Source organism: Rhea pennata, chromosome 1, assembly GCF_028389875.1.
Source record: "Rhea pennata isolate bPtePen1 chromosome 1, bPtePen1.pri, whole genome shotgun sequence".
Taxonomy (NCBI): domain Eukaryota; kingdom Metazoa; phylum Chordata; class Aves; order Rheiformes; family Rheidae; genus Rhea; species Rhea pennata.
Window position 1 is genome coordinate 5,263,596 of NC_084663.1, and position 70,971 is coordinate 5,334,566.

General features: G+C 47.0%; 1 protein-coding gene across 3 annotated transcripts; it reads left to right on the plus strand.

Moving 5' to 3' along the window:
• The first annotated feature begins 19,933 nt into the window (after window positions 1-19,933).
• GATA3 (GATA binding protein 3) lies at window positions 19,934-41,469 on the plus strand. 3 transcript variants are annotated; one of them, XM_062595593.1, is made up of 6 exons: window positions 19,934-20,018; window positions 20,677-21,341; window positions 24,092-24,628; window positions 27,870-28,012; window positions 33,866-33,991; window positions 40,049-41,469. In XM_062595593.1, exons 2-6 carry the CDS (start codon window positions 21,101-21,103, stop codon window positions 40,331-40,333), a joined length of 1,332 nt encoding a protein of 443 aa, XP_062451577.1. In that variant the 5' UTR covers window positions 19,934-20,018; window positions 20,677-21,100; the 3' UTR covers window positions 40,334-41,469. The 3 variants fall into 3 exon arrangements, with proteins under 3 accessions (XP_062451577.1, XP_062451490.1, XP_062451661.1); XM_062595506.1 differs by having other exon boundaries at window positions 27,867-28,012; window positions 40,049-41,468; XM_062595677.1 differs by having other exon boundaries at window positions 27,867-28,012; window positions 40,057-40,190.
• The last annotated feature ends 29,502 nt before the right edge of the window (window positions 41,470-70,971 follow it).

A 70,971-nucleotide genomic window follows, 5' to 3' on the forward strand; every position in this document is an offset into this window, starting at 1 on the left:
GCCAGTGCTGGGTCCCCGCTGCGGCTCGCAAGGAGCCACCAGGACGAGCTGCTGCCACCAGCCTCTGCGATCAGCGATAGCCACTTTTTCTTTCTTTCCTCCCCCACCCCCCGACAAGCAACTTTGCAAAACGACTGCGCTCGTGGAGGAGGCAGCTCATGCCGCACCGCAAACCATGACGCACGTCTGGATTGCAGCGGGAAAGCGATTCGTCGGATAAACGCTGGGTCGGGAGCTTCCACCCCCATCACCCATTTACCTCGGATTATGTGAATATCTTGCAAAAGAGCAGTTGCTTGAGCAAACGCACGGCCCAGCCCGGGAACCGCTGCAAATGTCTCAGAAGTGACTTTTTTTTGCTCTCGTGAGATATTTTCCGGTAAGTGGGTATCATAGCTCAGGACTTTACGTGCTCACCTAAGTCGGACTCACAAGGAGGCCTTGAAGAGGCGGCAGCAAAATTTAGACAAAATTGGTGATTAAAACCAGTGCAGCCAGTGCCGGCAGTCTGGGAAAGAAGATGCGATCAGCACTTTGGGCCAGGCCGACGCAATTAGGAGGGCGTTTTGCATGGAGTTGAGTGGGCCATGGTGGGAGGGAGGCCAAGGAGGTGCTGCAACAAGGAGGAGAGATAAGATCCCGAACCAGGGCTGGAGCTGTCTGGACAGAAAGAAGTAGGAGGCACCTTAGAAATTATATTGAGAGCTTATCACCACAGGCCATCTTCTCGTTTGCATCCCTGAGGGGCCCAGTGCTGCGCCACTGCCCAGCCTTGCCCTTGCTCAGCCAAAGGACACCTCCATGGCAGCTCTTGGTGGGCATCCAGAGGATGACCCATGCCTAGAAACTATCACATCAGCTCCATGGATGGGAACATTGTGAGAGGGTTATAAATTTTGATCTCTGGAGATGTCAGTCTGCCTTAAAACAGAGCCTCAAAGAGATGATGAATACCTTTGGTCCAAGAACTTGTGATGACAGGTACTGGGAGGTGTAAAGCTGGTGGCCAGCAGATAGTGAATTTAGACATTTCACAAAATCGTCGCGTGATCGAGCTTGGAAGAGACCTCAGGAGATCATCCAGTCCAACCCCCCTGCTCAAGCAGGATCATCCAGAGCAGGTTGCCCAAACATTTGCATTTGTTAAGGTTGGGTTCAGGTGCTAGGTCCAAAAAAGCATCCATGAGTATTAAGGAGAGAGAAGTAAAGGCCTTTACACACTGGATGGGTGGGTAAGGAGCTGAGACAGAAGCGTGTGTAGAAACACGATCCTCACCACCAGAAAACTCCCCTCGGCAGCGTCTCGCCGAGCCTCTCAGCACCTGCCCGAGCCCTTCCCAGCACAAGAGGGCTGCAGGCTACAAGCTGACCCAAAGCGGCACGTTTGGTCTTACGAGGCCCAAGGAGTGGATTGAAAACAAAATCGACCGGTTTGGCCCTGCATGGGAAAAGCCGGGCTGATGGGGAAGAAGCAACTTAGCTGTGCATGGACCCTCTTCCGTGTTAACGTGTTGTCCCCGCTTACGGCCAGGACCGACCTTTAGCACCTGAACACGGCTCCTAACAGAGCTGTTGTCCCCCAGCAACTTATACCCAGAGCCAGGTAGAACTACACTTACTTAAAAAGCAAATTGCTCTGGGGAGAAGGTGGTCATAGCCGGTGGCTATTTAGGTATTTATGTTTGGAAGGTGTTTGGTTTTGCAGATGGACGGTCTTTGCATCTCCGTGTGGGTTTGACATTCAGGTATTCACCCCGCACCGCTCTCGCTTTGCTGCTGTTGGCTATTTTTTTCCTGCAGCCACTATTAAAGTTACTATTTGATAGGAGAACAAAAGACAAATAGGAGTCATTGGTGCAAAACCTTGCCATCTAAGCACGATCTTTCTGGCCCAGGAACTCGAAGGCCCTGATTTATATGATATATAGTTTGGGTACAATAAGATCGGCTGCCGTTATTATTCCCTATATTACAAAGATCACCAAAAAAAAAAAAAAAAAAAAAAAAGAAGAAGAAGAAGCGCACATGCCGACGAGTTTCTCTGATGGGGGTGGGCCGAGGGGGGGGGAAGAATAAAAGTTTAATAAACGTGTGCTGTGTTGGGGATGACTTTGTGGCGACCTTTGTTGCAAATGGCCTATGCATGCGGAATAATGGTCTCCGTGCAGAGAGGGAAATGGCTTAGCGCTATCGTCGTTGCTTAGGCAACCATCAGAGTCTCCATCTAGCAGAGAGAAATGAGTTATGAAAAGGCTTGAGTGAAGAAGGGATTAACACATGATCCCAGGGACAGCCCGTCAATCAAAAGCGGCGGCGAAATTACACTGCTCTATTTGAGAATTTTCTCCGGAAACGCAACCTTAGCGGGTGTACGCCCGTGGCGGATGCGTGCTTGAGATACGTATAGCGCTGGTCCGCGGACGGGAAACCTATGTGGTCCGCGTAGCGCCGAGGCCCGGGGATGCGCGCGAGCACGCGTGTACTTGCACGCGCACAAGCGCCCCGCGGCCCTTGCGGCACGCTTGCATCCTTCCACCCACTCTTCCCGCGGAGCTGTAGGTTAGCCAGCCGTCGTGCCCATGTGAAAAAATACGAAAAGAATTAGAATTTTAGAAAGTAAGATGATCCAAAATGCATGCTCGAGCCTTCAGTTTCCTCATCCCCCCTCTCCCAGCCCTCTTCCTCACTGAATGGTCCCTCCGGACCTGGGTTTCTTTCGAGCTTCTCTGATGCTGCAGCATGACCACCTCAGTTCCTTGCTGCCACAGGAGAGCCTGGGTGGCATGAATGCCACAAAGTCATCTATGCACCTCCAAAACGAAAAGCAAAAAGAAACAGTTTATCCATAGCATGCTCTAAATGCAAAAAACAGGGCAACAAACAGAAGATGGCTTTAGGCTGGAGGCCTCGGCTGTTTCAGGCGCACACACCTGAATATTTCCCACAGGTTCTCCCTCCTAGGCCCTGGAGCTTGTAGGTCAAGGGCACGGGAACTAAAGCCCCAATTAAGCACCTCCCGGTTTTCGATATTGCAAACTCTCCGGGAGCCGCAATCCCTGGCTCTGCTCGGCCGTGTGTAGCTATGCACACATTTCCCATGGCGACTGTTTGCCTGGATTCGGCTGACGAGCTTTGCATTACCCGGGATCCGAGCGAGGTTTCTGCTAATGTCACAAGCGAAACAGGGCCACGGCGAAGGGAGGGCTCCTGCGAGGACCCGGCTGAGGAAAGGCCTCCGCATTTGTTCTGTTCATTGGCTGCTTCAGTAATAGAAAACTTTCTCTTCCAGGAAATTTCGCACGTGCATTTATTCTTTTTTTAAGGCAGATGATCATTACAGTGAAAGTCAAATTTCTCCTTGGCTTCTCCACTGTCTGAGCTGAGCTGCTCCTGCACCGACATCGCTCGGGCAGGAGATTTGCCCCTCCAAAGCCTCGCTAACCTCCCAGCCCTCTCCAGCGCAACACATCCCCTTCATCCGCGCAGCCTCTCGCACCCTGCCAGGCACACGAGCGCCCGCGGGTGCCCTCAGCTCCTGCACATCTGCGCCAGGCCCCTGCCACAGCTCCCCCTACCCTGGCTGTCTGGTGCTTTACAACCAGCCCTATATGTCCCTTATACACATGGGCTCCTCGCCATACCCCCGCTGCCACGTGCAACACACTTCTCTTGCACCCACGGGCTTCTCCATACATGCATGAAACACGTGGTGTCTCCCTAAGCCCCTAGAGACCCTGCTCCATGCACGTATGCTCTGCATCGCCCCTCTGTACATCAGATTTATACCTGTTTTTTCAGCTTTCTCCCGCCAATGCTGCCCTAACATACCAATGCATCTTCCTGGTGGACACGGCTTTGTACGTTTGCCCTTGCACCCAGCACCAGCACGCACGCTGCAGGCAGGGGCAGCACCCCCGTCCATCTTCCCCCGGGCATTTCCAGCATTGCACCCACCCGTGCCCCACTGCCACCCACGCCCAACCCTTGCCGCGCAGCAAAAAATGCAGATGAAAGCACCCACGACCGTGCAAAGATGCAGATGCTACCAAAACACACGCATAGCCCACGCGCTCCCGAAGGCACACACGGACCAGGGCCACCCCCTCCACCCCCAGGCTCACGGGGGCCACCGGCAAATCCCGCAGCCCTCCACGGCTGCGAGCCCCTCGGCCCTGGTTTTTTGGGCTGCCCTAGCCCCAGCATCCTCCCGCCAGACGCCGTCCTCTTCCTTCCCCCCCCCGCCTCCCTGCTTGCATTTCCTTCGGGTTTATTTCCCTTGCTCCGCTCGTTTCCCCCCTTCCCTTCCCTTCCTTCCCTTCCCCCTGCCACGTCCCCAGCCTCCCACACAAGTTTAAAGCCATCAGCCCAGCCAACGGTTAACCAAATCGCCTTGACCTCTCTGCTATTTGATATTCGCCTCCTTGACACTCATTTAGGAGCGCGCAGCGGTAAAGCAGACATTGGACAAGTCCAGTCTGAAACCAAAGCCCTATGAAAGGAGGAGAGAGATCAGAAGAACCTGATAGCCGGGAACTTGTTCTCTCCAAAGGCTTTCTGGACATTTTAGCCTGGATCAGGGGTCCGTGGAGCGCCAGTTCGTCGCCAAGCAGGGTGTAAACGTTAAATGTTAGCTATTTGTTCCAGAGATTGGCATGAAGATCGAGCCTCTCTGCCTCCTCTCCCCCCGCTTTCCCCCCTCCCGCAGGCTCTCCAGCCCGTCCGGACTCTCACAGACACTCATTCATTAGAGGTTTAATAACCCTCCCGACACACTAACAGCCTTCGCTCCGAGCGGAGGTGACCCTGGAGGGGGCTGCTGGGTTTGGGGGGGGGGGCACCACCACGCACCCAGGGGTGCAATTGCCGGGCAGAGAAAGGCACCTTCCCCCGCCCCAACCATCACCACCACCCGCCCCAACACACACCTATTAAAAAATAATATAAATAATAATAAGAGTAAAAGCACTTTGATGCTCGGGTGCCAAGAAGCCCCTGGGGCGCGTCCCCCTCCCAGGGAGGCGGGGGGGGGGGGGGTGCCACGGGGCTCCTGGCCGGGTCTCTCCGCCACCGCCGCCCCCGGCTCCCTGGGGGGATGCCGAGGCGCGGAGCAGCGCGGAGCAGCGCGGAGGAGTCTCACCTAGCCGAGCCCGCTATTATTTTCAACGGGGCTAATTCAACATTTATCGCCTTTGCCCCGTAATGCGGATGCAGGCGTCTAAAGCAGCCCCTTTTCGAAACTCTGATTAGTTCAGCTTCGCTCGGTGCCTTTTTCCTCCCTCTTCTTTCTCTCCAGTTTGCTCGCTCGCTTTTTTTTTTTCCCCCCCCCCCTTTTTGTGCGACTTTCATGCGCTGCAGATAAGATATAAAATACTCTATCGGGCTACTGTAATATTAAAGATCAAAAGTGGCATCAATTGAAGACCAAACGCGCAGAAAACAAAGGGGAAGGCTGGGAGATGTTCATCAGCTAATTACAACTGCAAATATTATGCAAATTTATCTTGGCACAGAAATGGAGAAAGCGAGTTTAAGTGCGGAGATAATGCTGGAATATTGAATGTTCAGATGAGGGTGGGACGTGGTCCAATAAATTCGTCTGAGGGAGAACCGGTATTATATATATACGTGTATTCCTATCAAATCATCTACACTTCAGATCGGGAGGTGGGTGTGTGGAGTGATCAAAAATCGCGCTTATAATTGATGCTTGAAATTCCTTGACGAATATTGCATGAAGATGCCGTGCACGAATATTAGAGAAGCAGAGATTACCGGGTTTGGGTGCGATTGGTGAAGGACCGCATATAAACCCCTGAACCTATGGCAAGGAGATGGGCAATTGCAGCACACCCAGGCTGAGGGTCCTCTGCACCAAGCAAACCCCCAATATGATTTTTTGTTGTTGTTCTCGTTGTTTTTTCCCTTTAGGTAAAGGGGAAACCAAGTTATTTTGCAACCTCTCCACATTTCGGAAAGCGTCTCCCACTTCCTGGAAAAAAAAAAAAAAAAAAAAAAAAAAAAAAAAAAAAAGACCATGTTAAACCTGGTTAATTATTAAACACTGTTCCCGTGCCGTGAGAGCCAAGAAGGGCTCGGAGGGAGCCAGGGAAACTTAAACCGAGCAGGACAGGGCTGGCAACACCTGCCCTCCGAAATTTTAGCCCCAGCCTGCCCGCAGCGAGATGCCCCACATTGACCACGAAGGGGGTTTAAACCCCCATTTCTCCCCCCAACCTCCACCCCGGTGTTATCCAGAGCGATCGGGGACAAATTCCGCTCTCACGTCGGTCCGACGGGGCGGCACCGCCCGCAGCCCCCTTGGCTTTGGGGTTAGTTTGGCCGGTTTTTGGCTCAGCCCCGAGCCGCGTTAATTGGGTGATGAAGTTTTAGGGTGCATCGCTCACGCCGTGGGAATCTTCTCCCTCCTTCATCCCCTTCTATTCATCCCCCCCCCCCCTCCCCGAGACGGCAGCGAAACGGGTTAATTGCGGCGAAAATAAATAAATAAATAATAAATAAACGTTTGAAATTCAGCCTTCCCGGTGCAGGTGAGGAGGCAGAGCCCGGACTGGTTGTTCCTTTCAGGGATTGAAACGATTCCCTTCAAATTCGGCCAAATATCAGCACATCTGCCCCTCCTCAGCCTCACGCACGCCAATATCAGTAATTTCAGGTGAATCCTCCCTTTTTAATTTCTGCAATGAGAAACACAGATCAGCGTTCATTTGCATACAAAGCAACTCGCGGTGTTTCTCCGGTTTATGAGAAATGCCTTATAAAAAAAAAAAAAAAAAAAGAGAGAGAGAGAAAGAGAGAGAGAGAGAGAGAAAGAGGGGAGAGACTGCTAGCAGAAATCTTATCGATTTTTTTTTCTGCATGTATTTATTCGGGAATGGGGCGGAGAGAAAAATTGAACATTATTGGCAGCCCTCCCTTTAAAAGAAAGAAAGAAAGAAAGAAAGAAAGAAAGATGCAAATTATATTTTATCTTAACTCGGCTCCAAGCTTTATTCAATGTTTATGATTAATTATCTCCCTTTTAAATAAAAAATAAATCATGTAAAATTAGGATCTCGCTGCTTCGGAGGGAGGAAGCAAGCTCCAGCTCCTGGTCGATTTTGCTCATTTCAGCCTCAAATTGACACACTAATTAAAGCGCGTCATACATCCCGCTCTCTTTATTATTATTATTATTATCAGATCTACCTTCTATTTTCCCAATTAAAAAACTGCTAAAAAAAAAGTCAGTATCGCTGCCCCCAGGATAAAACCCGACTAAAATAAGGAGCCCCCTATTTTTTTTTTCACAACGTTGCCCATCGCTTTCCGCCATCAGATTCATTGTGATGTATTAGATGCAATAAATTATCCCATGTAACAAAACATTGGGAGCTGAAAGGGTGATAATCTGGAAAGCAGAGATAAGGATTCATTATTCCGAATCATTATGAATCCAACGTTGCCTCTGACTTCTTTCTTAATCAGCTCCTCTGATCCTGGATATGTGAGCAGCACAGATAAGGAAAGAGTCATTTATAATTCTGTACCTCGTCTAATATTTTAAATAAAGTCAGAGGCAAGAAAACGCTATAAAACACAAGCAAGAGGCGGGCTCCGAGTGAAATATCACTTCTATGTTGTTATAGCCGCAGTAAGATTTAATTAAAATTCTCCACTTCCACGTGCTTTATATATATACATATATATATATATATACACACGTACACATACATATTTTGCACCTTGTTTGTAATTGATATGAATTTGCATTTGGGGCTATTTGTTGAGGTTCGACTTTATTTCGGAGTCGCTGATCTAGGTAAACGGAAGATGAGGGAGGGAGGGAGGGAGGGGAATTATTTTAATTTCCGAGGTTTCCCCCGGCCCCGCTCTCCCTCCCCACCATTTACACAAAGTCATTAGGTCGATCATGCCAATGTATGAGGCTACGTTTAATGGAAATCGTTTTAAAGCGAATATACTCTGCCCACACAAAGCATAGGATCAATGCCAAACGGGCTGATTTGGGGAGAGCGAGGCGAAGGGAGTTTTCTTTTCCCTTTTGGAAATGAAGATCGCAATGATTGTATTAAAAAAAAATCTCCTATACGAGATGACTTAAAAAAATAAAAATGGGGAGGGGAATATTATTGATCATTAACAACTTTTCTCAAGGGTGGGGGCCGAGCACTACTTTTTTTTTCTCTCCGCAGCAACCCAGGCAGTTTAATTATAGAGAATAAAACATATCTAACCTCCTTTCTGCAGCGGGTGGAGTGGTTATCAGTACCAATAACGTATGGATTGTATTTATGGAGGGTCCGACAGCAAATCTCGGTGCAGGCGGAGCCGAAATCGTGTGTGTGTGTGTGTGAGTGTGTGTAGGTATTTATTTCGCCGTATAGGGGTATAAATGTGTGCCAGGAGATGTGATTAGTCCCAGGCACACCGAGGGGTAGAAACACCGAGTCCCGTGTTAGTTGGAATACCCACAGGGTAGATTAATTTATCTATCTATCTATCTATTTATTTATTTAAGTGATACCCCCCCACCCCCGATAGCTCTCTGCCTCCTGAACGCCTGTTCGGACCCGATCTGCAGGCATCGAAGGCTGCGAGATTTCCGATCAAGCCATTTAAAGCCTCATTAGTTATGTTTAACCTTTGCATCGCCACCCGTAGCCGGCTCGGGAAAGGAACCTCACGGTGCGGGGTGTGAGTGTGAGTGTGAGTGTGAGTGTGCGGGGACGCGCCTGCGTCTCTGCCCAAATCCCCTCTGCCGCCCCTCTTCCTCCCTCCTCCTCCCACCCCCAACAACAGCAGCTCCCGCCGGGACAAAACAGCGGAGAGACTCCAGTTTCCTGGGATTTCCACGCATTTCGCAGGAGGATCCCTGATTTTTCACATTTCCCCCCTTCGCTCCCAGGGATGCGCTCGGATAGATCCACGGCAGCCTCCCCACCACCACCGCCGAATCCCTCCTCCCCTTTCTCCCCCCTCCTTTTATTTCCCTCCCTTCCTGTGTGCAATTTTGGAGGGATCCCGCTGGCTTCGCTTGCCTCCCACAGCGTTATTTCGGGGGAGCAGAAATCGCGGGGAGCTGAAGGCGCCGCGCACCCGCCGTTGTTTCAGCTGCAGCCTCCTTTCGCCCGTGTCCTGCCGGGATTCAGCCCTGGCTTTGCCCCCCAGCTCTGGGCACGGTGGCTTTTTAAATACCGATTTTCTAAGCTGTTGGGAAGCAAAGCGGAGTTTCGGGCTCAGCCCGTCTAACCGCGTTTCTGGGGTGCCCGAGTTGGGGGGGGGGGCAAGAGCCGACAGCCTCTTTCCATTGGCGTTTCGCTGCGGGAAGGTTCCCTTCGCCGCTCTAATGAGCTTTAAGTTATTACCTTAATTGAATGTGTTTTCTAAAGATAGAATTGGGAGGCGATCGCGTTACCTTTCACCTTACCGAGAGTCACTCTAGAAGCGGAGATAGCTAACTCCCAACGTCAGCAGAAAAGGAAAAAAATCCCTCCAGGACTAGAATATATATATATTTTTGTCTTTCTTTCTTTCTTTCTTTTATTTTCTTTCTTTTTCCTTTTTTTTTTTTTAAGTGATCAATTTTCAGCCCCGGTTATTAAGCCGCGTTGCCATCGGAAAGCGGCGCCGCCGGCATGTGCGGACTTTCCGCCGCCGCCGGCGTGGGGACCCTGCCCGAAGCTGGGGCGGGGGAGATGTCTCCCATGGCGGGGGGGGAGGTCTGCAGGGAGTTTGGGGCTTTCTCTCCGTTGTGTTCCCTGGGAATACATAGCTGCTGGCTTATACCCTTCCTTGCCAGCGGTGAATGTTTCTTTGAGGGGTAAACTCAAATTTTGGAGGGAGGGGGGGAGATTTCTTCCCCCTCCTTTTCCGCCCACCATCCCACTTCTTGCCGGATCCCGAGAAGTGGCTGCACACCCTGGCAAAACACCGCGGCTGCTCCGGGCCGCCTTTTCCCAGGCGATGTCCCCGAGTGCTGCTGCTTTGCCGGGTCGCTACGGCTCGTCTCGCTTTGCTCGGAGCCGCCCGCCCCGGGGGAGGAGAGGAGAGGAAGGGGGGGCTGGAGAATTAATACCGACCCTCCCAGCGATGGGACACAAATAGTAATAATAATAATAATAATAATAATAATAATAATAATAATACAATAATATTAATTATTATTATTAATTATTATTGTAATAATAAAACATCAGCACAAAATCGCGGGGAAGTTTCCATGCGAGCAAATCTGCCGGCAGGAAAAGGCAGGACTCCTAGAGGGCTTTGTAGGGTGGGAATGGAGGAATGTATTTCTTTAAAAAAAAAATGATTTTTGAGCCTTGGGGCTGGGGGCCAAGCAGAGGAAGGAGGAGAGGAGTCAGCGCTTCTGGGAAGGACTCATGTGCCCCCGTCGAGCCTAGCGCTGCCGCCCGGAGCGCCCCGGCCGCTGCCGGGCCCATCCCCGTGGCCCCGCGGCGGCTAGCCCGGCCCGGGTGGGTATGAGGAAACCCGGGGGCGACCTGATCCTTGTCACTGCGCTGCATAGAGAGGAGGGAGACTGAGGCTAGAGCTTCCCTCGATGTGAAGCTCCCGACAGACACGAGTGAGGATTTAAAGGTGGAAAATCCGCCCCCCCCCCCACCACCTCCCTTTGCCCAGCGCAAGCTTTTGGAGACGGGCATCTCCGCGCTGCCCGGCCCCGCAGCGGCGGTTACTCACCCCCACGGCCTCCTCCCCACCACCACCACCCCGGAGGTGCCCCCTCGGTGCGGGACGGGGGCGAAGCGGCGCCGGGGCTCCGCGGGAGCGGGCAGCTCCCTCTCGCCCGTCCCGTCTGCCCTGCGGAGGGGGCTCAGCCCCGTTTCCACGCCTGTGCCCTCCTGGGGCTCCCTGCCCGGAGCCTTTCGTGTGTAACCCTAAAAAGCGATGAGGAGGAAGGTACTAGGCGGGGAGGAAGAACTCGGCGCTCTCGGAGAGCCAGGAGGTGCGTCTATTTCTTTGGGGGGGGGGGAGGGTGGGATTTTTTTTTCTTTCTTCTCTCCAGATCTTGGACATACACAAATACACACGCACAAAATAAATATATAAATAAAATAAAATAGGGCCCAAAAAAGTCTCTCTCGAGCACGGAGGGAGCGCGGAGGGGAAGAAACAGCCTCGTGTAGCTAATGTCACTGCTTTTCCTCGAAAGCTTTGGAGGGAGCCCTGCTGTTATTTATACGATCGTACGCTCTTTTTTTTTGTTTGTTTGTTTTCTTTCTTTCTTTCTTTCTTTCTTTTTCTTTCTTTCCTTTTCTCTCTTTCTCTCTTTCCAGGCGTTTTAGGCTTGTGGCAGCGGCGGGCGCTGCCGGGACGGGTTGCACCACGTCCTCGGCGCTGCCAGCCGCAGCACCTGGCCGCTTCCCCTCCGCCCCGGGCCCCCCTCCTCCCCTCCCCGTGGGATTGCCGGGATGGGTGTGGAGCGAAATGGCCCATCATATTTCTCTCCCTCTTTCTCTGCCCTTTTCCAACCCGGAAGAGCTCTGCTCTTCAGCACAGCCCGGAGGAGGAGGAGGAGGAGGAGGTCAGGCATTAGGGTGGGCGTTTGGAGGATGCGGCTCCCCCAGGTTTTCCTCCTCCGTGGCAGCTTGCGACATGCCAGCAGCAGCAGCAGCCGCCGCGGCACTGCAGCCTGCCTGTCACTCCTGCCTTTAGATCTCCAGCAGAGCAGCACAAAATAAAAGGCGTCTGCCCAGGTCAGTGAATACTCCCATTCGTCTCCTCCAGCCCTCTTCTCCTCGCCTCCCCTCAACCCTCTTTTTTTTTTTTTTTTTTTTTTTTTTTTACTCTTCTCCTTCCCCACGTGCAGAAAATCAGGAGGGATCTCGGCTCCTGGGGCAACAGCCCCCGGCGGAAACTCCGCGCAACCCCCGCGGGGTGACCGGGGGCTGCCGGGGCGGGGGGGGGGGAGCTGCCTTTTCCCGGTGACCTTGGGGAAAGGCGCGCCCGGCGCGGCAGGCGGCTGTCGGGACATGGGGAGGGGGGGGGGACGGGACACGGCAGCGGGCTGTCACCTCGGGAGGTTGCGCGGGGGACCCGAAGGGATGCGTCTGTGCGCGGGGATTGGGGCCTTTCCACGCGTGGCTTCCTGCAGAGCAGCACACGTAGGTGCGCCGACCCGCACATCGCATCCGTCTGTCTGTACAGCGATGTCCGCGTGGATGCGCCTGTGCGCCCGTGTCTACCAGGGCGGCTGGGTGCGCTTGTATATTGTTCCCAGGTGTACTATTTACCGATGTAGATTTGATTATAGTAGATCCATCTATGCCGTAGAAAAAATATATACGTTATATATTATACTTAATGTATAATATATAATTATATATTATAACATATAACATAAACGTGGTTTTAGAATCTAATTAGAGGGAAGAAAAATCCCCAGGCGTTCCTCTTTTCATACCTTCCAAACCCAAATCCCACCTTCGCGGAGGAAAATCCCGCCGTTAACCCTCGCCAGGATGAGGACGGAGCTCGCCCTTCCCCAGCTCCCGGCCCCGCGGGGCTGCCCCGTGGACGGAGCCCGGGCAATGGGAATCAGCTCCCGACGATAGGAATAGTTTTCCCTGTCTTCCAGCGCCCTTGAATTTAGATCTCTCTTCTCTTTGCCCCTTCTAGGAAATTTACCATCCTGCAAGCTGGCGGGAGGCTATTTTAGCTTGACACTAGGTGCCCTGGAAATGATTTGCACTATCTAAAAATTAGTATCTTCAGAACAGAGAGGGGAGAGAAAAAAGAATATATTTTTATGCATATATATGTACATAGCAGCTCTTCTTACCTTCACGTGTCCACAGACAGGCAGCAGTCTTTGGGTGACGGATTTTAATGTAACCGGGTAATTAATAACCACGGGTCCGGCTTGTTTTCTCCATTATTTATGGGCCGCAGGTGCGCGGCGAGGTGGCCGGGGCTGGAGGGGCGCCGTGGGCAGCACCTCGGGGCGCGCACACCGCGGGAGGGAAGCGTCTCCCGGGGGGGGGGGGGGTTGGGGTCAGATAGTCCTTCCTCGCAGCGAGGAGAGGCCGGGGCGGATTATGCCAGGTGTCTTCCCCCCTCATTTCCCCCTCAATTCCAGCTAAATTTGGGAGCTTGGGAAAATAAGTGCGAGCCGGGAGGACTTCGCTTGCCGGGGCAGGGGCAGCGGCCCGTGTGGACGCGTCCTCGCTCCGACGTGTTGGGGGGATCCTGCATGTGCGCTGGGAGATTTATTTTGGCGGGGGTGGAAACACTGATCGATGGCAGCCGGCCGCTTCCCAGAGCAAATCGCTCCGGTTTTAATCCCGGGAGGTCAGGATATGCCCTGGCGCCTCGGAGAGAAACCGCGGCGTTAATTCCGCCGCCGCTTCTCACGCCGGCGGCCGGGCGATTTGCGTTTGCTGCGTGAGGCTCACGGCCAGCTCCGAGGTTAACGAGGTTTATTATTATTATTTTTAAAGTCGCTAAACCCAACCGCGGCTTTACACGTATTTTTTTTTCTTTTTTCCCTGGGGGGTGCGAAGTGTTCGAGTTTAAACCGGGTCTCTCCCGCAGCAGCCCGGAAGATGCATTGCCCTTATTTAAATTCCCCTTAAAGCTCGCTCTCAAAATCGTCCTTAGCGTTAAAACCCGAACGGAGAAATCCTTCCTTCCTGGCACAAGCAGCCCTTCGTTAGGGCTGAGACTGCCTAGCTGTCTGCACGGAGGGAACAACGAGCCCTCGCCCTGTAAAACACCGCAGACTGACAACAGCCCCGTACAGGGATTAGTATTTTTTTTAAGCAGCAGTCGCTTATAAATTACCTCCTTCAGCCGTCAACATTAAGATCAGGGAGATGATTATTTTATGAAAGCTTAAGCGATAGGGAAATAAAACGACTCCCTTTCTCTTTTCCCTTTGGCTGGTAACACTACCTCGGGCATTTCCTCAGCCTCGGTGGATTTGGGGCTGGCTGTTCGCGCGGATTCCCCCCCCCCCTCTGTTTTCATTCCTTTTTGCGGAGGGGAAGGGGGAGAGGGACCTTTCCGCGATGCAGCCGCGCGCTGCGGGAACGGGGCCGGGAGCGCTCCGCACCCGCGGCCGCTGGCGGAGCCCCGCGCAGGGAGGGAGCCCTTCCGCAAGGAGCCTCTCTGCAAAGCGGAGAGAGGGAGAAAACAAAATAAAAATAAATAATATTAAAAGGAGAGCAAGAATCCTCCCCCCCCCGCCATCGCCTCGGCGCTTTGAGAGAGGAATAAATAAAGGCGAGAAGGAAACTGACCAGGCGGAGCTGAAACTGACCAGGGCTCTGCGGCGGGCGCGGGTGGGGGGGCACCGGCCTCAGGGGAGACACTCCCCCCCCAGCCGGCTCAGGGGTGGGTGACAGGGACCCCCCCACACACACATCCACTCGGCTATGGGGTGATAGTGACACCCCACCACCCCCACCACCGCCCCGGCCAAGCCCTTTGCCCGGATCCTCTCCGTGCTCCTGCCGTGCAGTTTGGGGAATGCGGCGGGGGGGGGGGGGAGGTGGGTTGGAGAGGTCGCCCCTGGGACTTGCGGAGCCGGTTTTTGATCTTTCTCAGCTTTTTTTTTTTTTTTTTTTTTTTTTTTTTTGGTTGGTTTCCCTGCAGTGTCCCGGGGCAGTAGCCCTCCGCTCAGCTTCAAAGAAGGGGGGGGGAGAGAAAAGGGAGGGGGGAGAAAAAAAAGTCCCAGCGTCTCTCCTCCTCTCCTCCCAATTTTAATTCTTCGAATTTCTTTTCTTCGGCAGAGCAGGATCCCCCCCCCCAAACCTCTTTCCCCTCCTCCCCCGCCAACAAACAGCGTCATTCGGACTGAAGATGAGTGTGTGTGTGTCTGGGGAGGGTTGCACGAAGAGAGGCAAAAATCAGACCCGGTGTAATCAAATGTTGAGTTGTTCTCTCTCCGAATTTGCCTGACTCGGTGCTTCTTTGTGTACGGGTGCGGGTGTGTGTTTACGTTTCCTTCCGATCTTCGTGAAAGGAGATAAACTCATTATAAGAAAAGAAGGGAAGGGGAAAAAAAGCGAAAAAACCCCCATATGTCTAGTTTCAAACTAGAGGGGAAGACTCGCTCGGGATGAGCCGCCCTGAAAGAGAAAATACAAACGCTAATCTAGTATCTCCATCTCTTTTTTTTTCCTCTCGGACTTTCTCTCTTTGTTATTATTATTATTATTATTATTATTATTATTATTATTATTTTGCTGGCTTGTGGTTCACTTTTTGCTGATAAAACGAGAGGGGGCGGCGTCGGGGGAACAGATCATAATTTCTGGCTGATTCATTAGAGGAAAAAGAGGAGGAAAAAAAAATCCTTCCTCTCGTCGTCTTTGTTTAACCCGAGATTACCGCGGCAGCATGTAGCCGCATTCGAGCCGTCCCCATGCAGAGAGGTGGGAGCGGAGCCGGGAGGGGGGGGGGTGGTCCGAGCACCGAGGGCTGCGTGGGTTTGGCCCCAGGGTGAGGTGGTGGGGGTGGGGTTGCTGGACAAGCAGTGCAGCTTGTGACAGCCCCCCCCACCTCCATTCCTGCTCTCTTTCTCTCTCGAGACAGGCGCAAGTTGTTTTACATAGCCAAAAAAAAAAAAAAAAAAAAAAAAAAAAAAAGAAAGAAAGAAAAAAGAAAAAGAAAAAAAAGAAAAAAAATAGAAAGAAAAAGAAAGAAAAAGAAAATCTTCGGAGCTCTGCCCTGGGCCGTGTCCTCTCCGTAACCCTCCGATTCGTAGCTCCAGGCTGTTTGTACAGCTTTACCTGTACTATTCTGGTACCCTGGTAAAAATCCCAGCCCAGCAAACGTAACTTAATCCGCTTTCAGTCAATTGTCGTCGAAAAGGGGGCTTGGGGTGGGGGTTGGGGGGGGAGAAGGCTGGAGGAAGGTGGAAGGGGGGGGGGTCTGGCTGTCCCCGCCCCGAGGAGAAGCAGTCAAATCCGGACCAAGTGCCAGTAGCCCCGGTGGGCACGGGGGACGGGGACGGGGGGATGCAGGAGCCTGCCGGGTCGCCGGCCCCGCAGTGACAGCCCGCGACGTGTCAGCCGGGAGCCCAGAAAAACTTCCTTTTACACCTATTTTGGTCAGGGCGAGTGGAGGCAAAGGGGAGGCCTTTGTACCCTTTGAGTGCTTTTTATTTTTTATCGGGGGGAGGGAGAAGCAAAAAAACTGGCTAATCGTCCCATCGCTCCCCCCCCTCCTTTTTTTTCCTCCGCCTTCTGGGACTTTCAGGGACTTTCGTCAAATGCGTTTCCTCCTGACTTTTCAGGGCTAGTCCCATTTTCTCCCCCCTCCCACGGCTGCTGCGGCTGCCACCCCCCCCCCCCCCATCTGGGGGGAAGCCGGAGCCCCGCATCCGCGCACCCTGCCCTCCCCTCCCCGGCAGAATTAACCCCCGCGCACCCGAGCCCTGTACGGCGGCTAATGGCGATATTGGGGCTAATTGCCTCATCCATGGTCTAAAATACGAAGAGGAGCTGAGAAAACTGGATTTTCCAGGGAGTCCGCTGCTCCTCTCCATGGGGGCCCCGCGGGGCCGGCGGGGCTGCTCCCGCTCCTTCCCCCTTTCACCGACGACACCTGGGGTATCTATTGATGTATTTTATTTGCTTTGATTTTGCATTAAACATTTCTCCTTTAGACTTTAAGGAGACCAGCTTCAGAATAATTTCCCTATCCTCCCCCCCACCCCTAGACAGGAGGAGCGGCACATTTGCTCCATCGCTGGGCGATTTTGCGTCCTCTATGGAGACCACCCCCTTCCCCCCACCCCGTCCCCGTAATCCCAGGGCCGTAGGTCGCTCGGTTATAACGGTGGGGCGGCGGGGGGGGGGGGTGGGGGGAGAGACCCAGCTCACCTGCCCAAAGATCCCTGCTCAACACTGTGCATCGCCCCCCGCCCCGGGGTGGTTAAATGGGATTTTCTTTAAAGTAGCTTTTTCCAAGTGCTGGAGCAGTGACGGCTGGGGGGGAGAGGGGGCTGAGGAAATTTAGGGAACCGGGTTAAAGGGGCAAATCCTGAGGAGACGCTTCGGCCTCTCCGTAAGATGCATCAGAACTGGGGGCACGGACTGAATGCTTTTGCCTGCAAACGCTTTGCAAACAAGATCCCCCCCCCACCTTAAATCTCTCCCCTCCTCCGAAGAAGGGTGGACAGGACATCCCCTCCCCCGCAGCCCCCCAAGTCCTTCCCCGCACGAGGCACCCTCAGCCCGGGCGCACCTTACCGACCGCGGCGGCGGGGTGTCCCGGGGGAGCTGCATCAGGAGACAGCCGTCGTGTACCCCCCTCCCCCAACCAGTGCACCCCAGGAACTGGGTCAGGGAAATGAGAAAGCATCCTGCCAAAAAACAAACAAACAAACAAAAATCCCCCAAAAACAAAAACAAAACCAAAAAATCCTTCAGGCAAAACGGACTCCGTCTAGCTGCGGGGAGAGAGGAAATGAAAGCAGAGCGGCGGAGTTAAAACGCGGCTCGGGGAGGGCTGGGAGCATTTCCACCCCCCTCCGGTCTCCTGTCCTCCTAATGGGCAGCCGGGAGCGGTGCCCGGCTCCCCCCGGGCCGCGGGGCTCCGCGCTCGGCCCCGGCGGCCCCGGTGGCGGCTCTGGCAGCTCCCGAGGCAGCGGGGGGCAGCGCCGAGCCCGGCCCCGGTTCCCCCCACCCGGGAACCGCTGGACCTTCCCCCGCCGCTCCCGACCCTGCCTGCTACGGCCGGGCAGCCGCGGTGCGCCGGGCCCCCGAGCCCGCCCCCGGCTGCCCGTTGGCCTTTGGCTTTTCTACCTACATCTATATACATATACATATTCTTTTATATATATACATATGTGTATGTGTGTGTGTATATATATATATATATATATATATGTATGTATACACATATACATCGCTATGGTTTGAATGCCTTAACGGTAGGGTGAAAAGAATCAAAGTGGTGTTTTCGTGCCCCCGAACCCACAGGCGGACGGACGGCACCAGTTCTGCTGGCAATAAAAGTAGGGGGAAAAAAAGAAAAAAAAAGGTGCCTGAAATCGGCGCATGTGACAAGCGCATTTGGGTGCTGCTCGGGGTTCGGTTTCTCTGCCTGCCGAGGAGCTCCTTGGCCGAGGAGCAGTGTCTAGGCTGCATATTAAGCTTAACGCGGGTACGGGCGCTGCAGGGGAATGATGTGTGCGGAAGGTGTTTGCTCCACGGAGCGAAGCCCGCCCCAGCGACACCGAGCAGGGGCAATTGCTCAGTTCTGCCACCACCGGGAAAAACAATTTTTAATTAGACCTCCCCCCTCCCCCGAATAAAAACTCGAGAGAGCAGCTGCCTCTCGCACCCGAGCTAGACTCTTTCTTGCCGGCTCTGCAGAAAGACACTGCGCTCAAGACCACCCTGTAAGTGACTCTTCTCCTCTTCTCTCCTTCTCCTTCTCTTCTTCTTTTCATCTAGCATACGCTTTCTTCCCTTCTTTCCCTTTTTCCTTCTCTTTCTCTTTTCTCTTTTTCTTCTTTCCTTCTCTTCCTCTCTCGTACTTCTCTTTTTTTTCTTTCTTTCTCTCTTTCTTTCTTTGTCTCTTTCCTGCTGCTTCCTAGCTTCTTCTTCTCTTTTCTTTTCTTTTCTTTTCTTTTCTTTTCTTTTCTTTTCTTTTCTTTTCTTTTCTTTTCTTTTCTTTTCTTTTCTTTTCTTTTCTTTTCTTTTCTTTTCTTTTCTTTTCTTTTCTTTTCTTTTCTTTTCCTCCCCCCTTCCCCTCCAGGCCTCCCCCACCCAAGCCCCCCGAGCCCGGCGTTCAGCCTCGCGCCCCCCGCCGACCTGTTGCCGGGCGGCTGCGGCGGCGCCGCCGCTAGGGGACGCCCTGGCTCAAGGCAGCGGCCGCGGGCGGGCGGGCGGGCGGCAGCCAATGAGCGCGGCGCTGCCGAGCGCCCCGCGCTCCGCCTCGCCCCCATTGGCTGCGAGCGCCGCGGCGGCCCCTGCTGCGCGCCGGGCGGCGCTGCAGGGCGCCCGCGCTGCCCGCCGCGCGCGTCCGCGCCCGCGCGTGGGTGCAGCCGGGCCGCTCTCCCTTCCCCGGCCCTCGGGCCTGGCCAGCGTGCCTCTGCCCTCGTTGCCCCTATAACTAGGAGAGAAAAAAAAAACTTCCAAATCATGCTATTTCCAAACGTTACTCATGTCCTAGGAAAAAAAAAGCCCCAACAATAACAACAAAAAAAAAACACCCAAAACACGCACACACACGCAAAACACCTTTGTGCGACTCTTAGGCCTTGCACCCTTGCACAAGGAGACGTGGCTGTATCTCCCGTCGCCAAGCCCGCGGCGCTCCTGCACCTGCCCGGCGTAACCGCCGGCACATCCCCAGCTCGGCGCGGGCTCCCTCCGCGCTCCTCCCGCCCCTTCCTCAGGCTCCCGCACGGCCCCGGCGCGTAAAGCCGCAAACCGGCGCCGTCTCCGCGCAAAGCCGTGAGTTCTCCCAGCGCAGTCAGCGAGGCACGCGTAGCCCTCGCGGAGTTTCTCGGCCAGCGAGAAAACTTATTTTTCCCCCTTAAAAAAAAGAAGTATGTGTATGTATACATATACATACATATATATATATATATATATAAAGCAAAAAAGAAAGGAGTTCGTGAAACCAGCCGCGGCGCGGCGAGGGGGTTGCGGCGCGGCGCGGCCCGCGGGGTGCGCGGCGGGGGCAGCGCGGAGGCGCCGCGCCGGTCCCCTCCTCAGCCGCGGCCAGGCTCCGCCTCCCCCGTGCTTATGACACTGGAACCTCCTTAAGTTGCGTCTCGCCACAGCTGTCTGTAAGCACTGAGCCGGCTGGCGCCATCCTGCTCCTTTCAGAAAGAATGCCTTCCCTGTAAAAAAAAAAAAAAAAAAAAAAAAAAAAAAAGGGAAAAAAAAAGAAAGAAAGAAAAAAAGAAAAAAAGAAAAAAAAAAGAAAAAAAATAGGGAGAGCGAGCACAATCTGATCTGATCAAGCACTTTCAGCTTCATCCCTCCTGGGTCACATACTACTTCTCCAGCAAGGTTTGTGCTGAATTTCTTTAGCAACTCGAGCAACTTGTCTTTTTTTTTTTTTTTTTTTTTCCCCTCTCTCTCCCCCCCCTCCGCCTTTTCCCTGCAAAAGCTCGCTCCTTCCCTTCACCCCAGCCTCTTCTTTATTGCTTTATCCCCCCCTCCTCTCTTTTTATTTTTTCCCACCCTTCTTCCCTCTTTCCCGGTTGCATAATAATTAGTGAGTAATCCAAGTGGCTCTAGGCTCCAAAGCAGCGAATGGCACAAAGTTCTCACCGGCTTAAGCCGCTGGAGCTTCTCAGGTGCAAATTGAGCAAAATAAACAAATGAATAAACAACAACAACAACAAAAAAAAAAAAGAAAAAAAAAGAAAAAAGAAAGAAAAAGAAAGAGACGGCAGTTAAGAGCGCTGCAGCGGCAGGAGCCGCTTAGAGCCGCTCGGTTTCCCTCCCTCGCTGCGAGCCGGGAGGGGAGAGAGCGAAAGAGAAAGAGGCGCTGGGAGAGGTGGGTCCAGGCAGAGCGTGGACTTCCCAGGGATCGCTGCCGAGGGATGGGATGGGTTTACTCCTGCCTAAAAAGTCAGGTGCTAAAGTTCAGAACTCCTCAACCACGTTTCTCTCCGTCTCCCTCTCTCTCTCGGCTCCTTCCCTTTCCTCTTTCTCGTTACAGGTGATCAAAGAAGAGAAACAGCTGCAAAAGAGCGGAAGATATCGAGGGGATCTCGCTTCGTAGAGATTTTTTTCCCCCGAGTTTGTTTGTTTTCCCTTCTATTTTTTTTTCTTTTTTAAAAAATTATTTTGCTTTTTTCCTCTTTTCTCCTTTCCTTTTTGTTTCTTTTTGGAGTCAATCGTTTCTCACCCCCTCCAACTGCAACCAAACCAAAACAGAAACAACCCCTGAGCTCGCCGAGTTTCTTCTTCTTCTTCTTTTTTTTTTTTTTTTTTTTAAGGTTTTTTTTTGTTGTTGTTATTGTCACCCCCCTCCCGTCCCCTACATCAGCTCCGCGCCGTCTCCCCCTCCGACTGCAAGCCCTCCGCGCCTCGCCGAGGAGGAGGAGGAGGAGGAGGACGACGAAGGGCAGCGAGCTCGGAAGATGGAGGTCTCGGCGGAGCAGCCGCGGTGGGTGAGCCACCACCACCCGGCTGTGCTCAACGGGCAGCACCCGGACTCGCACCACCCGCCGCTCGGCCATACCTACATGGACCCCGCGCAGTATCCGCTCGCCGAGGAAGTGGATGTACTTTTTAACATCGACGGACAAGGCAACCCCGTCCCCCCCTACTACGGCAACTCCGTGCGAGCCACCGTGCAGCGGTACCCCGCGGCCCACCACGGTGAGTGTGCTCTGCGGCCGCGCAACCTCCGCCGGCGCGGAGCCTCCCGGGGAGAGGGCAGCGGGGCCCGGCCCGGCCCGGCCCGGCCCGGCCCGGCGGGGAGCCCCTGCTCCGCGCCGCCGACCGCCCCGGCGCCCCTTGCTGCCGCCGGGGGAGACCTCTGACGGCGGGGAAGCTACGTCACGGGTGAATTTTGGGTTGGCTTCTTGGAAATAAATCAAAATCCAGGCAGGCTCGCTCTTTTTCTTCCTTCCTTCCTTTCTTTTTCTTCCTCCCTTCTCTTTATTTCTTTTTCTTTCTTTCTTTCTTTCTCTTTCTTTCTTTCTTTCACTTTCCTTCTTTCCTTCTTTCCTTTCTTTCTTTCTTTTTCTTCTTTCTCGTCTCCTTCTCTTTCATTCACTCTGTTTCTCTCTCTTTTTTTCTTTCATCTTTCTTTCTCTTCCTCCCTCTCTTTTCTTTTCATCTTTCTTTCTCTTCCTCTCTCTTCCCCCCCCCCTTTTTTTTAATAGGTTAAAAATCAGGATTCTTGTATTGTGTTTTGTTCCTGCGCGATTAGTGATCTCAGAAACAAGGTGCAGAGTGAGGATGACTGTCCTCACGCTTCGGATGTTTACTTTGCACTCAGCGTGTTAGACTTGATGCAAAAGTTTTGCATGTTTTCTCAGGGCCGCACTATGGTGTGTGTATATATATATGTGTATATATATATATATATATGTGTGTGTGTGTATATATATATATATATGTAAAAAAAAAAAAAAAAAAAAAAAAGACAGAAAAAGAGAGAAAAAATCCCGTAGTCTAATTAGGTGTCAGACCTGTTACGGTTTTCTGTAAGTTTTCCAGGAATGTAGTGATCCAGAATGTGAGTTTTGTTCTTGGGTTACAACTGATACGCTGGCTTCTAGAGAGAAGGCAAAATAGCTGGGGCTGCTGAGGCCCAAGCCCGTGCAAGGATGAGGGCTTTGGGGCCTCTTTTAGCAAGAATCAGAGAGATTCAGTAGGTATCGCTGGAGTTTGCCCGTATCATTAAAATGCGGAAAAGTCTTAAAAAAAAAAAAAAAAAAAAAAAAAAAAAAAAAAAAAAAAAGAGAGAGAGAGAGATGAAGGAAAGAAAAGCAGACTCCGATTTCCTAAGTTGGCGTGACCTCCGTAGTGGCGATTCCAGAAAGCCCGAGGCTTGAAATGGAAACATCACCCTAAAATAGAGGCGGCTAACTGGGAAGAGCGAGCGGCCGCTGCAGCCGAGCGGGTTTCAGGGGCTGCTCTCGGACCTCAGCTACTTGTTGAGCCAGAGTCCCGGCATCAGACTCTTCTCAGTAGCTGCCTTGTTCTGCTGCCAGTCCCTTTAAAACAGTTATTTCGGAGGATCAACAGCCTTTGTCCTTTCCTCCTTTTGTTTTCTTTTCTTTCTTTCTCTTTTTTTTTTTTTCAATATATCAGCAGAAAGTGGAAATGCGGTCTCTCTGATCTAGCCTGAATATTATTTACTATGCTACTTCCTGGATAAGATAATGAATCTTGACCCTTTCTATTCGTATAACCCACCTTCCCTTCCTTTAGAGCAGTTACTTTCAGTATTGTTCACGAAAGTCTAGTATGGTGAAAACTAGCATAGGTGCTTGGAGATTTTATATACACACTGAAGCTCACATACAGCCATGCACGTAGATACTGCACTAACTCTCCAGCTATCTGTACCTCTATAGATCTGTGCTTGCATGTCTCCTTCTGTAGATCTAATAGCCTCTAAAGACAGATATCACGATACCTACAAACGTTAAGGATCTCTGGACGTCAATGTGCTTCCAGGGCTTTAGTCGTAGGCACGAACTTGGTCTCCAGTTAAATAATCACATTTTTCAGCATATAGCATTTTGTTAAATTCGCTATGGATTTGGGCAGAATTATTTTTTTTTCTTTTGGCAAGGGCAGCGATTATTTTAAAATAATAGGTATGATTCCTTAAGAACAGTTATAACCAAAGGCAGAAAGGTTTGCTTGCGTAAATCTTGTGTCTGCTTGCAAGGTCCAGCCCTATCTTTCCAAATGCAACTGAAGCATCCCTCGGGATAAGTAGGGATGGAGAATTTCTTTTGAGGCAGTTGGTACTCTGTGAACGTGCCGCATTATTACGAGAAAACTGCCTAAAAGTGCAGCCTCGTGGAAGAAAAAAGGACAAACCGTGGCGGTTTGCAAAGTAAAGTAGGTCTGTAGGAAAGGTTATTGCCCCGTTTGCGAGCTGCTCCTCTTCGTTTGGGGAGAATATTCCCAGGGTTTGCAGCCTACGGCTGCTTTCAGGGGTTGGGACTGGGAAATTATTTTTAAAGCTAAGGAAAATAATTTCTGCACCGGGGCAATTTCATGCAGGATCTTCTCTTAAAAGTCAGCATGGAAGGGAAAAAAATGAAGCGGGTTGGCCAAATTCCCCCTCCGCGCCCCAGGGCTGCCAGCCCTCGGGGTCCCTGAGCCCCGGCCTCGGCACCAGCCCTGTCCGGTCTCAGCTTTGGGATATTCAAGTTTTTTTATTTTTATTTCTAAAAGCACGAGGATGAGGTGCAATTTTGGTTGATCCTCCAGCCGTGCTCTTTGGAAAGTGGCGGTGGGAACGGGAAGGGGTTCAGCCCACTCTCAGCGCCAAGCCGGGGTCGCACGGGTTGCAAAGCATGGCCCAGGGAGTGCAACCCGCTTTAAAATTTTTATTTTTATTTTATTTTGTTTTATTTTTTGCTTCTGCTTTCTCGGAGCAGGGAGCCAGGTGTGCCGCCCGCCGCTGCTGCACGGGTCCCTGCCCTGGCTGGACGGGAGCAAGGCGCTGGGCAGCCACCACGGCGCTTCCCCCTGGAACCTCAGCCCCTTCTCCAAGACCTCCATCCACCACAGCTCGCCGGGACCCCTCTCCGTCTACCCACCCGCTTCCTCCTCCACTTTATCCGCCGGCCACTCCAGCCCGCACCTTTTCACCTTCCCACCGACCCCTCCCAAAGATGTGTCCCCGGATCCGTCCATCTCCACCCCCGGCTCCACCGGCTCCACCCGGCAGGACGAGAAGGAGTGCATCAAATACCAGGTGTCCCTGGCCGACACCATGAAGCTGGAGTCGTCTCACTCCCGGAGCAGCATGGCCTCTTTAGGAGGAGCCACCTCCTCCGCTCATCACCCCATCACTACCTACCCACCTTATGTCCCAGAATATGGCTCTGGACTTTTTCCCCCCAGTAGCCTCTTAGGAGGATCGCCTACGGGGTTCGGGTGCAAATCGCGACCAAAAGCACGCTCAAGCACAGGTAGGGTTTTTGGCTTCTCCGTGCCCATTGCAAGGGAGAGGAGAGGGCAGAAGTGAAAGCGAGCCGAGAGGTGGGGGGTGAAGGCGCAGGGCCTCGTCTTCCTCTCCTCTCTGCGGGGGGATGAGCGCAAACACACGCGTGATGAAGGCGAGGTGGTGGTGGTTTGGGGGGGGGGGGGCGGGAAGAGGGATCGAGGCCGTTCCCGGTGGAGGAGGCTTTAAATTCCCTGGGCCCCCGCAAACTCCACCGCGGCGCCTAATGAGGAAACGAAACCCAGGGAACCGCAGCATCTAGTGTCTCTCTGTGTGTTTTAATAACGGGGCTAAATCCCAGCCAGCTTCCCCCCGCCGCCCTCCGCCTCGCTCTCCCCAGCGCGGCGCAGCCCGGGGCCTCTTCCCATGCCGCGCCGGCGGAGCAGGGGGGAGTTTTTTCCCCCTTGGTGCGGCGAGTTCACACGCTCCAGCTCCGGCCCGGTCCGCAGACCGAGCTCGGTTCACGGGCTGCCCCGTGCAAAGCCCCTCCGTGATGTCCCCGTGTGCAGAGCGGAGGCTGGAGGCGCTGCCGCGGCCGTGCGCACCCGCGCAGCTGCCGGCCGCGGCGCGGCGGAGCCGCTCTGGCTGCGCGGAGTTACGTGGACGGGGCTTGTGTGCGCGGGTGTGCGTGTGCATCTTGCAGAGAAATTCCCCGCGACTTCTCCTGCGAGCATGCGGGAGTGGGGCTGCGTGGGGGTGTCCCTGCGAGCGAGTTTGCGTGTATACGTGTGTGCGTGTGCAGATGTGTGCGTGTGCATATGTGTGCGTGTGCATATGTGTGCGCATATGCAGAGGAAAGGGCGATTAGTCAAAACTCTCTCCTTTTTTTTTTTTTTTTTTTTTTTTTTTTTTTTCCGTGGAGGCTGCTGCAGGGTTGCCTGGCATGAATGAGATCAGTTTTCAGGGTTTTTCCAGGGTGACATTTACTCTGTCTGTCTGAGCAGGGACTGTCTCTATTTAGCTGATATGTTTGAGCTAATCCAATTATTTTCAGACTGCTGCACGCGACAGTTGCATTGTTTATCCAGCGCCAGGAACTTTAATAGAGTCCGGATGCGGTTAGAGTGACAAAAACCCCCAGACCTGGGTGTTTTGTACGTGAAAGCAGGAGAGAGCGAGAGAGGAGAGAGAGATGGAGTGAAACAAAAGAGAGGGAAAGACGCTCAAACAGCCCGAGAATGCCCAGTTTAAGCGGAAGGAACCAAACCGACCGCGGTATAACCGGGGCAGCCTCCCCGCTTGGCCCTGCTGCGGGGAGGCTGCGGGCTCTGGGCGCGCAGCGCGGCCCCGGCAGCGCAGCCCCCGCGGCGGCAGCGGTGCGCGGTGCCCCCCGGCTGCTGCGCCCGATTTTCAAACCGTCTCTCCACTCCCCCCCCAACCCCTCTGCCTCTTCCCCTCTCGCTTGTTTTCCTTTTGCCACTTTCTGTTACTTTACCTTCTAGAAAGACATCTGCGGTTTGTGATAAACCAGCCCCAGGAGCAACACCTATTTTTTTTCTTTTTTCACAAGTCGATTTTAGCAAGCTGGGAAGCTCACAGACCAAGTGCTGGGGGGGGGGGGAGGAGAAAGAGGGTATGGGGTAGCCGAAGGGATGGAAGAAAAGGAGGGAGGGTGGTGTTTTTCCAGGACCAGAGGGAGAAACTTTTTTATTTTTTATTTTTTTTCAGTGGGGGGAAAGTGGAGAAGAGAGGGGTTTAGTGCAAAGGCTCTGGAAAAACGGTTGCCGTTTGTGGTTAGAGCGCGGCTGCCTCTCGTTTGAGTGTGCCGCCGGACCCAAATGCAGTCTAGGGGAGCGGGGAGGCAGCTTTGCGCTGGTAGCTGTGCTCCAGCCAGCCTAGGTTTTCCACTGCTACTCTCAGATAGGCTGGGAGTACCTTTAAGAGCTAGGGAAAAAGAAAAGAAAAAAGGAAAGAAAAGGAAAGAAAAGAAAAAAGAAAAAAGATCCCCCCCCCCAAAACCCTGTGCAGCCCTCAGGGAGAAGGCTGAGAAGGAGCAGGTTTTCCCCCGAACACAGGAGCAGAGCACCAGCCTGTTGCGATAATCGTGACACAACGGGGCAAAGTGCATCTCGTGGGGCAATTCGTGCCTCAGAGCCGGGGAGCTGACGGGTTTTTTGGGGGGTGGGATTGGTGGTGGGTCCCGGCTGGAGGAGGACAGCAGGCTGCTGTATAGGAGGAGAGGAAGGAGCTGGGGCAGGGCTCAGGCTGTCCTGAGGCTCTTTGGGACCCCCAGGTGCCCAGGGGTGGACAGCCAGACTGCACGCGCGGTGGCGAAGAGAGCGGGGCTGCCGTGGGTTGGTGTCTGCAGCCCCTGGGGCTCACTGGGGAAACTTTAATCGAGAAGCGAATCAGCAGCTGATATTGGAGGAGCATTGGCAGTGGCAGGGGGTGTTGTGGTCATGGATCCCTGATTATCTTTGGGGACCTTCATGTGGTTTGCCCTAAGTCCAAAGAAAAGTCTCTCCGGCTCATCCGTCTCCCAGGATAGCGACACAGGGCAATGCTTGAAGAGTGACCCTGGGGCCTACAAAGAGGAGCAGGGACTTATTTTTTGGTATCCATCTGTCCCTGTGGTGTTGGAAACTCCTTTTTCGGGCTGGTTGGTTCTGATTTTGGGGTAGAAAGAATGACCTCAGCTTGGTTTGGAGCCTGTTGAGGCTCACCTAGCCCATGTAGTGAGACAGGAGCTGCAGGAGCCCGGTCTCCAGAGGGGACAAGGAAGCTCCTGACATTGCAGAAGTGCCTTCAGGAGCACTGACAGCCCCTCATCTTCCTTCCCCTCCTGAGTAAGGCCCTTTCAGGAAGGTCGAGAGCAGATCCAAAGCCTCAGCTTCTCCAAAGTGTCCCTGAGGCTGGAATGGGGTTTGCTGGAGGGTTATCATCACTGTCCCTGCTGGGCCACAGGCTGGATGCTGCCTGCTGGGAGACACTAAGGGTGGTGCTGGGGAGGGAAACAGGATCAGGCCCTGCCTGGAGTGGCTCTCCTCTACGTAGGCCTGGGATGTGGCTCAGCTGTGGCCTTGGACATGAACGTCCTGGAAGCAGTATGCAGCTTCAAGTGGCTAGACTGGGTCTGGCATGGATGGGTCTGTCGGATGATTTGGGAGGAGGGAGCTTTTTCCAGGCAGGGGGGCAGCTGGGAAAGCTTTTCCAGGCCTTTTCACCTCCACTTTCCCTAAGTGAACTATGTGCTCTCTTGTTTCCAGAAGGCAGGGAGTGTGTAAACTGCGGGGCTACCTCAACCCCTCTGTGGAGAAGAGACGGCACCGGGCACTATTTGTGTAACGCCTGTGGACTCTATCACAAAATGAACGGGCAGAATCGGCCCCTGATCAAACCCAAGAGAAGGCTGGTGAGTTGCTTTTTTTCTTTTCTCCCCCCGCCCCTTCCTTCTTCCTCAACTCTTGCTCCTTGCTCTGAGCCCAGGACAGAGAGAGGAAACTCATTCCACCCAGAAATCTCATCCTACCATGGCAGAGAGACAGGGGGGTGCTGCCCACAGAGACACTCGCAGCTGCTGTGAGCCTCAGTAATCTTGAAAAACTACAAAACCGGCAAAAAAGAAAGGGCCAGCCTTCATTAGGACTTCTCGCGAAACAGAACTGAGCTTACAGGTCGCTATAGGGCAGAGGCCTCTGTGCGGGGCTGTCAGGAGGTAGAGTCGTGACTCAAGGCATGTAGCCCTTGGGGAGAAGAGCAAAGTTCTTTCCTCCCAGTGACCAAAGACATTTCAGGAGAGCAGGATTTCTCAGAGACTTCCCTGACGTCTTTCCTCTGCTCCCAAAGTTGCCATCCCTCTTGGAAGAGTGGTGTTTTGGAAAGGTGTTTTGGGGAGCAGGTTGGCTGCTGTGATCTCAGCCTTTTGGGCATCAGTGAGGTCTTGGTCCTGCAAAGACCTGGCCTGAGAGGATCCTTTTGGCTTTTGAACCTGCTGGTGTCATTTGTGCCGGAGCAATGGGGGGCGTTAAATTCTGTTATTCCTGCGTGGTAGGTGCTTGCCACTCGCTCCGAGTTGGTGTGGAGGCGGCCAGGAGGTAGTGGATGGCAACATCTGCGAGCAATCCCGGTGCGAGGGCCGGCGAGCGTGTCAAGTTGAGCGCGTGCCTCGGACCACCCAAGCTGGGGGACGGCGACGTGCACATATAACTATCAGAAATAATAGCTTCAGACCTTGCGACGGTAATATATCCAGGCAATATGTTATAGCATCCCCAGCGATCGCTTTATGAATTTCCCTGGAAGCCACAAAAAGGTCTGGAAGCTGTGGGCACGGCTAATAAATGCGTTGAAGTATATTTGGCAAATAATCAGGCAAACCACAAGGGGAAAAATATATCAAGCGGGGGAAAAAATATGTTCCCTGCCTGGGAAGTTATTGAAGGTTTAGAATTGAGGCACGTTTGGTTTCATTATGATTAAAAACGCCGAGAGGCTGCTGGGCGCTGCTTGAAACGCGGGGAAAAAGCAAGTCTCCCCTCTCCTTCGTGAGCTCGCGGGGCGAACGGGACGTCTCCCGGCTCGGCGCCGCGCGTCCCGCGGGGCCGGATCCCGTCGCTCTCCGGCTCAGCGTCAAGGCGCTGGTGGCTTCGGTCGGGCAACTCTTAGGCACCTATTTATCTTTCTCCCCTGCGACAGGCCTGCAGATTTGGGCCGGTTTATTTGCCGTCCGAGGCTGCGCGTAGCCCGGGACAGGGATGTGGCGTGATGGGCAGCGGCGGTGGCATTTTTCAGGCCATGCACATCTGGGAGAGGTGCAAGGTCTCTCCTTCGCCCCCCGCAAATCTCCTGCACGCAGAGCGCAACGCAAGGCAGACCGTCCCTGTGCTTTGCTCTGCTCTCTTTTCCCTTATAAGAAAATGTTGATCTTGCTTAACTCACGCAGGTCTTTCACAGCCTTATTAGAAAAAGGAAAAGCTTTCTAGGGAGGGAAGTGCAGCCTGAGATTTTTAATTTTGGGGCAGTTCTCTTGTTTTCCTCTCCTCCTTCCCCTGGCTCTACTGTCTTAAACACACATGGTTTTCTTTTCTTTTCTTTTCCTTTTTTTTTTTCCTCGTTCTCTCTTTATGTGTAAAGTTAACTTCCTAGGAAAAAGCTGCCGGATATCTGAGCCCTGGAGATAACCCATAAACAACAGCTCCGTTTCCCCAACCCAAACACACAGGAGCTTGAGCATATCCAAACAAGCAAAGGGGGAGGCAGAATAGGAAAGCGGCTGGGAACGGGGTGGGGGAGAGCTTTCAAAATGTGCCTGATGGAGCCACGAAAGAATGTCCCGAGTCACCCTGAGTCCAGCGCATGCAAAATGGAATAAATAAATATATGCATTTTAAAAGGTTGTTATTAAAAAAAAAAAAAAAAAAAGAAAAAGGCAAAAATGTAAAGGCAGATCTTGTCTTGCAAAACCATCCCTATCTTGGGCCTTTCAGTTAAGAGTCTAAGTCACTAAAAGTTCCCATCCTTTGATACATCCTCTGCTAAATAGAAACTTCTGATTTTTCTGCTTGGTTTTTCTTTCTGTAGTTTCTGAGAAAAAGAAAAGGTTTCCAACTCTATCTGCATCTACATTTGTTTCTTTTGCTAACCTTCTCCAAAAAAAAAAAAAAAAAATCAAAAACCAAACCCCCAGAAGGCAACAGAGCTGGGACTGTATTTGCATTTCATTGCGTATATGTGTGTGTGTGTGTTTGTGTGTGTATATATATATATATATATATATAAAAATATATATATACATACATACATATATATATATATATATACACACACATATATATGTAGATCTGTATATGTCTGTGGCTTGACTTGCTCTCTCCTGATATTGAGTTTCATCCCAGGCGCAATGAAACTAATGACAGGCCTGCGAAGGGCTGGGGAGAGAAGGAAAATAAATCCCGAGATCCTGAGAACCCAGCCCAACCCTTATTAAATTCATTGGGTGCCTTTGCCAATGCTTCCTTTGCGGGAGATGGAGCGAGCCTCCATTTCCAGGGGATCCTGTGGATGCAGGAGTCCGGCCCGGGCCGGGAGGACCAAGCCGACATGCCCCACTTGCAAGGTCCTGCATCCCGTCCTCATTCCCACCTTGTTGTTGATGCTGCGGAGACTAGGATAAAACCTTCTCTCTCTCTTTCTTTCTTTCTTTTTTTTTTGTTTGTTTTTGTTTTCTCCCTTTTCTTGCCTACGTGGATCCAAAGCTCTCCATTTCGATGTCCAGCCGTGCTATTTTTAGGAGGATTATAGCCAGCTTCTCAGAAGGCCCATATGCAGAATTATGTGGGCTCAGGCTAATTTTAGGAAGCTGTCACTTGTAGCTTTTTGGACAGCCCATATAAATCTGGACTCTGCAAGCATCCCTCCCTTAAGCATCTTTATCAGCACTCGTTTTCTCCTTCCACATTTTTCTTCATTCCACCTTTTGATCAACACCAACACTTTGGTTGATGTGCTGAGGTTGCACCCTCCCTCGTGTGCAACTAGGTCATGGGGTCTGGTCCTACAGAAGGCATGAAGTGCCTTATAACTGATCTCATTACTTATGTGGTCAGGATTGGGCTAATGACAGTGAATGGGATTTTTTTTTTTACAATAACGTTATTATTCATTGTTTCCTGCCCGCTGCCAGTGTCTGCAGTAGGAACTGGCACATCATGAGAGGTACAGTCCAGGACCAGAAGAGCACAGGGTTTAAAATACTCTGCTAACAACTCCAAGGTTTCACAGGCAAAATGCAGCAGATGGAAAAGAAGCCCGTGGACATTGCGCTTCATCATTTTAGGAGGAGTCAGACGAGAATTTCTTTAAAATCCCGAGAAAGTAGCAAGATGGTGACTAGGCGTGTCTTTTAAATACATTTCCCATATGAGACGTTATGGTGAGCGCGTTGTACAAACCCCAAATATCTTCAAAGGGGATGTTTCCCCTGTGTGGGCTGAGTCAAATATCACTGGTTTCAGAAATTTCCTTAGGCTTGATTCTGGGTCTGATAAGAGCAAATCCGCCACCGAGAGACTCGATCCGGCCTCTGCTCCTCTTCCGAGCCACCCACTGTGGTCCACGGGAGCCGGGCATGCAGAAAGCTGCAGGCTTCCCCCCACTCCGTCCTGCTGCCCGGGGCTGGGGTGAGATGATGGCTCTGCAAACGCGCCTGCCCGCATGAGCCATGTTGAGGCTCACCAGCTCTGGGTCGTAGGGGGGGGCACCAGCTTGTTGTCGTGCAGCTGGATTTTTGCACCGAAAGACCTATTACGGTGTGCTGAGGTTCAGGAATTGCTTGTGGCCCCACAGAGTGGTGGCAGCTGGATGTGCAAGTGGGGCAACGGAGCCGTCAGGCCCTTTTTCATCTCTTTCTCAAAGATAACCTCCCCTCTTGCAGCCTCTGCCTTCCCTCTGCCTTGAGCCATATTGGGTGGGCAGGTGGCGTAATCCCACGTTTGGTCAGCAGAAGTCAACCGAGGTCCTCCTTGTGCTTGAGATCAGCTCATTTCAGCTTGGTTTATACCGTCTGGTGATCAGGCAAAGCTCCCTTTGATTCTGAGACTCTCCAGAGTCCCCCCAAGTCGGTAGGATTCGTCCTGCTCATTTTGAGGTCTGCCCCTCTCTTGGCAGCTCCAGTGCTGCACCGTTGGCACAAAGCCAGTGGCCCATGGCCACGGCTGAAGCCTCTCTGCTGCCTCTTCCTTGAGGTCTGTGCAATCGGCTCATGAGAGCCCCTTGCTATTAGAGCAGACTTGCTGTGATGTTTCTTAACTCTTGTGGGCATCATATTATTTATTTTTTAGACAGTCTTTTTTGTCTAATTAAAAAAAAATTCCTACTCTACCTAAAACAAAACCAACCCATCCTCTCTCCACCTACGCTGCATTCAATTATGATTAAAATTGCAACATGACCTAACAAGAGTTGGTATTAAAGCTAGAGCTGTGCCAGTGTCCATGTTTGCATTTTGGGTTTGTTGTATGGTATCCAAAGATGCGGTGTTTTTTTTTTTTTAATGTTGGATGTGCTACAATGTGCGGCTGTGTGGGGTGAGGGGTAAATTTGAAACAGTAATAGCACAAAAGAGAGCATTAAAGGCTCAGTTCTGCAAGGTGCCAAGCATTGCTATGATCTGGCAAATCGCTTGAGCACATTTTTTAACTTTAAGCACATGAGCAGTCCCATTGAAAGCAATGCATCAGGATGAAATCAGAGCTCTGGGACTATGTCATGTTGATGAAGAAGAGATAGGACTGGGATCTAAAGGTCTTTTTTGAGAGCTGTAGGCACTCGCACACACGCAAACATGCATACGCATTCATCTAAAAGTCTGCAGACTCCTTTTCCTCCTTCAGTGGCAGAAGGATAATTTGTTCGCCGAAATTACAAATTTTAAATGATAAACACAAATGCATGCATGTAAAAGAGAAATGACTTTGCTAAACTTGACCTTGATGAATTATTATTGTAGCTAACAAAAAAAAGTCCTTTGTACACCTTGACACGTATACTTTTGCCGTTCCTCCCCTTCTATGAAATGGTAAATTCTTATTTCAGGCTCATTACCCATCCTTAAATAAACATGAAGGTTTAGGCTGTCAAAGGGTGTAATTAGAAAGTTGGAATTTGCACTCTTTGCCACAATGTTATTTCCGATCTGGAGCCCGTACGCTTTGAAGCTGAGCTGCACTTACAGGACTGGGCCTCGCTTGTGGTCAGATCCAAGGTGCAGCTGCCCACCAAACGCCACGCGGGTCTCACCCGGCGCCCGTTGAAGCTGGCGTGAGTCATGCCATTGACTCCGGCAGTTGTTGGTTCAGGCCCTCGCTGCAGAATTAGATCCCTGGGGGGTCAGAGGAATTAAGATGGAAAGACATGCTGGCATTTAAATAATATTTTTCCCTCTGGAATGGGTTGTGCCAGCGCTGCTAATTTTGATGAGTTCTATCAGAGGTTTAGCACTCACTTTTTAGGATGCCCTTTGGCACCCGATTCAATTCGTATATAATTTGGGATTAAAGTACCTCAGGGATTTTTTTCAGAATTACTATTTGTTCTCATAAGCCAGTTTCTGGAGGCCTCTTCCGATGTGCGTCAGTCTTGCATGGTTGCTGTTTTCTTTCTCAGCAATTTTGCTGATTGCATCTTTTTTAACACTGGCACTTTTCTCTCCCTCTCTTTCTCCCCTCCCTCAACCCTCCACCCCGTGTCTCCCTGCTCCTTCCCTCAGTCTGCAGCTAGAAGGGCGGGCACATCCTGCGCGAACTGTCAGACCACCACCACCACCCTGTGGAGGAGAAATGCCAACGGCGATCCCGTCTGTAACGCCTGCGGGCTCTACTACAAGCTGCACAATGTAAGTGTGATGGTAACACTCAACAGCGGGGCCTCTGCTCCAGGGGACCATGGTCCAAATGCTTCCTGACTTCAGGAACTGCGGTCCTTGACGGTGCTGAGCCCTCCCTTCGGGGAGCTTGAGGGTCTGAGTGACAGGCCGGCATCAGGAACAGTCCTCTCGGGCAAACGTAGTCAATATGATTTGGGAAGTTATAAAACAGGAGTGGCCAAGGGTAATGTTAGAGCTTTCCCATGCCTGAGCCAAGAAAGGAGGGGTGGATCAACACAGAGAGACATTATCCACCGCTGATTGGGCTCAGCGCGTTGGAAAAGACAACATGCCGCCTTGCAAACTGATATCCCTTCTATGCACAGCTTGGTTCCTGCAGCAAGTACGAACTCCGGAAAAAAGCAAAATGTGCCAGCAACTATTTAGATCTTTCTTCGGTTTGCGGCTGTCTTTGTCCCGTCCCTCCACCAGTCCCCAAAGATGATTTATTTAGGTCTCCTGTTTGCCCTCGTTGACGCAAGCAATTCCTAAACCAGAGAAGACTTGATTTAGTTAGTGGGTTGTAGAGTCTGCTCAACCTGTGATGTGAATTTTAAAGCATCTGTCATGGAAGGGAAGAAGAAATGAAATGAAGTGGTTGGCAGATTTAATCTAATATCTCCATGCAAAGCCAGCTTGCAGGAACCAGGGATATGTACCATAGGGAAAGAGCTAAAGGGATCTAAAAAGTGTTTTGTGAATAATACTGCTAATAATGGAGTCTTAAGGCCACTCCTGCTACTCTCATTCCATATGTGGCATTAGAATAATTGTTATGTAAGAAGGAAAAGACTTTCAATTTCTTTGCTTTGATATCACTTCTTCTTCTTCTTCTTCTTCTTCTTCTTCTTCTTCTTTTTTTTTTCTTTCTTTTTTTTTTCTTTTACTTCCTAGTGGTCATTTGCTTTATATTTCACATAAAAATCTCAGCCTATGTTTTGCCCTCATGTCCACCCACACAAACACATCAAAGATGGATCGAGTTTCATGGGACAGACAACACTTGTGATGTCTCAGTCCCTTCCATTTGTTATTTCAAACTCTTTGGTTTCTTGGACTGAAATGAGTTTGGATCAAGTAGAAGAGAAAAAAAATAGACTAAATTTTCACGTATTCCATGACCAACATCTCTCCCGGAAAAAAGGAAAATTTGTTTACTCATTAGCTGGCAGGTGTCTCAGCACGTTTTGGGTCCTATGTAGCAAACAATAGTTGCCATCAAATTCTCAGTCTGATCACTGAAAACAAAAGAGATGGACTAGGCACCAGGAGTGAAAACTCTCAAAATATCATAAGAAAATATTCTTCTTTTGCTATTTCCATGGCAAAAAGGAGCAAAGTCAGCCAACTTCACAGCGAGGAACTGTGCTTATGCTATATTTTCATTTTGGCCTTGCAGCCACCAGAGATAGGGGTCAGATCATGAGACCTGGGACACCTACAGTATGGACACCTGTATCAGAGCTGCTCCCCTCACCCCCAGCACCATCCATGGAAGGAAATAGGTGCTTCTCGGGTGTCACTTGTTGGACCTGGTGGAGATGTCTGTGTTTGGAGATGATTTGCACCTTTCAAGAATCTATTGTTCTCCATGACTACAAATGGAAGCAGGGTGGTAAATTCAGATGTAAATAACTACACTGTAGACATTTGAATGTAGGAATCCCCCCTAAGGTGTCTAGGCTGGTGTCTGAATTTCTCATTTCTTCTTCAGAAACAAGCCTGTGAGAGCACCCATCATTAATCTCTCCTTCTCTCTCTCTCTCTGTCTCTCTCCTTTTTTCTTTTTATGCAATAATGTTGTGAACGTGATTGGCCTGAATCAACCCCAGACCCACTGTTTAGGGAAGCTTAGATCCAGCTGTGAAATTTGTGACATGGGGCAGGCCTTGAGCAGATTGGAACCATTTTCAAATTCATTAAAAACACAGTCAGCTGCTGAAAAGCTCAGCACAGCTACTTACTAAAGTCAAGTAGCATCTTGCCTTATGAGCAACTCCATTAATTGGACCTACTTAAATGAAACCCCCAGAGGACTGAGATATATGTACAGCAATATGACTGAATGAGGATATCAGATTCTGGCTATGAATGGATAGTTTTTTTTTTGTTTTTTTTTTAACTTTTCCCAGTAGATAATGCTTAGTTATTACTCTGATGAGAAATGGGCGATGTCACTGCATTAGCCCTTGAAAATACCACCCCCAGCTCCAAAGATCCATTGTGGCAAAGGATTACAATGTTTTTCTGCCACCCAAATTGCTTTAGAGTCAGTAACTGTGAAGGCCACACTGTATTTCAGAAGTAAAATATAAGTGATTTTTTGTGACTGGTGGTAAGGCGGTGGTGGTAGCTTTACGGAGATGGCTTCCCTCTTCCCTCAGGAAGTACCCAGCTATGTTAACCATGTCATGCATGGAGCTAGCACAACCCTTTAATCAGCTCAGGGTAGAGAGGAAGTTTGGTGATTGCACATGGACAGGTTTCCTTGGCTGGTGCAAGCTGGTGTTGGCCTGTTGAAGTGCAATATCCATTTGTATAGGCTGAGGTCTTGCTCCTCTTGCGTATCCAAATCTGCACCAATTCCGAGTCAAGAGAAATGTTAGAAATGCATATATTGCTAAGGCTCATCGAGCATGTCTCTTCCAAGCAGCCCAGTCCACAAAAGGTTTGCGTCAGTGCCAGTCGAAGGCCTTCGGCCACTTGGAAGACGATTTTACTGTGTTGTAGGTGGGGTTGTAGGATGTAGTTGATCAGACACAGGAAATTCCTGGCTGCTGTGTTATCTTCCCCATTTTGTTTTTCATTTCTGTCTAATGAATTTTATTTAGACCTTCACGTTGTCAGTGTATTTTAATGGATTCATCTGAAGATGAAGCTTGCCTGGTTTTTAAGTTCTACCTATCAGTGAAAAGGGAATAATACCAGTACCATTTCTTTCTTGGCGTTTGTTTTCATGTTGATTTCCACAGCTGAAGCAAACCCAGTTGTCAGCAGGATTCAAGTAATCATCATCATAATCTTGGGGTGCATTTTGGCTTTTAGTGAAGCTGCTGGCGTTTTTCTCACTGACTTCAGCAGGAGAAGCCTACATTAACACCACTATTAACAATGACTAATATTTTACATTGATATGGTGCCTTTCATCCTGTGGCATCCCAGAGTGCTTTCTAAGATACAGCCACTCTGGAAGATTAACCCAACATTATAATGACTATGTCTAAAGGATAAATCCTCTTCAGTGACAGGACCTTATTGAGGTCAATGGCAAAATCTCATTGTCTTCAATCAGAACAAGATCAGACCTATAATATGTAAGACTATCCCATGGACTTGATCTGTTGAATATAAGATTCTCATCCTTGTTATTTTAGTGCTTCTTAGAAATGGGATAAGCCTTCACTCATTTCAGAGTTGGGTGGATGGGTGGCAGGGCCTGTACTTGCTGGAGGTGCACAGCAGATTGGCCTGTACTCATAGAAATGTGTAGGTTGCTATTGTTTTTGGTAAAAAGCCCTCAGAAAAGGCAGGGCTGTGTGTCCCAAGAACAGAACATTTTTTTTTTTTTTTTTTTGCATATGATAAAACAAAAAGCATAATTTCTAACCAGGCTGCCCATAATTAATTGGCTCAATATGAAATTAATGAATTTCATATACTTGTGTTGGGCTGGTTTAATTTTGATGTAGCATGTGTTTGTCATTTTTATTGAAATGAATTTTCATGGAAAAGGGCTTCCCTCTGGCGCTCTCATTTATACACCCCAGAAGCAGAGATAGGTTCATCACTTTGATGTTTTGGGGAGCACTTCAGTTTTGCTGGGACCGTTCTTTAAAGTCAGTGGAAAGCAAAATTTTTTTCCAGCTTGCCAGTATGATTGTGCTGGTCTTTGTTATTGCTATTTCCCTGAGTTCTCATCTGTTTGCAGATGGCATTTCTGACCCCAGCTGCAGGGCTGGCCTTGGCTTTTCTGCCATCCTGAGAAAAAATGGCATTCCCATCTTTCAGGTTCACATGAGATCATGGCCGGGGCCAACGGCTCCTTTGCAATTGGGTGACATTTGGGAGACGTCGCTGTGGGGACCCAGGCAGCATCCCATAGGCTTGATCGCAAAGTTGCTGGCCAGCGGGCTGGAAGGTGGTTTGTGCTGACGGCATAAATATTGCTGCCCTGTGACAGTCACCTGAGGCTGCCTCGTGAACGTTGAACCTGAGGGACATGTCACTGACGGTTCACTTAAAATGGGCCAGGCAGAGCTTTTCCGTTAGCAGCCTCAGCCAGAGCTGTTAGCGGTGTAGCAGTTGAGTGGCTTCCTTGTGTGAGGGCCCGAGTCCTCTCTGTTAGGACAGGAAGCCAAGGAGAAGGGTGATATTGTATTTAAGGCCCATGACATTTGAGGTTTTTCCCTGATACTGCCCCAGGGTTCCTGGCAGTCTGCGCCTGAGTGGGCATCCTCTTTCCCACCTCTCGTGGTCTGTAAGCTGGGCTGCTCCCTCTTTGTGTGAAGTTAGAGTGAGCCTCCTGTTTGCCCGTTTTTAGGATGAGGTGCAGTTTCTTGTCGCTGCTGTTACGAAGAGCCCGGGGTCCCTAATGCTGACTGAGAGGATGAAATCTGCATTGCCTAAACTGGAGCAGCTGAATTTGTTCCTTCCTCTTGCCGTGGCTCTGTCCTTGTGTGTAACAGGGAGCTATTGTATCCCGACCTCCCCAGGGAGAGAAAGCAGTGAGAGATCCTTCTGCTGTGGTGGAAAGCACCAAGCAGTGGGTTATAAGCAAGAAGATAAACTTTTCTGTGATCTTAAAGAAGGGAGCAACTTTGTCCCTTCCATTCACTTGAAAGATAAAAAATGGAGATCTGCTCAAGATCCTTGCAGGAACATCTCTGTTTTGTCCTTCACCAGGGCTGAGACAGTAGTTCCCAGTGGAAAACCCGTCTGTTTTTCCCTCCTCTTCTGCACTTTGCAGAATATCCATCAGCACAGCTGTGTCTTCACATTTATTACGAAAAGCGATGTTCAAAGCTAGGTATTTTTCCCTCAACTGCCTTGAGGACTGCCTTCTGCTATGGATGAAGTCATACAAAGGAGCCAGCACAGACCTGTGCCTGACTAATTCCCCATGTAGGCTCCCAAGTCCAGATTTTTAAGGGTGTTTGTGCTTGTTAGGTGTCCCTTCCCGAAGGTGGTGTCTGAGGCTTTCGTGGTACCTACGCTAATGTGCGTTGTGACGCCGGCTCTCCAGGCAGCAAAATGAGTTCCTTGCAATAGTTAGATAGATCTTTTGCTACCGTTCCCTATCCCTGATGGGATTGCTATTTCTGCTGCATACATCCATGCAGGAGAATATAATGCTTTAGTTTCCTACAGATATGTCCGCATGCAAGTAGAAAATGTGCCCTCTGCCAGCCAGCACAGATACCGCTCTATGCCAGAAATTAACCCGAAAGGATGAGGGCATGGTCAGAGCAAAATCTTTCCAAAGAGGACAAGTAGTACAAACATCAGTCACTTTTGTGAAGGGTTTGCCCAACTCCCTAATGCTGCTGTGGAGGTTTGGGATCCCTCACAGCCCTGAAATCCCAACAGCTGTTGTCGCTCATGGTTTGAGATCAGTGAGGAAGCCTCAGGGTGAGCTGGTGTCTATAGGGAATATTTCAAGGTGATAACGATTAGTCTCATTCCCAAACACACTGAAGTTACCTAATGCCCAGATAGCTGAAAATTTTTAACCCCTGCAAGTTATTTGGTTGTGTTTTGCTCTGGTGAGACCCTGCCAGCAGTTTGCTTTTGTCTCATCCTCAGAAGTTTCAGTCTGACTTAGAATTTCCTGAAACTTCCCAGGGCAGATTCATCCCCGACCTGGACTTTTTGGGGAGGAGGACAGCAGGTGGGGAGGGTGGGGGTTGTTGACTGGTTTGCCTTTCCCCAGAACATCCCAAGGACCGCTGAGACTTCGGGTACCCGAATCCCACGGTGGTTTGGGGAGAAGGGATGGAAGCACAAAAAAAATAATTGATTTTTGTTTAGATTAACAGACCCCTGACTATGAAGAAAGAAGGAATCCAGACCAGAAACCGAAAAATGTCTAGCAAATCCAAAAAGTGCAAAAAGGTCCACGACAACCTTGAAGACTTTCCCAAGAGCAGCTCCTTTAACCCCGCCGCCCTCTCCAGACACATGTCCTCCATCAGCCACATTTCACCTTTCAGTCACTCCAGCCACATGCTGACTACACCGACACCGATGCACCCTCCATCCAGCCTCTCTTTCGGACCTCACCACCCTTCCAGTATGGTCACTGCCATGGGTTAGCGAGAGACTCCCCTGCTGAATGCTTACGGTCTCAAAATGAGATTTACTTTATATACTTGCATTTTTGCAGGCGTGCGGTTATGGGTCTGACGTCCGGAATCAAATGGGAGGGGGAAAAAAGAATAATAATAAAAAAATGTTATTTGAAGGCGTAAAAGCGAAAAAAAATTAAAAAAACCTCAGAAAAAAACAACAAAAAGCACAAAAAAGAAAAAAAAGAAAAAAAAGAAAAAAGCAAAAAAAATGTTTTAAAAAAGTGATGTTTGCCACTTTTTAAAGGAACTCACTATGGCGTCTATGTATTCTTACCCACTGAATCTGGATACCATTTGTGAATAAGCCATTCAGAACTTGCATTCCCTATTGGACAGGATCTCTAGTGCTGTGAAAAAAAAGATAAAATAAAAAAAATGCTGAACATTGCATATAACTTATATTGTAAGAAATACTGTACATTTGAGGAAGACTTTATTGCATCTGGGGAACTGTAAAGAAAAATGCATGGAGGACTCCGAGAGGATTTTTTTAAAGGAAAAGAAAAAAAAAAGAGGATGGGAGGACAATTTAAAAAAAACAGAGAAACAAACAATGCAGACCAAGAGGAAACACGGTCTTACGAACAAATGGACCAACTGCCAGTCATGTCTTCTCCTTTTATTTTATTTTCTGATTTTTTTTGGTTTCTTTTTCGTTTCTGGGGAGGGGGAGGGGGCTGGCTAGAGCGGTTTTGATGATGCATTAACTAACTAACTAACTAAATAACTAAATAAATAAAACCTGTAGGGAGATCATTCATTTCGGGCCGTGGGCCTTTTACATAGGAAGTACCAATGGTGTCAGGCAATCAGTGTTAACATGCGGACATTGCCAACAAGGGGTTTTCAGATAGCCATTCTCCAGGTCTATATGCATTGTGAACAAGTTCCTGTAATTGTTGTTTGTATGTATAATTCAACGCACCAAAATAAGAAAGATGTAGATTTATTTCATCCTATTATACAGACTGAATGGTTGTACAAATTTATTTACTGCTAGTGATAAGACCTGCTTTTTGTTTGGTTTTCATATTTTTTCCTCCTTTTTTTTTGAGAATAAACTAGATTAAATTCTGTTGACTTAAAAGTGTTTCATGCTTGGGGGTAAGAAGGGGAACCTGTTTCTTTCTTTATTAAAATTTTTTTTTTTTTTTTTGCATTTGCTTTGATGGCATTTACTGCATAGCTTCCATGGGTATGGGAATGTGTGTCTTTTTCCACTCATGCTGACAGCCAACATGGTGTTTGTGGTGGTTTCATCCACCACAAATCAAAAAATGCAGAACAAAGCAAAAAAAAAAAAAAAAAAAAACAAAAAAAACAAAAAACAAAAAAAAACAAAAAACAAAAAAAAAAACAAAACAAACAACCTCTCCCCCCCGAACTCAAAATAAATGGACAGCATGCCTGTATAACCCCACTGCTTGGAGTATGCTACCTGTCCCTCAGATTACAGCCCAGCCCTGCATGCTGCTGGGCTCCCACCAGGGACGGTTCCCATGTAGACTCTGGCCACCACGCTGGCAGATCCATCTTGCTGCCAATGTGGGGCTGGGCTGTGGACAACGGTACTGTCCATGCTACTTTTTTGGACCCTACAGGGAAAGGCCCCCCAGTCCTTGGAGAAGAGCCCAACGTGGATACACTCCTGGGAAAGCGCTTTCTGCTGTGCTCTGCTCAGTATTGAGTGGTAGCATTTGATGGTCTGAAGTCGAGATCTTGGTGTGAGGTTGAGCTGGACCAAACCTGGAGCCTGTCCTCAGAGGAGTGAGCAGAACCTGTTACAAAAGACTAGATTTGCTGGTAGACAGAGGAGGATGCCAGAAGTTCGAAGAGCATTGGCCAACCTCTCCCCCGTCATGATATTTCTTTGCAATAGCACAATTTATATTATGTCATTATTAACAATAGCAAATTTTGGCTATTATAATTTGTTTTATGACGGTTTAATCCTTAGGAATTATACCTAGTCTTTGGTATTTACAGTTCCAGCTTCCTTATATCATTATAAGAGATGTATATTTACCTTCCAAGTGAAGGCTTAAGCTTCTTAGCAGCCAGCTGTCTTTGCTGGAGATTTAAGCATGATGTGGCAAGACAGGAACTGGCAACATTGTGAGAAAATAGTAAAAACAAAAACAAGCAAAAACCCCCCAACCTCAACACCTAAAAACCTCAACAGATGTGACCTGCAAATGAATTATTTTTTGACAGAGGATAAAAGAGCTGCGTTCTTCCACCCCAAAATATGTACGCTACTGACTTTCAGTGCCAAGTGAATATAAAATATCACCATATTTACCAGACGTTAATTTGGATTCACTTTACCTTCAGAGCTAACTTTAGAGGGTAACAGTGGCATGGTTTTATCTTGTCTGTAGGACAGCTCACTTGAGTAAGGATATTTCGTGTAAGGAAGGCTGACAAAATCACTTCCTGGAAACTTTTAAGATGAATATACATGGTGGTCAAATAATAATTTGGTTTGGGAATAGGGTGGAGGGAGGAAGGGGATTGATCTTTGTTTGGGCTTTTTCTCTCCTGTTTCAAAATGAACCTAGTCAAAATATGTCTACCACAGAGGAGGATTTAACAGGATGTAAGTGGAACGTGCAGTAATCACTTTGTAATGTTGTATATTCTTTGCTTTTTACTCTGTTGACAAAATGTGTAAAAATAGACAAACGTCACACATTCAAAATCTTATGTTAATCACCTTCTGCTTTCTCATTGAGTATTTTAAATATAAAGGCTAAATGTGGAAATAAAACAGAGTGAAGAATTACTAAGATGCAAATGGAGATCTTATTGGCTCCTAATTAATCATCTGTGAACTATAAAGCTATTTTCAATTAGTCTGACAAATCAAAGGAAATAATCATCTTTGCTGATGTTAAGCTTGAGAGATTATTATTTTTTAATTCACGGTGCTACAGCCTTTCCCTCCTTTGGCTCATCAACAGATTGCAGTTGGACTAAGGTATTGATCCCAATTCCTTGGTCATGGTGTAAATTAAATGAGGATTTGGACAGCAGAATCTTGCACTTGTGTTACTAAGTTTGAATCTTTCCACTGACTTTAGTTTCTCACTCTAACTCTTTCTTAAGACCTGGAAACACTTCCTCCTTGCAACTTCCTCCCAAAAATGTTTCACGGGTCTTAGTGGCATTGAGTGAGACGAAGCAGCTCACAGAATCAGCATCCATAAAAGGTTTTGAAACACGAATGCAGACACTCTGCCTGTATACACTCTAGAAAATACAAACAGTTTGTTTAGACAGCTTTTATATCAGCAATAAACGAGGTGGAACCCCCGTTGTGAGCAGGCTTTTGCAGTCCCTTCTCGTTTCGAGGCGTACTGGTACCAGGAACAGCGCGAATGGGACGTCTTACGTCGTGTGCGCCACGCGTAGGCTCAAGCTGCGGTGTGACATGTCAGATCAATGCAAGTGGCCTGCCAGCATCTCAGCTGCTTTTTTTTCCCCCTAGTGATGGGGATCTCTAGAATAAATATTCCAGAATTTTAATGTCTTAGAGGGTTTCTTTTGTTTGTTTCCTTCCTTCTCTGTAAAATACGGGGGAAAAGCTGGTTTTACAGAAAAGCCCACAGCTGTTATTCCTTGGCAAATCTCTTCTGAATGGTGACTGCCTTTCTTTATTTCTGAAGGAGCAGGGAGGAGCTGATTGACAGTGGGCGGATAGAGCAGAGAGGCTCTCCGTGCTGATCGTGGCTCTGCTTGGATGATCTTGATTGCACAGAAACACCACGGAGATCCTTTCTGAGGGGCCAGATCCCGTGGTCTTTGCACAAGGAAAACTACTTTGGGGAATTCTGCTTGAGTAATAATAACTGACGAGCTGATGCAACTGTGGTAATGGCATGAGCAAAAGTCCATTGACATCAGTGGAAAGATTCCCACTGATTTCAGTAAGACTTCAGTCAAAATCTCCTAAATATTAATTTCAGTGTTATCATCTTCGATTTATCTACTTTAGTCAACTTGCCGGCTGCACTGGTGCTAAGTCAGTACACATGCACACACAGACACACAAAACTGAATGGCCCTTTTTAAGATTACAAAGCCTAATACTCCACTAGCTGCAAAACCTTATTGTTTTTCAGCTATGCATTTGAATTATGAGGCACACCTGCACTAGCATTTGAGTTCAGACTAGGAGTTGTGTGCTTTTAAAGTATTTTCCCAGTAGTCTCAGTTTAGAGGATGACCCCAAATTAGACAGCGTGCCTCACCTGATGTGCTACTAGCACTAATGGAAGTTCAGTCCACAGGGCCAAAATAAAACTAGTCTGCAATGACTCCCAGAATAAGGTCATTTTTTTTCTCTCCCCAGTTTCCTTCCTTTTTTCACTGCATCTCTTGCTAATGTAAACACTGCCCTAAGCAGCACATTCATGTACTCCTTTTTGACCACCAATTCTTCTGCTTCACTCAAGTCATGTTGTTCTGTGTGTGGAAGAATCAAGGCGAGTGGCGAAGGGCCTAGAGGAAACCTGTCTTGTGTTTTTCAAAGCTTGGAAAGTGGATAGAATAAGAGACTGGAGGAAGTTCTTACAGAAAAGGCAGATAAATAACTGCATATTTATCCCTGCCTCTGCACACAGGCCCTATATAGCACTGAGTAACTCACTTAACTCAGTCTTGTCACACAGGGACAGTCACCAGTTGTGTGACCTTCATTTCTGGGAATGTCCAGTTGGTGGTCCTGAGGCCCACCTTGCAGAAATGTTAAGTGCTGTTAGCAGTATCTGAAGGCAGGGATCTTGTGTCTGGATTAATGCTGTAAAATACCAAATTCTTTAAAAATATAGTGTTTATCTCAACCTGAGCGCCAAATTCAGGGATTCTTTAGTTGTTTTGTGCCTCCTCTCTTGCACCCCAAAACTGGAAAATAATAACACATTCTCTCCCCAAAGAAGTGTTGTGAATGTAAATCCATCACCTGTGAAGTGCTCAGATACAGATGAGCACCATGCAAAACCCATCAGGTTCAACAGGTCTGCAGGAAGAAAGGCGTGAGAGGTAAGCGAAATACAGGTCTCCTGCTCACAAAAGGCAATGTCATCTCAGCACACCGAATGAGGCAAAGGAAAAAATTCCAGGTAAGTGTCGTAACTTCTATGTAGAAGGAAAAATGGAGGTGGAGGGAGGGTGGACAACGCAGTCTGGTGTTTCCTAACATTTGAGTGGTCGTCTTTAATCTTCACATTGAGTTTTGAGTGCATTTCTGTGGTTGTATTTTTCTCTAAATATTTTCTGTGTTTAAGTATGGATGGGTGGTTATATGTGGTACGGATTCCATGCTTTGTCAGAAAAGGAAGTGTGGTGGGTGTCATGCATATGTATTCATATGTCTAGACCCAAAGAATTGGAGGGCACAACATGACTGTTGTCACCTGCCTATCTTCATTGGCTGTGCGATGTTTTGTGTGTACCTACGTGACTATCTAAACTCTATTCTGAAACCAAGGCACTACACAAATATATAGCAAATTTATACCTGTTTCACAGAGTTGCCTGAAGCTACACAGACTCCTGGGTGGATGTTGGATCACTCTATCTTAGAAGTATATTTCCCTTGTTATAATTTTAAATTAAGGCTATGACCTGAAGCTCAACTCATTTTTTCGCTCAAGGTACAAAACATCTGGTTATTTAACCTGTCGTTTTACATTTCCATTCTGGGTTACTGTCAGCTCCAGAAGCACTGAAATAATTCATGAAAACCTGTCTGCTGGGATGGTGGAAATGACTGAAACACTGAGGGAAAGCTTGTTTGTAAGCCTCGTAGGGTGGTGTCCATGCTAACATGGATAATTAGCCGAACTTCTGGATGCCTATTTAGGTTTAGCCCATGAACTGTTTTAGTTTCCAGTTACTACTATATTGAAATATTATAGTGCAATCATTTGCTTAACTATTTCTGTATTAGAACCATACTAATCTTCACACTACTTGACTGGGTAACTTTTTTTTCCACCAAGCCACAAATCACCCAGTGATGTAAATCAGGTTGGTCTCACTGACTTGAGGGAGCAAGTGCTGCCTGCAGATCCAGGTTGCTTTATTCCAGATCAAGATACAACCCTTCAGCTCCAATTCTGCTTTTAATTACATTCTCCCCAATGTTCATCAGCCATATAGAAGCTCCCTTTCTCAGCTGAGATCATTATGAATAATTAAGAAGTCAGGAGAAAGCAATATTAACTGTTGTAAATGCAGGGGGTTTTCAGCCACTGCTCGTTGCTTCTTGAGAGTGTTGTTTCCTTTGCTTGGCATGCCGAGACTGACTGCTGCCACAAAGGCCAGAGGAGGCCTCTTAGCAAGAGCTGAAGTTGTCTTGCGTGCAAAGCTGCAAACCGGTGGCAGAAAATCATTGCTTTTCTGCATGCACGAAGAAATGATTGCTGATGAATTTACTTCCTGCAGAGCTATGCTGGAACAGATTTATAGATTCTGTGATAAATTCTCAACTATATTTAGGGACTCTGAGGAAACAGTAATGAATAGGCCTGGGTCCTGAACTGTGATCTTTTGTTGTAGCTGCTTTATTATATTATTATTATTATTATTATTTTTAAGTACCAGTTAGAGACAGGAAGTGGAGGGGAATACAAAATTATGCTGAGCCTGGAGAGGGGAGGATTGTCAAGGAAGAGCTGAACAAGACCCATGGGAAAACAAAAAATGAGGTAGGAGGGACTGAACCTGTGATGGATTTCTGAACAGTCACCCAGGGCCTTTCCATTAATAGTAGGCAGGAAGTTTTCCTTTATGAAAACCCTAGGAAGTTTATCAGACACTGATAACCTCTCTATAGGGATATTCATACTGTGTATACTGCATATATATACCTAATAGGAGTATCACTGTCTATTAACTTCTACAGGCTAGCTTTTCTGTAAAGTCATATATTAAAAAAAAAGCTATGTGTTTATACATAACTTGTATAAACCTTGTATTGCCTGTCAATCTTGTCCATATTTAGTAGGCCTTTCCCAAAAGGGTTGTGGGAGCAGATGGTGAAAGCCCATGAGATTTAATGACGTATATCTGATCATGATGTATATTCATGAGTCTTTCATTGATGCCACAGAAATGGCTGTTATCTTTGCACTGCAAAGCTGTCATTTTGCATTAGGAAATGTAAAAGCCAGGTGCACAGCCCAGTAAGAACACCTCTGCTTATTATTTCATTGGCAAATTGACTTGAAGTTTGGTCGTGCAAACCCTGTGCATCAAATTCAGTGTCTTTGCTCTGAGTTGTTGTCTCAAAATGCCCCTTCTTTCTACCCTAGCCCTCAGAGCGACCAACAGACAGTGCTTCTTTGGCTTTAGCAGTGTGTTGCAGATTTAACTTACCCATTGTAAAGAGAAAATCTGCTCAAACTGCTCCTAGCATGTTGCAGGGGCTCCACTAGTGGAGCTAGTCTCTGTGAGATTTTTTTTCAGGAAGGACTGGGTTGGGAAGAAGGCAACAAGTGGTATGTTTCCTTGCCTTGTGAACTGATAGAGGCCTTAGGCTGGTCAAGCACATCGGTGCTTGCTTTACCTAAGTAGATTGGATCAGCATAGAGTGCGTTGGCAGCTCAGATGAGATTTATGATATTTGGAGAGAGAAGGAAATCCTGTGTGCTCACAGAGTTTTTCTTTCCATTCCCTCTGATTCTGCTCATGATCCACCTCTCTGACTTGGTAACATGCATCTTTAGTGTGTGTGTAGAGTGAATAACTCCCTTCAACTCAGGTCGGCCTCCAGACTTTGAGGATCAGGTCTTCACTCTAATGTTGCTAAAATCAGCTTCCATGTCTCATTCTCTGCTCACTTCCAGGAGTTATCAAGTAGGTGCCTTTGACTTAGCTCTCCTTTCAGGTCATTGGATACCCAAATCTTCTCTCTTCTCCACCATGAATTTCCTGCTTGGTTAAGAACATGAATTTTCCTTTAAGGCAACGAGAAAACTTTAGTCAATGTGACTGGTGGCATGGGATGAGCAACATCTCTGTCACACCTACAGAAGATTATTGATTTTGATAAGTGTCTGGAGGAAAACTGATCCAAATAAGGAGATTCTTACTGTTTCAGGATAATCACAAAGATTTCTAGATTTTTTAGATAGGTCTGTTATCTTCTAACTGTCATCTTTGACCATTTTTCAGCTTAGGATGGAGTATGGCTGAGAAACATGGTCATATTGCACTAAGGAGGGGATATACCCTTGTCATACCTTCTGTCACATGTGTCCACACCAGCTGCAGTAATGGATCAGGAGCATAGACTCTGTCATAGACTCAAAGGCCTGCACGAGCTCTATTCGTAAGCATATCACATGTGGGACAGCACCCACAAATATGACTGATCAGATTGACATAGAAAACAACTTATTCTGCATCGCTTATGCTAGGTCGAAGCCATACTTCTGTGTATAAAAATACATGATCTAATTTTAAACGCCCCAGCACTGACGTATCTACTCATTAAGTTCTGTGTCCATTCCCCTGTCTTATGTACCTCATTCCTAAGATTTTCCCCATGGCTTCTAGCCTTTGCCCAAGTACTGATTTGCTGACTATACTTTTTACATTCAGTAAAACAGAGGTAATTTGTACATGCAGCTGGGGATCTTCTTAGAAATCTGAATCAATTCCTTGGATCCAGTGCCGATCCTCTGGGAGATGTTGCTTTCAAGAAGTCCTTCTCCTCTCTCGCATGGTCTGTCTCCAGAGCTGCTGACACTGATGGAGAGACTCTTGCCTAGTTCGTTCACTTTGGATCAGCCCGAAGTGAGGGTCGGATGTTGGATTTCCAGAGCTGTCAGCCACTCTTGGTCCTCAAAGGAACAGACAGCCTGTCCGAGGTGATCAATAAATGCCATTGCCTGCCCTAGAGCATGAAGCTTTTCAAAAAGAAACTCCCAGGAGGAGTTTCAAGCCTGGGATGTAATCTTGTCCACATGCAGTTGATATTCAGCAAGGGGGGTTATGAAGGTGGTAGTTTTCCTTTGAATTGTTCACAGCATGTGCCCTCGAGCAGGGAAAAAACAGGTGGAAAACAAGTGGCCTGATCCTTCTCTGACATTGCTTTTTTATACCAGTGTCCTGGTGTATTTACATCTCGCTTATACCTAAGGGGGTGGAATTACACTTTATTTATATTAGACTAAAATGAACATTTAGACTGAGTCTGTTGCATTTTAAGGTGGTCAGAAAAAGCCCATCTCTGCCCTCAGTTGCTTCAATGTGATTTTGCTGGTGTCAGAGCTGTGAAACTAAAGTTGGCGTTAATCCAAAGAACAAAGTTCTGTCCTGAATTATACCCACCAACGAAGCTGCATGAAATAGGAAATAACATTTGAGTTCAGACTCTTTGAACTAGATAAATATCCATCTGGGAAACTGCCCTCTTCAGGTATGTCTAATCCATTATCATGTATCATTAGCGATGAAGATCTTCCCAGAAAATTTTAGACCTGATAGTGGAGAGGTCTGCATGTGAGGTACCTATCTGTACTCTCAGCAGTCAACAGAAGTAAATAGGCTTTTACAAGGTTGGAGCTTCTACTTATTTTAGATGGTCACTTGAGGGTAAAGTAAATTGCATGCCTAAAGTGCCCATTTCTTTTCAATGGCTATCAAGGGGGCCTAGACAAGCAGCTCTGCTGGAGACATCCACATTATCAACACCCGGAGGTAGGAGAGACAAGTCCCACCATGGCATCAGTCCAAAGTTCACAAGAATTTGCCTTTGTGCAAGGCAAGGATGACTTTGCTAGTCTTCAACCTTTGACAAACAACTTTCTGTTTAGTCTGCAAGTGAACTGGCACTCCTTGACACCAAGGAACTCTTAGCTTTAGTCTTAAGTATAGAAGGTACCCTAAGAAGGAGTCCTGCATCACCCCTCTCTCAAAAATCCTCTCCTGAAAAGCAACCCCATGACCCAAACCTTTTCAGATCTGAGCACCTTCATTTTTATTGACCTTGCTAACATTGAGTTTGATGCTGCAGTGATTCTTTCTTGGCTCTTTTATGATCAACTAACCTACACGAATCATTTTTTTTTTTGTGTGTGTGTTAAATTTGGTATCAGAAGGCCTTCTGGCAGCAGCAGCAATAATTATAGACACAAATTATTTTAGTATTTATCTTATCTAACATCTGAGCATGTAATTGGAGGGCACCCAGACACGGCATTGATGATAAAGAAGCTTGAAATGCCATTGTATAAGTAAAAAACCAAACACATAAACACTCTGAATCTCAGTTACGTAGAATTTAATGCTTCACACATCTTAAGGGGGTATTTTTTCACTGTTAAAGCACACAACTGAAGTCAGGACTCCTGAGTCCTATTCTGATGTGTGCATTGATCAGTCAAAATTTTGGTCATATAAACATAATTTTATGAATTTTATGAATGTATTAGGTTTAGGTTTAGGATCCGACGCCCAGTTCTGTAAATTGGTAGGCACTTGTCTTTTTGCACATCTGAGAAATGAGGCTGATGTCATCAAACACTGTGAGAACATTTGAGATGCAAAGTACTGTATGTCCCTCATCATATGCAAGAATAACGATACATTTAAGAATATGACATTAAAAGCACAGTCGCCAGAACAAAGCAGTTGCCATAACAGCACTGGCTCTGTCCAGGTGCACTTAGTGTCCTCAGAAATGCTAAAACCTCATTTAGCATACATCTAGTTAATATTGTAGTGCTTTGCCATGGCAGAAACTAGGTGGTGTTCTGTTTGGGAAAGACTGTTTTCTGAGGATAAAGTCCTTGTCGCTCTTCTAAATCTGTAAGTATGACAGCACACAAGCAAGCATGGTTATAGCAGAATCAGTGGGTGGTTTCAGTTGTTGATCTTAAGAAGTTAGAGATTAATAACATGAAAAATAATTCTGGTTATGAAAGATGGTGTTAGATTATGACACAGCATTGGTTTCAGCTCATGGGAAATCAATTCCTGGTGGAATAGAAAAGTTCACAGTCTCCCTAGAGTGCTTTTTTTTTTTTTTTTTTTTAAAAAAAAGTTAGATTTACTAGAAAATAACATTTCAAAGAGACGGAGACTCATTTCAGAAAAAAACTGTGGGAAAAATAATCCCCAAACATATCATTTCAACATTCTCAAAATGTTTTTCGTTTGTTGACATATTTGTTTTGATGTTTCCAAAGCAAAATGCTTTTTTTTTTTTTGAAATGGCACTGTTCATAAGAAACTGATTTACTTACCTTAAAAAAGAAAAAAAAGAAAAAAAACAGGCGTGCTCCCCCTCAATTTCAAAAGGCTCATTAACCTGAAAACTAGCAGGTCAAACTGAACAAAATGGTTTTGCCTTGGCCTATAATTATTATTTTTTATTTCATCATGAAATTAAAAAAAAAATTCTGTTTCATTTAGATCAGAACTAAGTTTGCCACTCCTTAATTTTTGGTTTTCTTTCTGAACTGAAATAGAAACCAAAGGAAAAAAAAACCTTTCTACTGAGGTGTAAATGTTTCTAGATCATGCTTTGGCTTAATCTACTCTGTTAGTGATCAATAATCAAGCTAGGCCAAAACAAACTGACTTTAGAAATCCCATCATTAACAGAGATCGTGACATTTTCTTACTTTCTCTAGACACCCTTTAGAGCTGTCTGGTGTAAGGAAAGCTTTATTTTATCTGTGAGTGACATACTGAGCAGTACCCATGAATGAGACTGCACACTTCTGTTCAGAAACAATGATGAAAAATAATAAGGATGGGGTGTAAAAACAGCGCAAACACACTCAGATGGAGCAAAGAGCTGGACTTCTTGGCTGGTCATATAAATCTAAAGGGTTGCAGCCACATAGGCCACATAGTTATCAATTAAATTTTCAAATAATAATTGCACTACTTCCCACAAGATTTTTTGGCATGAAGATCTCTGAGGCCATCTTGCCAGAAGAGCACAAACAAGTAGTTAGATGAGCCCTGGGCTTACAAAATAACGTCTCAAGAGAAATAACATCTCTCTCCTCTCCTTCTCCATGTCCTCATCTCCTCAGTTTATGGTGCAGCGTGTGACTGCATTTTTGTACATGTGTATTTTCCTGTATCTGCTGGGCTATTTTTGACTGTGGTGGATGTTTTCTGACCACCTGGAGTGCTGTGGTTGGCAGAGACAATTCTGTGAGAAATTTGCCGAATGGCCCCTAGTTTTGGGGGAGGAAGTAGCCTTACCTGAGCCTTCCCCACAAAAGTGCAAAGGGACACCACTGCAGCATTGTGTCTCCAAGAGAGCTGCTTAGCTCCACAGGAGGGCATCAGGGGTAGGCACCAGCCTCTGCGCAATGCAGAGAATCAGCCCAAAATGGTCTCGAAAGGCTCATCCTAAAGTGAAGGCGTGTTAACACGTTTGTAGGCTAGGCACTGCTTTAGTTTGTCAGGACTGACTTTTGGAAGGCTGCTAAGGCATGGTGATATATTGGGTTTTTCCAAGGCATTGAGTATTGGCAAGGCTGGCAAGGAGGACTAGACCAGCCGTGCATTTTCACAAGTCCTTCAGCTGCTGCCTTCTAATCCAGGAACGTAAGGCTGCCCAAGTGTAAATCCCACTCTAATAACAGAGCGGGGTTTGATCTCCTGCTAATAATAGCTCCACCTACTTGATATGAAGCACAACTCCTTGACATTTGTGAGGCCATCTGAGTGAGATGCAGTGGGAACCGAACACGCTGCAATAACAACGGTACTGACATTGCTGGTTTCATTTCAACTATTGCTAATCAGGGTCTCAGCAGCCTGCAACTGGGGTTTCTGCTGTGGCTAGAGCAGATTGCTCTCCCCCAAAAACGAGTTCCCCATCATCTTTTTCCTCCCATTGCTAGAGATACTGGCACAAAACGGCCTCTTGGACTTGGTTTGAAGGGGGACGACCTGCAGGGTAGAGAGGAATATTGACTCATATGCCGACCTTGCATTAGCATTGCAAAGCAACAAGCTTTGATTTCCCCATAAAGACCAGGCAAATTCCTCTTCTGAGCTCCCTCCTTTTCCCCGCTTCCTCCTTGCCCCGTCCGTCCCCTCCAGGAAAAAAAAATCTCACTTTGCCCCCAAAAGAGGCCAGGGGAGTGTTAAGGCTCCGCAGCTGTCGGCACGAGCAACGTCCGAGGCCGGCTCTGCCGAAACACGGTTACCTCCCCGCGACCTCCCTTTCCAGCGTGGATGGGAGATATTGGATGACTCTGTGAGTGCTGATGAAAGACAGGGGTGATAAATAGCATTTGAGCCATGTTTCTCCCCTCCTTCAGGCAGAATTTGAGAATCCCAGGTAGACGGCCTTGGCAGGGTGATTCACGACGTGCCGCGTACACATCGCTCCCTCCGAGGACGAAAGCTGACACTTCCAGGACGCTGACCTCGAGTCTGAGCACACTTCAAACGTTTCAGCACCTTCAGGAAAACTGCAATTAGAAGTTACCTCCCTGCATTTAACACCTAGGGACGAGCAAAACACATGACTGGGGAAGGAATGGGTGAAAAACAAAGATTAAAGAAAAAAAAAAAAGAGTAAAACCAAGTCATTATTGACACCAGTTGCACAAATTTGTGCTTTTTGGAAGCAGGTGGAAAAACTTTTGTAATGTCTCACACACTCACCTTGCATAGAAATACCACCCCCTCCTCAAAAACAAAACAAAACCAAAAAAAAAAAAAAAGGAAAAAAAGAAAAGATAAATCAGAGGTTTTGCACTTTGTGGAGGCAAGAAGGTGCTCGAAATCCTGCCTTCTGCCAAGCTCAGCTGCGTACCCAGCTCTCCCCGTGCTCCCCTCCTGTGTGGAGTACGAGCTGCAGACACCAGCAGCTGGGTGTAGGCAGGATCTCAGATATCATGGCAATATAAATAAATAGAGAAGGATGATATAAAATATACAGGCAGATCGAGGGGCTGATAACTAGATAGCCTGATAAGGTGATCAGGGCAACTGCACTTCGGCACATGCATAAACACGTGGGTTTTGCCCCTTACCCTAGGGGCAAAATATCCGGCACCCAACGTGACGCATGCTGGGCAAATGCAGCCAGAAGTGCTCCAAAAACTAGAGCAAAAATAATCCCTAGCTCGTGCAGCACATGTGGAGCAACAGCACTTTCTATAGGAAAATCTATATGAATGAGGTCAGTATACTTTTCATACCTATTCAGCTGGGGAAACTGAGGCAATGAGTGGTGCTGAGCTTTGCTAGAGGTCGCCTGCTAAGACTACAGCCTAAAATCAGCTTTCCTCAATCCCATGTTGCATCTGCTCATTTTACTAGAATAAATTATTTTTAAACGTAGCTTTTTGAAGCATTTTGATGCACGCTGGCTGTCTCGTCAGCAAAAAGGGAGCCGTGGTGCGTGCTGTTGTGTGCTCTCCCCTCAGAAGCGATATAGCAGAATGTGGCTAGCAACATCTCACCTTTTTGTTTTCTGCTAGGTATTGATAAGTGGGGCAGATATAATTTGACCAGTGATGGTTGAAAATATTGCCTTACCTGTAATCACTTATTTAATTCAGCTTCTGGTACCAAGCAGTCAGCATTTTGCACTGTGTGGTATGGAGAGGAATGGTTATTTTCCAATAAATAGTACATTTTCACTAGGGACCAAAATCATTTGAAAATCCCAGTTGAATTTGCTGAAGAAATATGTGACCAAAATAAATAAAGGAAATGCTTTAAAGTCAGGGCATGCAGGTATTTTCAGGGTAAAATGTTTCCTTTGTGGAAATAACTAAACATTCTGATTTGACTTTTTTTAACCTGAAGGTTTTTTCATTTCAAAATGGCATTTTCTTTGAAGGATTGACCTCATTTAGAAAAAAAAAAAGACATAGAAAAGAAATAAAAATGTTTTATATGACTTCCAAACGATACTAAGCATTTCATTTTTGACTGAAGAAAATGTTTATGGCTGACCCAAGTGACTTTTTTGTTTGTTTCGTTAAAAACAAATGAAAACTTCCAAATCTGTATTTTGCTTTGCTTTCACTTTGTCCTTTTTTTTTTTTTTTCTCCGCACTTATTATGCTTGGCCGCAGCACTGGAAAATACAGTAAATAATTACTCAAGTGAATCACTGCTGGTGACCTCTTTGAAAATGCTCTTGGTGATACAGCTCAAAAAATCGCCCACCTTTAACTTCTTTCCTTAGGTCTGAGCACTTGTTAATTAAGCATCACCACTCAGTGTGGAGGTAAAGGATATTATAGCGAAATGAACGCAAAATGTTGTGTGACCTGGCCAAAGATATCAGGATAATCAGTTTTCCGAGCAAGAAGAGAACCTGAGGTTTCTGGAGTGTTTCCTACTCAAACTAGGAGGCAGTTCTGCCTCGCTGATAGTAGTTATCTGTCCATGAGCAATGAGGTCAGTAGCCCCATCACTGCAGGGTCTAGGTGCTAAATCAGGAGAAGAAATAACATTTTTTTTCTGTGGGTAAATGACAAGTTCCAAGTCCCGGTGATGTCTCACCTGGGACATTTCACAGAAGGTATAAATGCACCGGTGCAAAAACAAAACAAAACAAAACAGAACTTATGTGGATATGCAACTCAAATAAAAACCACAGCTTTGCCTTCCCCATCCTTGCGCCAAAACTATGTTGAGGTTTGAGAAAGCCGATTTATATTTTTGTTTTCACTCCTCCAAGGTAGGACAAGAGGCAGGATGTGCTGAAATACCCCAAAGGGCCTCCTGGTCTGGAGGGGTTTCCAGCACGCTTCTGCAGAGCCCAGATCAGTTCTTGTTTGTGATAGAGGTTGGAGGTGGGGCTTCTCTTGCCGTATGAAACCTTCACCTCACCTCGACATCCTCAGCTTAGAGGGGGTTTGAAGGCTGGCTCTTTACTGTGGGTGACTGACAGCGATCCTGGCTGGAGGATGTAAGAAGGGCAAAATAAAATCTGCACTCCTAACAACCAATTTTACAGCTGATCCCGGGCACTGTTGAGAGCCTTTCTGAGACTGAAGTGAGCTGCAAAACTGTCCGCTCTCATTGAAATGAGCTTGAATTTGAGAACTTGACCCTGATCCTGAAACAGAGCAGAGTTAGGCTGGAGGATAGGGACTGGCCGTGGGGGAGTCAGGGAGAAAGAAACAAGACAATTTAATAGGAGAATTACAGGCTTTTATTTGCATTGTTTCTTTTCCCAAGCTCCAAGCTTTGCATAAAGCTGTCTTTGTTAAAACATGATGTCGGGCTATGGCATTGGATTGACAAAAAGGCATTTATACCGAGGTTTAATGCAGCCCAGAAACAAGGTGTAACTGCTTTAAATGAAAATCAAGGGGAGACAGCCTCCCAGGAGCCTCCAAGTTTAAACAAATTAGGAGAAGTGTTTCTCCAGTTAAATTGGAAAGGGTGTGCTGCGATCCAGAAGAATGGCCATGAGTTCGCTGTGTTCACACCGTCTTGGGTATTGTAAGGAGCTTTCTTGTGAAACTGTTTGCCAAACCAGGAGTCCTAAATTGAAATGTGTTGACAGAAAGAATCTTGTTCCTTATTTATAATTTAAATACATCTTGAGGCAGGTTATGAGATGATGCGAATAAGTCGCAATCCACCCTCCTTCCTTCTTCTCCGCATCCTGATGCTCTCCCCAGCGCTGCCCGGGGCTGCCAGAGCGCTCGGCTTTCTGCGTGCCAGCGCTGGGCACCGTCCCCTCGTCCTGCATTTCAGAGCGGCAGGAGGGTGCAGGGAACCTGGCAGGATCAGGCCCTTCACCTCATGCAATCCTCTGACCCTGAGGGAGCCCACACACAGATTCGTACCATAACAAGTAACAAACAATTTCATTTCACTTGCAGGGAGGGAGACGAGCACTTTGAACCAATGAGGCATTAAATCAGGCCTGCCAAATACACCTTGATGTGAGGACTTTATGCCAAGATCAGTCTATCTATCCATATAACCTTTTATATTCCAAGCTCTTCCCGCTTATCTATCTATCCATCTCTCTCTCTCTCTGTATATATCTTCCTTATTCCAAACTAAGTCTGTCTTTCTGTCTGTTAATCTGTCTACTTATTTTGAGGGCTGCCATCAGGATAGTGTCTATTATGGGGTTTTACTATGCTGGTATGGACACATTGAAAACTTTTTAACAAAATAATAATTGCATGCAAATCAGGTTGGGACCCAGTTTAGCATGACAGTATGACTGAAATGAATTAAAAATTAGGTGTTTGGTAGCAGGTTGTATTGTGTAGTGGTCAGAGCAAGAATTTGGGGGCTTTGAGTTCGACTCCTGGCTTGGCTTCTGGTCTGCTGGGGGTTGTCTCCTCTCTTAGGCCTGTCCTGAATCCCTTATAATCTCCCTCCTGCCCTCAGAAGGTGTTTCTCCTCCTTTTCACCTTTCCAGGCCTGCTGTGGGCATCATAAGTTTCTGTTTTTGGCTCAGCAAAGTGACCTATGGGCTTTGTGGCATCTATAGGTGCTCTGCTTCTCCTCCCCTTCCCTCTTCTTTGTCCCCATGTTTTGCTTTCTGTATATAGTAAAACACATGCTTAGCTTACTTGGATTGTATTCACATGTATTAACTTCTACAGCCTGCAGCAAATGATGAAAACCCATCCTGGTACGGAAATAAAAGTAGCTGCACATTGGCTGGTAGAGGCAGAGGAAGAGCTTCAATGTACACAAGGAAATGGAACCTCTAATTTGCATAAGACTAGACTGTGCTAATTTGCTAAGTGAATAGATAGATGAAAAACAAAAACATGCCTCAAAGCTTGCATGCATGGTTTCTGCAGAAGCCAGTGCCCCAAAGGGGTCGGATCCCAATGAGAAGCCAACAGAGCTCACTGGCTTCTGCTGGAGCTGGTGCTGATCAATGGGTGCACAAAAAGCAAATGGTCACCGCTTGCATGAAATCACAACACTTGTATTTGAAGAGTAGCAGGGAGACACCTGGCACTAGTGATGATGTATCCAAGAACAAATGCATGATTCCCCAAATCTCCAGAAACCTAGGATTAATGTTCACCACCTTTGCTGGTGAGGCACAGAGAGAGGCGGACAGGAACATGCTTTCATTTCCTCTCCTTTCCCAGTGAAGTGATTGCCACTTTCATAGACAAAACTTATATTTCCTGAGGGAAATGAAATCATTGGAAGTCTTCCCTCTTTGTTATCTATGAAGGAGACAGTCTTCAGGTCTGTACTCAAGAATCATAATCATCTCCAGCAGCAAAGACAGAGAGACTTGGTATTTACCATTGCATGTACAAACACACAGTTATAACGTATACACACACACACACACACACACACATATATATACATACATATATAGGTTAATATGCATATACATATTTATATAAATCTGACTGAGTAGATTTTCCATGTAGAATAAATACCTGGAATCCTCAGGATCAGACAGTTGGATGCAGTACACTTTTGCTAAGCATTTGCTATTTTCTCCACCAATTTGATTTATTTAACTAACAATAAGGAGTGATCTCAGAGCAAGAAAAAAATAATCATTTCTCGATGCGAAAAAGCTCTAAAATAATAAATGCCAAGGGCTCGCTGAGATGAAAGACCTGAGGTGGTTGTTCTGGAGGAAGGGAAGCTGCTTTGTGGAAGTGCAATAATATTTTCCTTGCCTTAAGACTATGAAGGCTTTTCTGTTCAAGCTTTCCCCTTGAGCTTTAGCAGGATACGGCCATGTTATTACACCTTTGATAGTGCACAGCCAGGCGATAGCTGCATTAGCAGGTGTGTTAGGGGTTGCACTGGAACTTTACAGTCAGGGCTTGTTTTCAGGAATCCGTTTGATTATGTCTTTAAACAGTACAGCTAGGTGGCAAGAGGCAAGAGACTGCCGCAAACTGGTCCCTGTAGACGAGGTCCTGGGTGGTTCAGAAACACTGCAACTTTTCCAGACGGAGGCTATGTGAGCCCCCCAAGTTGCTAAGCTGGGTATCTACAAAAGTTATTGCCATTGCTGCCTGCCTTTGGCCTGGCTTGCTGCTGGCTGACACCACTGAATGTGAATATAGTAGTCATGATTCTTCAAGTCTTGTTGAAAGGTGTCTAAATGCCTGCTGATGGACATGGTACTGGGACTTGCAGAATGGAAATAAATATAAAAATTTCCTAGAAAAATAGCAAATGCAGTATATAGTGTGAGAAGGAACTTGAGGGATGAGGGAAGTCAATCTATCTATCTCACTTGAAGGTGTTTGAAGACACGTTCAGTGATACTCCTTATGGGCTAGTGTTTATCAGCAGTTCTTAAAACCTTCTTTTCCTGTGATTAATACACTTACCATTAGAAATAATTCATTTCATCTTGTCTGATGTCTCCCAAGGAAAAACACAAGACTTCATAGTATCCCTAAACCATCAATTACTTATATGGCAAGCCCGGGAGATCACAAGTCGCCCTTCAGGCAAACAGTCGTCACCCATTATGGAAAGTAACAATTTTATTTTTGGATAACTGAAAGTGGAGGACCATGAGTGAAGCACTCAATTTGTCAGAGAAATGCCGAACATTTTGTAGCTGAGAATGACTGTGAAGGCATCTCCTCTGCCAGCAAACCACAAGGGAAAAATACAGAACTATCAAAGTGGTTCATGAGCTGAGATATCATGCTGTGCGTGCTACTTTTCTACTAGGCATTGGCAGTCCTCTGGTTGTCTACCATACGGGATATCCAAAAGCAGTGAGATATGGGCTCTGAATGTGAGCATAGGCTGAGCTAGAACTAGAATCTTCTACAGGAAGGGATGTAAGACTTTGTTTTGTGGACAATTCTATGGGTTTTGCGTTAGATACTTCATATCTACCTATTTCATGAGCTATGCAAAAAAGATAACAGGTGTCTTTGCTCTCATCAACCCATCATATTAAAGAGTGCATGCATTTATATAAGTGACTTCTGTATGCCCAGGTTCTGTATGTCTCCTCTGGCAAGGAGCTCCTAAGGAGAGGTGGCCCTTGCTTGTGAAAACACTTGCTTGTTTTCCTGGATATGGTAGTGTTGTGTTATCCTTCTTGTCATGATGTAAGCATGTGCTGGAGGCAGTGGGAAAAGCCTATTCTACTGATTTTAATATATTATACTACTGGCATCCTATCTGTTTTCTTTGAAATAACTCCCTAATTACCTACTGACCACAACAGGGATCGGTAGAACTGTAACCCCTTTTGTAGCATCTTATTCAGAATCTCCTTCAAGTTCTGAGGAAAATCCAACATGGAACTGGATGGGAATTTATTTCTCTGCATGGCCTGTTCCTCACTGAGTGGAGACTCCCCTCCCTTTGAGACTTCCTTACTGTCTGAAGCTGATTATATTATTTTTTTCATTGCCCGGCATCTGTTCTATTCCACCTCTTAATATGAATTGCGAGTCCTCTTTTGTGTGATCCTTCTCTCCTTTCTTTGGTCTTTCTTCCTTCAGGGGTGGCTCCCAACACGAAAGCTACTGAAAGGTCTCATGCGTCTCTGGCTCAACCACTGTTATATATGTATATATAAGTATGTTGGAGTATTTGGAATAAGTGTTTGGGGCGGGGGGTTGACTGGCTCTATCATCGGCCCACTTCAGGGTACAGTTGCTGAGCTGTGTCCCTGGAGGCTGAATATGCCGGGGCAATGAGCGCTTGTGGAAATGGCCGCTGATTCTCCATCTATTTCCCTGGTTCTTGTCATACCTTCTTGGAAATCTCAGAGGGTGGAATGCCTAAACACCCAATGTTGTATCCCTTCTCCAAAACATTTCTACCTACTCCAGGCTTCCACAAGCTCTTGCTGAGGCACCCAGTTTGGCAGAGTCCTCTAAGCCATTTTGTAGATCTTAATGATTGCACAGCCCTCATTTTGAAGGCTCCCCGGTGTTTGCTTCAGGTATGCCAAAAAGCGAGGGTGCGGTACAGGCTTCGGTTAGTTGGCACCCACTGACTTGAGTCAGTATTTTCAAGCCTTCAGTTTTGCAGACGGTAGAACCTGGAATGCTGGCTTCACTCACGATCCTCCTCCTCCTCCTTCCTCCTTTCATCAAGGTGGCTGATGCACGAGCATGCAGAATGCTGATGGGAGCAGCTGTGATAGAGACCACCTTGGCTGGCAAGGTGAGACCTGAGTGGGAGCAGAAGCAAGACCCAGATTGCGAAAACAGCCTAGTGCTTCCTCACACCATAAGAAGGGATGCTGGGCCAAGCAAGGCACTCAGCTCTAATAGTGGACTGTGAGCTTGAATCATACCGCTTGGCCAAGCGTGATATGATAACTATCTAGAGCTGTCTACATATGTACCAGGTTATCTTGGCGATACAAAGTGTGGAAACAACAGTAATGAGATAATACAATGCCATGGCTATGTATTGTAACAACTAGTTATGGGGCAAAATTGAGTTCAGGCTGAATTTATGCATCAGAAAGAACCTTCCTTACTGTGAGACCTTGTAGAGGGTGAAGCAGTTGTCATAGCAAAGTGGAAAATCTATCATAGTGCTGCTAATATGGAGCATTTAAGGCTGGACTGAATATGAGGGAACATACCAATCCCACCTTGTCAGCCTGCCTGATCCAGCCTGCCTTTCTCCCCTTTCCAAAATACTATATCTCACCTGAGATCACGCAGATCGCAGTGACAATAGATTGGAGAGACCATATAACCTGGCCTCCAACCAAGGCAGGATTCTTCCACCTGCCCTGCCTATACCACACACAACAAAGAGATGGCTGTTAGTTCATGATCACTTTTTCCCCCGTTTTTTAATCCTGGAGTAAACACTACAGCTACAGAAAGGATGGTATGCAGATGTGGGGCTAGGCCTGGTTCCCACTGCAATGGTAGGAATGGGAATTCCACTGCAGGCTAAGGGGAAGGGAGAGCCCTCCAAGCGAATGTAATGTGGGAGGTCTAATTCCTGCCATCCCAGGCCTGATTTGTAGGCAACAGACTATTCCACTGGCTTTCACGATGGCTTTTATATCTTAGGTTTGTTGGGTTTTTTTAACATGAAAGCAGGAGTGTGTGGATTTTGCAGGTAAATTATAATGAAAGCTGATGGGTGCTTGTGTAGGCTTGTAGAGGTTTGTGCGCAGAAAGCAAGTAGGAGCTGGAGGGAATAGCTGAATGCCCAGGGAAGGTTTAATTAGCATATAGTGAAAAATCTAAAGGTTATACCTAGCTCCAATTCAGTGAAACACAAAAAAAAGACTGTTCTCAGAACATACCCTAGCAGCAAACCATGTCACACCTGATGCAATGTTTTCCTTTTGGGCCACCCACCTCCAGGACATGATTATGCAGTGAGAAAGCAGCAATGCTTTGCACTTTCTGTTATCATGGTCCTTCTTAATTATACATGTGTAAGTGTTCAGACATGGCTGCAACGAGCATGGTACACATCCAGAGGAAGCGAGATTCATGTGAAAATCTCCTAATGCTTGGCAAGTGTTTATTAACTCAGTCTCCCAACATGAGGAAAAGTATGTCGAAACTCATTTTCAGAATTAATTTAAGAAAACAAACTTAAGCAAGCAAAGTGACTTGCTCAAAGCCAAAGAGCTCTTTGGTGTGAAAGAGCTTGCCTTAAAAACCCAGAATAAGAGATTCTGTCCTTCACCTGTTCACTTGAGGTCGTGTTCCCATGTTGCTCTGTTTCTACAGAGACTTGAACAGAGTGGTCCCACTCTGTGACTTAGGAGCTTGGTCCAAATCCAGAGAACTGTGTTTCCATGATTACTCCTCCTTTACGTAAAATGGCCCTTGTACAGGCTCATCTTGCTGAGCCGTTTGGTGCTGTTCCTGCATCTGACTGCTACCACAGGGTAGGACTGCTGGATCACTTTTCCACTCTGTAAGAAGATGCACTTTCTCAGGATGTGTGGAGGCCTGGCTAATTTCAATAGGAAGTCTGCTTGAACAAGAGCTACAAGCTTAGATCTACTGAATGAATATTAGCATTAATATTCATTGCAGTAGTGTGTAGAATTCCTGATCAGTGATCGATGCTCTAATGCCAGGAAACAGTAACTGTCCTCAACAATCTCAGACCTAGATACACCAAGGTGTAGCTTCCAGTTACCTGCTGGCTTCCATAGATTTTAAAGAGAATTCGTAAGTTGGGAACAAAAGTAGCTTCTCAGACCTTGGCCTAAATCTTTGCAATACGACACCCTTCCTCCTGTCCTTCCTTTTGTCTCAGTACAAAACTACTCTCCACGTCAAAAGCTCTCCAGATGAGAACCAGTGATCCCATGCATGCTTCATATTTCAGGATCAAGGTTTCTATTAATGACAAGGCTCAACAATGGGACAAGACCTACAAAGAGAGGGAGAAGGAGGTGCCAAGGGTTTCTTGTGATTATGCGGTTAGTGTGTGTTTCTCCAGTCTGCAATAAAAAGGGAAAGAAAACCAGCTAGACTACAACAGGCATCCTTGTGTGGCCTCCAAACTGCAGCATCATTCACAGGCTCACTTGGAATCCCTTGCGCAGTTTTATTAACATCTACTTCTCCATGAATACCCATACTTCATGCGCAGAAACTCAGCTTCACCTCCCTCTTCTACCTTTTTTCTTCCTTGTGTGTATGCTGATTCTGTCCTTTTCTTTCTCTTTTCTCGTGGTTGCCTAGTAGCTAGTAGTTCACATTCTGCCTTATCAGATTGTGCCTAGTTACAATCTTTCTTTATGTGCCAAGGATAATACACTGTAAGAGCATATGGAATATTTTAGTGGGCATTGTTATTTTTTTTCCTCTTTTTGCATTTTTTTAGTTTTAATCCTTGCATATATTTATTGCCATTCATATTGTCTTTTGTCTCTGACAAAAGCTGACATCCACAGCCTGAGAGCTATCAAAAGAATTATGCAACCTGAGGAAGGCAGTTTGATGTTTTGGGGGCACTTTTCAGCAAAAAAATGAAAAAAAAAAAAGATTGCATCCACTCTGAAGTGAATTCATCCCTCCTTACTCTGAGCATCTGGCTAAGAAGCCTGTGTTCAGACCATGTAACATTTGAATGGCCATTTGGAGCGGCCAATGTTCTCCCCAGCGGCAGTAGAGAACCAGCTAATGTAGCCTCTGAAGTTCAGGTTGTGCAGCGTTTCTAGAAAGAGCCATGTATGTAGAGTGCTCTTCTGGTTCTGTTCTACCGCACTGGCTTTATTTGATGGGACAAAAGGGAAAGACAATGATTATTCTTGATTCCAGCTGAACTTTTCCTTAAGCAGCGGCAAAGGAAAGCATGCTGCTTTTGGCAGCACGTGACACACGAGCTAAATGAGTGGTGCAGGGCTGACTGTTGCTGGGCTCTTTGCAAAGTTGTTCTGATCTGCAGTGTGGGTGCACATCAGTATTTCACAGCTAGGGTGTGAGGAAAGGGGAGTCAGCTACATTTCTCTTGTTAACCTAACAAGGCTCCCTATCCTACGGAAATTTGGCTTATGAGATCATGTTCTGTGCAGGGATGTATGTGTGTGTCTGTCTGCCGGGTAACTTTAGAAGCCATTAACCAAATTCAATCAAATTTGACAGCAGGGTTACAGATGTAAAGATATGCAGGTTTGGTAAGTTGTAGGAAAACAGATAGCTGGCTGGAGTTGGAGGTTTTGTTGAAAGAAAGGCAGCAGTATGAGGTTTGTCCTTGTTAGACATTAAAGAATCCACACAGGAATGACGTTATAAATGCCTTACCTGTAGGAAAAAACGTTAAGAAGTTTATGCCATATCAGACACCACAGAATTCATTGCTTACTTGAGTTTTCTCTGTGGCATCTAATAAGTTAGCCAGGTTTAACTAAATATTTTTTTCTTTCTTCCTTTCTTTCTTTTGCTTGCTTTCTCTCTCCCTTTTTTTCTCTTTCCTTCTTTCTTTCCTTCTTTTATATTTCCTTTCTCTTTTCCTTTCCTTTCCTTTCCTTTCCTTTCCTTTCCTTTCCTTTCCTTTCCTTTCCTTTCCTTTCCTTTCCTTTCCTTTCTTTTCCTTTCCTTTCCTTTCCTTTCCTTTCCTTTCCTTTCCTTTCCTTTCCTTTCCTTTCCTTTCCTTTCCTTTCCTTTCCTTTCCTTTCCTTTCCTTTCCTTTCCTTTCCTTTCCTTTCCTTTCCTTTCCTTTCCTTTCCTTTCCTTTCCTTTCCTTTCCACAGGGGAGCTCCTACTGCAGCCTGAGCAGTATTCTATTAGAAGACAGTCAACCATAAGATAAAAATCTACTGTTGACAAGCTCCATGAGATCTGCTGTCCACTTGCTATTTTTTCCTTCTTCCAATGTCTTGGAAAGGGAGTTCCAGAGGCTGGAATAAACACTTATCAGCTTATTATTTGAGGTAAATCTAATCAACGGATGATCTATCATAATGATATTTCTCTGAACATAAGAAGAAAAAAACCCTAGGGACGTATGATGATAAGTTTCCCACTCACAAACAAACCTGAGTGAGACCTATTGGTTCCAAGCAGGAATGATCATCATGGTCGTACCCTGTCACATATCTCACAGGGAAGCTCACATCTCCTTGTGGGTAGGTTAATACTGTTTCTCATTATTAATATGGCTCCGTAGGTGTGCCAGGCCCTTTCCAGACTAATTAAATAAAAGGTCTCTGCCCCAAGGAACTAACCCAGCAAGAGATGACAATAAACAACAAGAGGAAGAGGGTTACGCAAGTGAAAGATCATGAGATATATCTCATGTTGTATGAGTATGTTGGGCCAAATCCTCAAGTAATTACATAAAGCCCAATTTTGCCAAGTTGTTCATTGTTAAGTTACTCCACCCTCATATAAGAAATCCCATTGAATTCACTTAATGAGAAAAAAAAAACACAGCACTGTACTGAAATATTAAGAATCAAACCTACTGAAAGGTGCAACTCAAGTTGAGGGGTCTGGTCATGAAGACAGGGAGCACTTAGCAGGAGATAAGGAGTACAGCTGAGCTTTGAGTTCTTCTCTAGGCAATATATGGACATTTGTTTTATTCAGAATTTTAACAAGGCAGAACAAAGCACTCAGGTTCTCTTGAAATTAGTTCTTCACTTCTCAAGTGAATTGCAGATTTGGTAATTATGACCAGATCTTATAAGGCACTTAGGAATGAATGGGAGACAAGTGTTCTTGACAATCTGGCTTCATAGTTTTAAAACTGGATCTTCTGCATAAGCTATCAATTCCTATCTCACTCTCAGAAAGACCTTGTCTGAGAGGTTCCCTCCTTATTGAAGCCACAATGACTCACACACTTACAGTTGACATTCAAGGAACAAAGAAGTCTTCAATATCTGTCTTGATATTCATGTGGGTTCCTATGGATGCCAAAATGGCAAGTCACAATCTGCCTTGCTTTAAGCTTGGAGAGAGAGGGGTTGATGCCATAAAGATAAAAAGGAGGTCCAGATTCCACTGACGTTATCCTGCTTGAATGTAGGGTTTTGGGATAATTCCCAGCTCTAGTTCCAAGGAAATCTCATAACTTTCAGATGCAAGTCTCAGGCTATCTAGGAAGTGAACGTTCATGTACCAAGAGAACCTAGATCTATGACAAGCAATGGCATTGGTGCTGGCAGATTTTTTTTCTCATTGGATCCCGGCCATACACAGCTGAAATATAATTCTGAGAAATGGGCAAACAACCGCAGGGAGGGAATGATTAGGAATGGGACTATGTTCATGTAGGTAGGTTGAAAGCAAAGAAAACTTTGTCTGTTTTGGCTCTGAAGCCATGTGAAGTAGAGGACGGTAGAGAGAAGAGCTCAGACGCTAGCTCACCTCCTTCTTTCCCTGGGGCAAATGACTCTTTTCAGTTAGGAATGGATACATAATGAAAGAGCCAGTTCTGTAGCTGTCATGATGCAAAACCTGGAAGTGCCTGTTTCAGAATGCTGCTTAAGCATAAACAACGTAAGCATAAGACCGCATGAGAGCACGGAGAATGATCATGAACCCAAAATTTGTTAAACTACATCTAGAGGACCTCCATTTTGCCCGAGTGTTGATAATCAGGGTTCTTTCTGGGATTTGTTGGGTTCAGGCATTCCCAGAGGACTAGCTGCTCTCTCTGGGCAAGGTGAGAAGGATTCTGTGACTTCGTGGTTCACTTCCAGCCAAGAGTTCACAGCAAGGGAGTAGCAGCGCATCAGGGACCCTAGGAAGAAGTTTGAGCTAATGTGGCACTCTGTGAAAGCTTTGGACTTGTATTCATCAGTCCACCGTCACCACCTGTCCCAGATGCTGACCAATGCTGTTCAGCCACATCCTGCCCAAACAGGGTATATAAACCTGCATGAGGAACAGATGGACATCTGTGTGGTGGCATCAGAGGCTTGAGGTATTTTAGTCTCCTGTTTGTGCTGTCCATCAGAAATGGTATAACCTGCTGGCTCAAGCAGGAGACTTGGAAAGGAAATTGATACAGAACAGTTAATACAACACCAGCCTTTTTCACTGAGGATGAGCCAGTCACTTTTGAGCAACGCAAGAAATCCACTCCAGCTGAAGAGCATATGCTTCTTTTCTCTTTACAGCAAAGCTCCCATTTCAGGCGCAGGTATTATTTGTTTCTCGAAATGCCCTTTCCTGTGTCTGCTTCCCTGACCTGATCATCTGAGAGCCCTGAGAGTGCTAGTTATCCCTTCCTCCTATTGTTTGTTCTCAAAAACAGTTTGGAAGTGCTCTCTCTCTCTGTGTGCTTGTGTGTGTGTGTGTTTATTTTGCTTCTACTGCTAGTTGTTGGTGTTTTTTCTTTTTTTTTTTCCAGGCATATATGTACACAAATGCAACAAAGAAATCAGAAGGGGAACTGCGGCATGCAAATCTGTCAACGTGCTAGTCCGTTAGTGTATTGCTACAAGCGAAACAGCAGCAGGCTAGGGAGAAAGAGGAAGTACCAGGTGCTAAAAGGACAACCGTACAGTTTTTGGTATCACATACCAGACAGGTTCTTCCCTCTTGGAAAAGTATACTTGCTCTCTCCCCCTTATGGACACGGGAAACTGGGAGGAACCTCTTGAGTCTCTAAGTCCTCTCTCTTTCCTCTTCCAGTTTCTTTCACAAGCTGAACAAGGTTTGTGGTGAAGGAAATTTCTTGCATATTTTTGCCCCTATTGTACTAACTGTTCTGGTCCTTCATTCTTTCTTTCATCCATTTTTCAGCCTGCCTTTATTTAGTTTTAATTTAGTTTATGTATGTTTATTTATGTTTAGTTTTAGCTTATGGTATTTGTTGTGCCAATACTGTCTTACAGTTCAAATAGTTCTTTTCTCTTCTCCTGAAGTATTTACTCTCCTGATGTATTTATATAATCAGCCCTGTCCCTTCTTAGTCTCTGCTTTATTCTGCTAAATAAGCCAAGCCATTTAGTCTCTTCTCATGATGTGGGTTCATGAGTTCCTAACCCATCCTGGTAGCCCTGCTTTCTACTCTGTGTTCACCTCTCTCATATACAGTTGACTAGGATTATTCTCTATTTTGGAATTTCTATAGTGCTTTGAAGGATGTTCTCCACGTGCTTTGTGCAGCTCAAGACAAAAATATCCCTATCCTTATTGGAAATATCTTGTCAGTCACATTTTTGACAGTCATGCCATGTGTTCTTTTCTGATAGCTTACTGGTGTACTCCACTTTTCTAATATTTTTCGGTGGAGGAGCTCCAAAAAGTCTTATTAGTGCATCCCATCTAGCTTTGAATGTCTGTAGGCTCGGTGTCCACCCTAGAGTCTATGGCTCCTCTATAGGCACCAGCGAGAAAAGAGGCATCATACTCTAAGTGTTTAAAATAGACACCTCCAGAAGACGATTTATCTACTTTCCCTCCCTGACTAAAGACGGAATTCGGCCAGCTATCTTGGACTACATGTTCAACTTAGCTGAAGTTGAGTAAGAGGAGGCACATTTTCAGTACTGAACCTTCAGTTCTCAAGGACATGTAATTCATCTTGTACAATAACTTGATGCTCCTGTGCATTGGTGACAATATCTCCTGAATTTGTGTTATGAGCAAATTTTAATAAAACTCTTCTACTTTTTGTGACAAGAATTTTTGGAGAAATATTAAATAAAATCAGTCCCCAAACTGATTCTTGAAGAACTGCAGTCATAACTTCCTTCCAGCTCAATACTTTCTCTCTTGACACTATCTGTTGTCATTTCCTTTTTAGTCACTCCTTTTTCCATCCTCAAATGTTTCTCCTAATCTTCATACTCTACAGCATAATAATTTTCCATGAGGCACCGTAACAAATGCTTTCCTGAAGTCCAGATAGATTAGATCTACTGTATTTCCTTTCATTAGAAAATCAGTGATCTTATCAAAGAAACTATCAGGTCAGTTCAGAATGATATATCTCTGTCAGAAAACATACTATATTTTATTGCAATTTTCATTTACATCATGTCTTTAATTACTCTTTACTGCTGAATGTGTTCCAAATGCTGGCTTATTGCTGATGCCAGCCTGTGCTGTATGGATCAGCTTCTTCTCCCCCATTCCTTCTAAAACACAGGACCTTATTTTGCTGTTCTCCAGTTATGATCTGTGACTTGATAGAAGTCCTAAAATTGCTCACCATCAGATTTTGTGGCTATGTTTAGACAAGTAAGGAAAATGGTCATTCTCATGGCTATTAAGTGGTCATGGCTCATTCTCTGACCCTGGTGTAGCATGACAGGGCATGGCTTTGACACACCTCAGCTCTACCCCTGACATCCTCCCCAGCACTCTGTTCTTCAGAATAGTGGTTTCATTGGTGCTTTGCATTGGAAAAGATGCCTGGCACATGCTATCATCTCCTGAACCATGTCTCACCATACCAGTAAGACTGTCAGATGGTAGAGGACAAAACTCTTCTAACGACTAGGCTAACAGAAGGGTAATCACATGCCCTGTTCTTGTTTAATATACATATATAGGTATATATAATATAGTACAGGCAAAACTAATGAGTCTCTGCGCTCCCTTTTTTTTCCTCAGATCTCTGTAGGGAGATTGTTTGTTTTCCCCTTGAGCTGGCAGCAATTTCAGGAAGGTACTTTCTACTCCCATTCACTTTCCCATTAGCCTTTTTGCCTCTAAGTCCATGTTCAATATTAGCATCCTTTACTGGAAACTTCTGTGATTTGTTTGAATTTCATTTGCAAATTCTGACTTGGTTTGACTTATGGCAATTTTTCTGCTTGGCGCATTTGCTTCAGCCATCTTATTTCAGTTGTGAAGAAGTTTAGCACCTCATGCAGAATGGGGTCGGGTTGTCTATCTCCCTCCACTGCATACAGCTGAACTGAAACATTGATCTCAGTGCCTGCCCTTCAGAAGGTTAAAGCTGAGAGAGATGAGTCTCATCCTGTGTTCATTTTTCTCTTTATCTTTCTCACTCTTATTCTGCTTATTCTAACCTACCAACAGGAACACTGTACACTGTAAGTCAGATCTTCAGCTGCTGTAAATCTGAAGCCAGCTCCATTCACTTGACAGCGATTTTCATCAGCAGAGACCTGTGCGTGCAGCTTTCCCTGGCGAACCAGGGTGAGAACAGCTTGATGCCATCTTTTCCTACGCAAGTCAGACACAGATGGGATTGTTGCTGCTATGCAAAGATTTTTCTTCC

Excerpts from the sequence above, each read along its gene's own strand:
- GATA3 (XM_062595506.1), top strand. The coding sequence starts at position 21,101 with ATGGAGGTCTCGGCGGAGCAGCCGCGGTGGGTGAGCCACCACCACCCG. Across the intron at positions 24,629-27,866 it reads AAAAGCACGCTCAAGCACAG|AAGGCAGGGAGTGTGTAAAC; the intron begins GTAGGGTTTTTG and ends TCTTGTTTCCAG. Across the intron at positions 28,013-33,865 it reads TCAAACCCAAGAGAAGGCTG|TCTGCAGCTAGAAGGGCGGG; the intron begins GTGAGTTGCTTT and ends TCCTTCCCTCAG.